Below are 72089 nucleotides of genomic sequence, written 5' to 3'. Positions count from 1 at the left end.
GCTGTAGAATTCCCCTCACTTCATATGGAACAGAAATGTCCCTTAAATCACGAAATCTGCACTTCCCTGGTAAACTGGCCTCAGAGCTAACAACAATAACAAACATGTTATTTTCAAAGCCACTTAATTAGTGGTTATTAAAGAGTTCCCTTCACACTAATGATTGGTTTAGTGATTTATGGCTTTCAGGAGCAGACTCACTAATGGTTTCTCTTTCTACCCTCTCTCCTTTCCAAGACGATTGCTTCAACCTCATCTGATCTGATGTGTTCTGGGAGGAATGAGGGTGCCGCGATATCTTTACATCATTGCCTGATACCCCCCTTTTCTGGAGGATCTGGAGGAAAGGAAAAAGGCCTCTATGATGCAATGTGTGTGAGTGTGTGCAAGCATTGTGTGTATTTTGAGGTACGAAGAAGGGGAAAGGATAGGGTGAATTACTGTTTTCCAGCGTATTAATACAATAATCATGCATAAATATCTAAATGAGGAAGAGCGTGAGCAAGTAAAAGAAACAGCAGAGAAGAAGGAGTGTGTGTGTGTGTGTGTGTGTTGTTTGCAGAATGATACACAGCAGGAGAGAGAGACTTCATGGCCCCAGTGTTTCATGTGTACTGCTGGAGGCCCTGATAATTCCTGTTTTCCCCGGGCCCCCTGCACAAGCCTCTGGGGAGCCTTGCGTGACATGGCCAATGATGTCATCTCTCAGGGGAGATTGGAGAGCCATCCAGCCATGGTTTTGTCTGAAGTTCGATGTGGCACGATTATAGCTAAACATAGTGGAAGCACCTGTGGTATGTTCTCCTGAACAGAAGAGGAGCGGTCACATGTAAATTGAAAGTGCAGCTGATGACACAGTGACAAGACGATCCACGATATCCACATGTTGTTTTAGTTAAGAGAGAGAAGAATGAAGCACTGAAAAGCAACAAGAAAACAAACAGTACAACAGTTCAATAACACACAGCAGGGCCTGGACTGTTTTACCTTAGTGCTACACAGAACTGCATTCTCACCACCAATCACAGAATACACATACTAGTTTGATGAAACAGACATAAAACCAGTTTAGTAAAAAATGATGTGACAGCTGAAAAATGACTTATATCTGACCAATCACTGAAGATGTTACCCAAAAGCATATGTTCCTGCCATGGCTTAGAACTGAATAAATGAGAAAGCCGAGTGTTTTGTGTGAAAGTGACAGTATTTCGTCATCAATCAGTGATGAAGTTCTAAATCGCCCTAAATTCTATTGTGAGTCATTCACATTAATGATGACATCACCACAGTATCCAATGCAGCCTGGCACTGAGGTCGTATATTTCCACAATGCTAAAAACATTTTAATGTGTCTTCCTTGGCCAGGATGAAGACATATACCGTGAGACATGAAATGAGCGTAAAGGCGACCACCCGGGCAGGGACCGGGCGTAGCACAGAGGCAAAACAGCGCAGATCTATCTGTTGATCTATATAAAGTGCATTTTCACGTCCCAGCATGATTACTTAAATAATCTCTCCCTCCGTCTCTCCCTTTCATCACCACACACAGTGTAAACATAAGCTGTTTTATGAAGGCATGCATAGCTCACTCCGAAAACACACATCCCTTCTTCACCCCCCACCTTACACACACACACACACACACAAACACACACACACACTCACACACACACACACTCACACACACACACTCACACACACAGACACACACACTCACACTCACTCACACACACACACAATCACACACACACACTCACACACACACACACACACTCACACACACACACTCACACACACAGACACACACACTCACACTCACACTCACACACACACACAATCACACACACACACTCACACACACACACACACACACACACACACACTCACACACACACACACACACTCACACACACACACTCACACACACAGACACACACACTCACACTCACACTCACACACACACACAATCACACACACACACTCACACACACACACACACAATCACACACACACACTCACACACACACACACTCACACACACACACTCACACACACAGACACACACACTCACACTCACACTCACACACACACACAATCACACACACACACTCACACACACACACACACACACACACACACACTCACACACACACACACACACACACACACACACACACACACACACACACACACACACACACACACACACACACACACTCCTGCTGGAGATAACACCAGCTCTTCCTCCCCTTCTCCTCTTCTCTTCCTCCTGCCCCCACCTTCACCTGCACGCTCTCTGGAACTCTCTCATGCATCTCTTCATATCATGCCTCATGCGGATAACAGGCATATAAATATAAACAAAGCTTTTGCTTTCGCATCTTTCCCTGCCCTTTGCTCCAGAGGAAGAACTGAATCTGGTGTCGGGTGCTGATGGGCTGTGAGGGATGGAAGCAGTAGCAGTGGCCCCTCAGGTGGTGTTCACGTTGCACAGCTTCCTGGGCACGCTGTGTGAACAGGGCTCACAGGGTGAACTGGGCATATAGTGTGAACAGGGCTCACAGGGTGAACTGGGCATATAGTGTGAACAGGGCTCACAGGGTGAACTGGGCATATAGTGTGAACAGGGCTCACAGGGTGAACTGGGCATATAGTGTGAACAGGGCTCACAGGGTGAACTGGGCATATAGCGTGAACAGGGCTCACAGGGTGAACTGGGCATATAGTGTGAACAGGGCTCACAGGGTGAACTGGGCATATAGTGTGAACAGGGTTCACAGGGTGAACTGGGCATATAGTGTGAACAGGGCTCACAGGGTGAACTGGGCAAATAGCGTGAACAGGGCTCACAGGGTGAACTGGGCATATAGTGTGAACAGGGCTCACAGGGTGAACTGGGCACGCTGTGTGAACAGGGCTCACAGGGTGAACTGGGCATATAGTGTGAACAGGGCTCACAGGGTGAACTGGGCATATAGTGTGAACAGGGCTCACAGGGTGAACTGGGCATATAGTGTGAACAGGGCTCACAGGGTGAACTGGGCATATAGTGTGAACAGGGCTCAGGGTGAACTGGGCATATAGTGTGAACAGGGCTCACAGGGTGAACTGGGCATATAGTGTGAACAGGGCTCAGGGTGAACTGGGCATATAGTGTGAACAGGGCTCAGGGTGAACTGGGCATATAGCGTGAACAGGGCTCACAGGGTGAACTGGGCACGCTGTGTGAACAGGGCTCACAGGGTGAACTGGGCATATAGTGTGAACAGGGCTCACAGGGTGAACTGGGCATATAGTGTGAACAGGGCTCACAGGGTGAACTGGGCATATAGTGTGAACAGGGCTCACAGGGTGAACTGGGCATATAGTGTGAACAGGGCTCACAGGGTGAACTGGGCATATAGTGTGAACAGGGCTCAGGGTGAACTGGGCATATAGTGTGAACAGGGCTCACAGGGTGAACTGGGCATATAGTGTGAACAGGGCTCAGGGTGAACTGGGCATATAGTGTGAACAGGGCTCACAGGGTGAACTGGGCATATAGTGTGAACAGGGCTCACAGGGTGAACTGGGCATATAGTGTGAACAGGGCTCACAGGGTGAACTGGGCATATAGTGTGAACAGGGCTCAGGGTGAACTGGGCATATAGTGTGAACAGGGCTCACAGGGCTGTGTGAACAGGGCATATAACGTGAACAATGCTTACAGTGTGACTAGAGTTTACAGGGCATATAAAGAAAACAGGACATATAATGTGAACTGTTCATACAGAGTGAACAAATCGGCCCCCCTCTAAGAACTTGAACACTGCCCTGATAATGTCTGATGGGCGTGGGGTAGCACCAGGTGCTGAATGTGACAGACACATACTGAAGAGAGGACACGCTTGAGCCACAAGACACACAAGTGTACACACACACACACACACACACACATGCTTACAGCTCTGTTACTGCAGACCAAATGTTCTCTGAAAGGCAGAATTTCTAATAACTTCCCCCCAGCATACACACCAAATTCCATAACTCTGCTGTGTAATTTGTTTGAATCGCTATTGCATAAAAACCAAAACCAATAAAAGCTGTGGGTGGTGTCAGAGAGTTCAACTTGCTTTTCCCCCCTCGAACTGCTTACACTGACATTCAGTACTACACTAGGAGGAATCTCAGCGTTTTATTTATGCCTTTAAACTGAAGTACTGATGCAGTCAGTGTCGTGTGGGAAAAAATCTCCCTGAGCCTTGTCTACTTTTTCTTTTGTTTTTTTCCTCTTTTCTCTACCATTGGTGGTTGGAATTGTGGGCCGTGGGCAGTGAGTTGGAAACATCAGAAAGGAGGAAAGGTCCTCTGATGACGGAGGAAGTGCCCGGCACTTCTCACGCGTGGCCGTCGTTCAAGCCACTCCAGAGGAGTTACTCAACTGAGTTAAGACAGTTGGAAAGTGTGGCCAGTGTGGCCAGGCGCTTCATGTTTGGTTAGATTTAAACGATCGCCAGCATGTTAAATTCATCATGGTTCGAATAAAAAGAACGAAAGCGAGAGGACACGCAGTCACTTTTTCCATTCCCTCAGATGTACTGAGCTCAGTTTTGACCGAGCGAGGGCCATGTCGTGCTGAGAGAGAGAGAGAGAGAGAGAGAGAGAGAGAGAGAGAGAGAGAGAGAGAGAGAGAGAGAGAGAGAGTACAGTCTGGCCTTACAGACCGACTGTAAAAATGTCTGCTGGCTGTGGGATAGGAGTAGCAGTGGTGCCGTTTCGGGCCGCCCTGACTCAGCTTTGAGCAGTTCCCAGCTGTGTGCAGACCGCACGAAAGCCCAACATCCTGCTATCGTCCGAACACCTTTAGAGAGTCTTGGAAACATGCTAACCAACATCTTCATCTTTTGTTTCTCTTCTCATGCTCTCCCTCTCACTCCTCCCTCTTACACCCTCTCTCTCTCTCTCTCTCTCTCTCTCTCTCTCTCTCTCTCTCTCTCTCTCCCCCTTTTGCCCTCGCTCTTCTCTCAACTCTCAACTCCCTCCTTCTTTCTCACTCCCTCTCTGTTTTGTGCTCCTGCTATTCCAGTGAACCCTATTGAACGGCTTCGCACGCTTCCACTGACCCCTTGTTCTTCTCCAGACCTGTCCACACTCCTTAGCCGTGACTCCGAGCTTGCATGCCTCTAATGCTTGCTCGATGTGGTTTTTTAAAGCCTTATTAGAATTTATGTCTGACAAGTGTTTCCCTATGATATGATTCATCTGCTGCTGCTTACTGGATCTGTGGCCTAATGTCTCTGGTCTGGCCTGGGAATCTCCACAGTGGAGGGAACCTCAGGTAAAACGCCAGCTCACAGACACAGACAAATAAAAAAGTTGCGGGGGGTGGGGGGGGATATGTCTGTAATGTTACATGTAGTAATTGTTTGAGTGGATCGTATCCTGGGTGAGGTGCTCATAGTTTCCACAGCAGGTAGTGAAAGGGGGAGTCCTGTGTGGGTGTTTCTGAGCGAGAGCCTAAGGAGGAGGAATACCTCACTGCTTCAGCTATGGGGAGAGAGAGGTATAAAGAGGTAGAGAGAGAATGTGTGTGTGTGTGTGTGTGTGTGTGTGCGTGCATGTGTGCGTGCATGTGTGCGCGCGTGTGTGTGTGTGTGCGTGTGTGCGTGCGTGCGTGTGTGTGTGTGCGTGCGCATGCATGTGTGCGTGTGTGTGTGTGCGTGTGTGTGTGTGTGTGTGTGCGTGCGCATGCATGTGTGCGTGTGTGTGTGTGCGTGTGCGTGCGCGTGCGTGTGCGTGTGCACGTGCGTGTGCGTGCGTGTGTGTGCGTGTGTGTGAAAGAGAGAGTGAGAGAAAGAGAGAGAGCAAGAGAAAGAGAGAAAGAGAGAGAGACATAGACAGAGATCAACAGCAACATCTTGAGAGACAGAGACAGCTGTCTTTAATTGAGAGAGAGAATAAAGCCAGAAGAAGGCAGAGAGAGAGAGAAAGGGAGGAAAAGGCAATGTGATAAGATCAAATAGCCTAGACGAGTAAAGAGGAGCGTTCGTCCTTCTGCAAGCTTCTTAATCTCTACTGTGAGCATTAGCGGTTAATGTTACCCGCCTGTCAGAAATATCTGAGTCATCAAGATACCCACTCAAGCATGTGCACACACACACAGACACACAGGCTCACACGCAAGCCTCCAAATTAATGCTCAAATGAACACTTACAAAACAACACCAGTAATTTGGTGAAATTATCCCTCAAAGTGCATGACATTAAAAATATGAAAAACACATCTGTGGAGATATTATTATTCACTGGTGTAGTTCTCTGAGACCTCTCAGCATGTCCAAACATATTTCCACACCTGCTTACGAGATCATTTCTCCATGTTTCATGCAAAATGAGGGAACAACAGCAAACAGTGTGGGCCCTGTAGCAGATAGGGAACACTCTGTGCAGGACGCCATGAGGATCCGGGGGATCGGGTGGTGCCTGGGGCCCCGAAGGGGGTACTGCGTGTGCGTGTGTCAGGGTTGTTAGGGTTGCTGTGTAGAACCGCAACAGGTGCCCGCACGTCGGACAGCGCACTGAGAAGAGGAGACAGCGTCTGATCTGGTGCACAGATAGGCTTCACACGCTACACTGGCCCCGGCTTCTTTCAGCAGACCCGTCTGTCACACAGAATTCGCGACCCCCCTCTCTCTAAGCTTTCTCTCCTTTGTAGTCCCTATTTTCTGTGGAGGCTACTGGTGCCAGGCCTGCAATACTAATCCAACTGTGTGTGTGTGTGTGTGTGTGTGCCCTCACATGTTTGTGTGTGTGTGCGTGCGTGCATTTGTTGCTGCTGATCTGAGACCTGTATTGAGGTTTCTAATCATCATACAGGAGGTGAATAGAGGGCTGGAATGGCCTAATTACTGCTTACCAAACCCTGACTGAGAAAGAACAGGAAGAATGAAGCTCCACAGTTCTTCTCATGCCCAGAAACTGTAGCACCAGGAAACTGCTGTTAATAAAAAGCCCCTTATTGTTTTTTTGTGCATTTCTTATAGAGTTAAGCTATGTTTCAACCTCAGCGGTTGAATCTTTCAGCTGGAAGGTGAAAAAGTTGGATTTACTGCAGATATTGACCAACATAGAAGCTTCTGCAAAGAAATACTGAGAAGGTAGGCGTCTTACCTCCAGCAGTGTCTGAGCTGGCAGCATTCAAACAAACCCCATCCCCACTGGTACATTTCTCAGCATAGATTTTTTAAAAAGCCAGCAGAAGCTTGCACAGGTAATGTCCCTGAGATATATCTACCGAAATATATATATCTCGAGGTGGTGGGAGGCAGCAGGAAGCCTAGGACCCTGTTTGTAGCACTACTGGTGAGCACCTTTTGCCTGCAGACGTACACTCATACTGGGTATGAGGACTGTAGTGACCGACGGTTGTTCGCCACCATCCCTGCACCAGCCTGCATGAGTGGTTCACCCGCGACCCCACACACTCCATAAGCGAACAGCTTCAAAAACTGTTTACAACTTCCCGACCGGTCCAAGTGGCTGGGGTTTTGTCACTACCCAATGTATGGAATCAGTTCTGACACACAGCAGTACTGACATGCACCAGATTTTCAGGGATTCTGGACTTCTGACTCCAATCTCTCCAGTTTACATCAGTGGCATGCCATTGTTCTTTTGATGCACTGCCCATTTGCCCAGCTTTGGAAAGTTCCGACAAGTCTCCTCTGGGGAGAGGTGGTAGGAACGCGAACTCCTCTGCACTCATTGTGAATCAGGCCTTAGAAGCTGCTTCTCCCTATGAAGTGCTTGTGCAGAGGACTAGGCCCGTACTAACACAGTGTTCACAACATCAAGGTCAAGGTCAAGGTGTTCACAACATCAGGGTCATGGGTTTGAATCAAGGGCAGCACACATGCTGTCATTCTGATAAATATGTGAATTGATCTAGATAAGTACATCTGATGAAAATTGAAAGAGTATTTAACCTCTCTGCACACTTCTCCACTTCTGTTCTCAACTTTATGATGCTCAAATTATGCTTAAGCAAGCGCATTTTATTGTTGCATTGTAATGAAGTTAAACTATTCAAAATAAATTTGATATTTTATTTCGATTGCTTCACTAATACATGTGTGGAAACATAATAATGTTGAAAAGAAGAAGAAAAAAAAGCTTTGTTATTTAATAATGTCACTTTCCATTTTTTTGAGGTTGGAACTGAAAAAAGAGCCACTCTCCGATATGTCCTGCAGAACATGGAAAGCTTTGCCCTTCAGGTGGATTCCTACCAGACTCAAACCTGATCAAACCTGACACAGAAGAACTTGCCATCCTGGAGAAGCTTCAGTGAGCAGCTACTGAGAACTTGTCAGGAGACTCTCACATCTACTGAAGAGCGGAGTAAAAGCTGAATCTAGGCTCTAATGGTGTTTTGAGGGAAACATAAATGACTCAGAGCTGGACCGCACACACACTCTCACGGTCTGGAGTAAGCCTGGCCCAGGGGAACTTCACTTGCTTTTTGCTCCCGTTGTTGCCAATTGCCATGGATTGTCTCAAATCAAAACAAGTCCCCCTCTGTCTCCGAACTCGAAGACAGTGTGCTGGGTGAGTTATGACACCAGCACCTACTAAAGTGAATGCATAGTGCAGATTCTTCCACCGTGGATGGCCTTCCCCATTGCCCGCACCCCCGTCATACCTGGGAGATTATTGTCTACTGCCGAAACGTTGTGGATTTTTCACATTCTTTCCCCCTGTTTTCATAAGGCTCCGGAAAAGTGATCCGGGAACCACTGGCTCGACTGGGCCAGGAACAGCCTCTGAAGTTACAGGGTTCACCAGTGGTTCAGTGTATTCAGTTTAAAATGTGTGTGTGTGTGTGTATGTGTGTGAGTGAGTGTGAGTGTGTGTGTGTGTGTGTGTGTGTGTGCGCGCGCGCGTGTGCGTGTGTGTGTGTCTGTGAGTATGTGTGTTTATGTGTGTGTCAGAGCAGAGGAGGTCTGCTCTCAAAGAGATCTATTAATTTATGTGGGAATGTGAGTGTGTGCGTGTAAGGGAAAGAGTAAGGTGATTTAGAGAGTGGGTGGTGGAAAGATGGCGTTCCTCTGTGTGGGAGTGCAAGTGTGTGGGGGGCTGAAAGTAATGATACTATTAACCTTCTATGCACAGATAAGAAATGAGAGAGGTGAAGTGCTGGACTTTTTACAGTGTGTTACTTCCTTCTTGATGTAATGAGAAGATGAAACACATCTTTAATAGGCATGGAACCTCATCATTTCCAAAAATGGAAATGCTGTAATGTCTAAACTTGGGGCATGAGCACATCATAGAAATACTTACAATCGTATGTTTGTCAATGGGGCAACACTTATTCCGGATTGTAAATTACCCCCAAAAATCCAGTGTGGTGGTTATTATGTGTATGGCACTTGGCTGCTGCGTTAATTCTAAAAAAGGCTTTGGCATGTCATGACCGAAGAGAAGAACTCCACTGTGCAGGCGAGACGCCGAGGCCATCCAGAGGCGATCAGGCAGCCGTGAGAAAAATGGCATCACATTAAAGCAAAAAAGAAATGTGCTCGGGTCATGGAAAGAGTTTGGAGTTGGGGGAGGGTAAGCCTGGAAGGGTGGGGAGACAGGCGACACTAAGGTCGCGTCTCTGTCTAGCATCTGTTGACAGATAACCTCTGATCCTCAGCTTCCGGCGATCAGCGCACCAAAACCCACACAAAGCCAAATACAGCTCCGGAAGAAAGTGTCTGGAGGGGCCCTGTCTGCAGATGGACAGCCAGGGCAGACCACTAGGTGCCAGGGTACTTGTGTGTGCAAGACAGACATGGGAAGACAAAAGGAGACAGACACATCACCTCCGTATTTCTTATGCCATTCTTGACTTTTGAACCGATTCCGAAGTGGGAGCACTGTTTGGCTCCTCACACAGGAAAGAGAAAGGCCTCACTGACAGTATAGCAGACACACACCAGCAATGCTGTGCAAACACGCCCACACACACAAGGTCTATCACATGACCTCTCTTTCTTGCTTGCCTGACTCCCACGCTGTCTGTGGAGCACACACACACACACACACACACACACACACACACACACACACACTCTGCTCTGTGTTTGTTTAAGATAGGTGCGAGAGGGACTTCACCTGCTAGACCCTGCTGTGATGTGATGTGATGAACACAGGACACACCTGCTTTACTACGGGGGCCAATCACGGATCCGTGTGAGACCAAATCATGAGAAGATACTGACCATTTCAGACAATTATGTTCCCACCACACAAACAAGCAAAGATAAACAAAAATCCCCCACAGTAGCTGTCATCATCTTCAGATTAGCTCGGCTTGGCTGCAGAGGGAAAGCTTTATCTCAGATTCTCTCTCTCTCTCTCTTTCTTCCTGTCTTCTATCGTAAATGCACCTACTCTGTCTTTATCCTCATCTCTGCATGCCACTGGACTCCGCAAGCAGCCTGCCATCTAGCCAGTGTGCGCGTTTGTGTGTGTGTGTGTGTGTGTGTGTGTGTGTGTGTGTGTGTGGGGGGGGTGATTCAGGGGCAGGAATTGAGGCAGCTGAGCCACCCACGGAGGAGGAGTGCAGGTACAGTACATCATCCAGCAGGAGGGTCTCTGACAGGCCAGGCAGCCGAGGGCGGCCAGCAGGTAGGACGCCTGGAGCAAACCACCCAGGAACTGACCCAGCCGGAGTCAGAGAGTCTCGCGGCGAGGGTGAGTTATGGTGCAGGGAGGACCTCGGAGGAAACACAGAACAGGTACTGTGGGAAGGGGGGGGTGAGAGCTAAAGAACAGCTTCCCTCCCAGAGGCAAAATAATCAGCAAGTAATAAAAGCCCTGGAAGGGTATATAAGTTTGCATGTGTATTTGTGGATGAATGCCTGAGCCCACTAAAAATGTCCTTTTCAAAAGGACAAGAAGTGTCCAAGTAAAAATGTATGTATGCTTTTAGTTGTTAAAGACCTGCTATGTGTTCAGCTACAGTGTCTGATCAAGTCAACATATGTAAATGGTACTGGCAACTAAACATTATATTACTGGATGAGTGTGTTTGTTTTCATTTACGTGTGAGTATGTATGCGTTATACTTACAGTCCACATGTTAGTTTCTCCCCTTGAAGGCCATTAGTACAAAACAGCCAGCAGCGCGGGCTTCGTGTCTAAGTTGTTTCCTGGCTCGAGGCACCGCATGCACTGTTCAGAAGGCATGCGAGTCAACTGAGGCTTCAGCAGACTTCATCCACCACCACACAAACACTGCCCCCCCGCACCCACACCCCCACCCAGTCCTTGGCCGGGTCAGTGAGTTTACCCTCGATTAGACTCGTCACACTGATGGACAGGGACAGTTGGCTTTCCTGGCCATAGCCACAGGCTGCCGTTCTGCCTGAGAGGCTCTTTATTCAGTGAAGGACCCATCTCACGTGGGAGCTTCCTTCAGTACGGCGCTGCTTCATGCGCTCGACCTGGGCCATGCTGGAACGGCCCAGCATGTGAGTGCACGCCATGTGGTTGTGCCTGTGCGTACAGCTGATGTTCCTAGGAGCTATTGTTGTGTTCATGACAGTGGACGTGTCACTCTGGGCTTGGGTGTGTCTGTGGGTTTGCTGGAGGGTGGAACGTGGATGGGGAGAACTCCTGAAGGCCATTTAGTTGATTCCTATAAATGTACCGCAAACAGAAGCTCCCACGAGTGCCGTATGTCACTGTGACAACATGTCAGCCAACTGATTCTGCTCCCCACAGAAAACGAGAATCGAGGCAGCTGTGTGCCAGATAGGAGTGGACTCATGGACCCTTTAGTCCTCTGGAACTTTCTGAAAACAACTGTCATTTTATGCCCCTCCTACTCCACAAAATAGCAAAAAATGCAAGACATCCTCCATTTGCTTTTATAGGCCAGGGTTTGTGTTCACTGCGATGTTATCAGCTTCATGGAGTAATGTGAGCGGCTCCGCTGAAGTGTGCAAGACAGACTCAGACACACTACATCACTTCACGCAGAAAGGAAGGTGCTAACCTGGGGCATCAGTGATATGAGACCCAACAGGCTGCATTGTTCTTTGAACTGGTGTCCCCACACAGAGACAAAGAGACAGTGATCAACATGTCTGCTCACAGACACACACACACACACACACACACACACACACACACACACACACACGCACGTTCACAGGCTTCTTGCAAGGTTTACACGTCCCCCCACCAAACTCCAGCGAGTGCTCTGACTCACTGGAGCTAGCAGCAGAGTGTGTGCCCCTCTCTGGTGCTAGGTGCGTAGTGTGTGCTCTGATTTGTTGGCATTAGCTGCAGAGCATGTGCCCTTACTGCTGGGACAGCTCTGCAAGGGGCACCCAGCCGAGCTCCACTGGAGACCTGCCACTCTCTGAAGACATGGCTGTGCCTTGGAATGCCAACGTGAGGAGGAGGAGGAGGAGCGGGAGGAAGGTCAGCGAGTTTTTAGGGACATGTGAAAAATGACGTTGGCCCTGCTGTTGCTCACAGCAGCCAATGACAGCTCGATTATGCTCAGCATTACAAACCATTACGTGACATTAATCTTCCGGTCTGGCGCGAGGCATAATGCACTATTAATCTCTGCTCACTGGGTGCGACTCATTATGCGCCATTAATCTTTAGGAGCAGGCCTGCACAGCCTTCGGAGCCACAAGACAGAGCAGGTCCTGGGGTCAGCTGCAGCCCCACACCACCACCCCAAAAAGCCACATTCATCAACAAAAAAGACAGAGTGCTATTTTAATCACTTCCTTGCCTGGTGGAGGTAGCACGGCGCTAGCAGAGCGACCATTAGCTGCCTCTTCTGACATAGCCTCACCTCCCCACACACAATCTGTCTCAAATACTGGGACATGAGGGTCACCTTCCGACGCTTCGTTCCCTCAGCTGAGACAGCAGTTTTTTGGAATGAAGATGTGGGAAATGTGCATTGATGTAAAAGATATTTCTATATCTTGGCTATGCAAACATATGCATGTGGGATAATAAAACACAACCATCTCTGACAGTTTTTTTCTCCAGTGAATTTCATCTACTCAGCACTCATAAAATTATTGTTGATTCGGCTTAAACTTAAACAGAAAAGCAGTTCTTATAAAATTGTACCAGAAAATTGAACGCAGTTCTTTGCTGTCTAAAGAACATCGCCAACAAAGCAATTTTAATGTTGTAGCTAGCAATAATCACTTTTATGTTCAGCTGCAGAGATCTCTGCTTTTCCAGTCACAACTATTCCTGCATGGTTGTTAAGTCGGAAAATTCTATCCAAAAAGTCCCCATAGTACTGAAGAACCCTAAAATGGCTCTCTCCCAAGATTTTCTCCCCCGAGACACTGGAGCACCCCGTGGAAACACAGGACTTCCAGAAAGGCACAGGATTCCCCAGCCCCTGTCTCCTGCCTGGAGAGCCATAGCAGAGTCCTGGGTCTCTCGTCAAAGCTCAATGCCGTCTGCTCCAGGCTGGGCTCTTCCTGCTCCTGTCTCAACACATGTTTTGCTGAAAGTGCTGGATAGGTAGTTTGCCTAAAAAAAGAAAGGAAAGAGAGAAGTGGAGAGAAAGAGAGAGAGAAATAGAGAGTGAAAAAGAAAAAGCGAGAGAGAGAGAGAGAGAGAGAGAGAGAGACGGCAAAGGAGGGAGAGAGAGAGAGAGAGAGAGAGAGAGAGAGAGAGAGAGAGAGAGAGAAAGCATTAGTGGGGAGGGCAAAAAGTTGCTGCAGGAACTGCTGTGGTAAAGTCGGGAGAGCACATAGTTTCCATAACCCTCTCTCTCTCTTCATCTCTCTCCCTCTCCCTCTCATTTCCGCACTTTCTCTCCCAAGCTGAAGCACCAGGTGGATCCCTCCCGCTGCCCAAGCTGATCTTGGTTATTTAGGAAGACCCTTCACTAGAGGAAGATTAAGCTCGCATGTGTGCACAGCATATAAGAGAATCTGACCTATAGCACAACTCTTTCTTTTCATCCAACTGTCACTTACAGTCAAAGCCCACTCTCCATGACACACACACACACACACACACAGAGGAGTTGCTCTGCTTACATGTTGCGCTAGCTGAGTGAATCACACCATCATGAGGAATGTCTCAAAGGGTACAGTGAGAGCAAGCTCCTGCCCGCAGCGCGCCAGTCTCAGTCTAGGTAAGAGTTAAACCTTACACAGCTTTCTCTGTACGCCTTGGCAATCTCCCCATAATGACAATACCAGGTTGCCCAGCACCCCCCCATGCCCCACCCATACACTTCTCCGCTCACACCCTGCAATGGGAAGCCAGCTTACTTTCAGAGTGCCATTGAATTTAAATTGTTATTTGTTAGTATGGTGCGTTGTGTTTTTATATGCGAAGCTGGAATGTTCCACAGGGATCCTAAACCTTCCAGTCCTGAGCAGTGGTCACTGTTGCCTGGATCACACGGTGCAGATTTTCCCTTCAAAGCTGAGTGCAAACTGAGAGCCTGGGTTTCCCACAAGGCCAGAGCACATTGTGCACGGCTTCTTTACCTGTGCAGCAAGTACCAGAGGAAGGGGGCGACAGACCATTGTCAGACAAAACTGACATTTCATCTGTGTGTGTGTGTGTGTGTGCGCGCGCATGCACGCGTATGCGTGCGTGTATGTGGATGTGTGTGTGTGTGCGTGTATGTGAGAAAACTCTCCAGCACTGCAAACCGCACTATGCAGAGTATTGAGAAATCTGTTTTTTTTCTGTGCAATAGAAACCCCACTGTGTTGGCAGTCTGTGCTTTCACACACTTTTACACTATTCTCACACTCTCCTACATTCTGTACAACCAGGCATCTTCAAGCTCTATGTGCTCGGTGTGTATACACATGTATGTGTCAAATTGTGCGTTTGTGTGTTGGCTGTAAATATTTTTGTGACAAGGCAGGGTAAATGTATATATAGTTTGTGCAAACAGATGAGATGAGTGCTGTCCAGATGGAGTATTTACCAAGTACCAAATATGAAGGCACAGGTGACCTAGTTTATTCAGTACATTGGTTATACGTGGGAGAGTTAGGAGGTTTATGTTTTCAGTGTAGGAATATGTGTGGGAACTAGCATGGGAAATATAATACTGGCTTTCGAAAGGGTCAGAATGTGAAGGAGTAATCATTAATGTAGCTCTGTGTGTACAAAGTACAATAAAAAAATAGCAAGACAGCTACAGCAGGACTGCTCTCAGAGTGATGTCCTTAACCCTACTGGGACCTTACTCCATGTAGAAGACCTAGACGACCTGTAGAAGTCCAGTGCCCTGCTGCTAGGTTGGTAGCCAAGTTGAGGTTTCATTGCCTAAGACTAGATTGTTAAGTCTACAGTAAACTCTACAGTAAGGGGCTGTTGCTTGGATTAGGACTATGATGTGTCTGCATGAACTTCTTTGTGAGGATTAGTGTGAAGGTTTACCAGGTGTAAACGCTGGGGGATGAGTAAATGTGTGGATGAATGTGTGTGCGTGTGTGCGTGTGTTTGGGAGTTCTGTATATCAAACATGCGTGAGGCTCAGGGAGGTGTGAGGATGTGTATGTGAGATGTATGTGGTGTGTCAGTGTGTGTGTGTGTGTGTGTGTGTGTGAGAGAGAGAGAGAGAGAGAGAGAGAGAGAGAGAGAGTAAGGAACATAGAAGTGAAATGTGGGGCAAGGTAGCTGATGTGCCTCTGACCCTGAGCAGGCAGGCAGAGTTGGACTGGAGGGATTGAATGACTAAGACATCCCAGAGCTCTTCCTGCCTTTCTCTCGTGTGATATCTCCAAAATGTCTGTCAAAGACAAGAGGAAAGGGGGAACTGGGGGGGGGGGGGGGGGGGGGGCACGTTGTACTTGAATGCACTGTGATACTTCAAGCCTGCTTTTGTGTCTCATTTCTATGCTCTCTCAAAGAGAATTACTAATCCTTACCTCAACAGAACAGGCTTTCCTGTGTAATTACAGACGCAATACAAGACTCTGTCTGCAGGGCAATTACTGCAGACACATGAGAGAGTGCAGGTTTGGCTAGGCGCGAATGTCATCAAAGGAATTTTGTTAAATTCACATACAAGTATTCAAAGAAACTCTCTCTCTCACTCTCAAACACACACACACACACACACACACACACACACACACACACACACACGCACACACACGCATACTCGCACATAAAAACAAACCCCTACACACGCTCACAGATTTGGTCTCTAAAATGTTCGCGCTGCGAATGGGGTCCCTGCGTTGTTGCATTATGACATCACAGTTGAGAATGCCTCTTTCTGATTGTTGTGCTCAGGCAGCTGCAGCTGAATGACCCAATCCCCCAAATGGCTGCCATCAAACTCTCATCCCGAAACCTCCCTCTTTGCCTTCATCTTCCCAGACCTTTGGTGTGGGCCTGTGTTCGGGAACGCTGCTAAGAAGTCACAGAAGGCGGGTGCCAAGTGAAAGCCAAGCCAAAGCTGATGGCATGCTAGCCTCTTATCGAAGCAGCTCTGCTGTTGGATTAAGTTATGGAGCTGTCCATTGCAGCCAAATCTACCTCTCTCAAATGCCATCTTTTACAGAGACTGTACAAACTAAGAACATCTTTACATTTTCTTGTGCAGCTTGGCTGTGTTTAATTAGGAGGAACTCTTGATGACTTTGCTGAAAATTATGGGATGGAGGCAGTGCTTCCAGGAACTTTATTAAAAAAAAGAAGAAAAAAAGAAAAGTCTCTCACAGCCCATAGTTGTGACATCATCTGCTTTGCAGTGAATTTATCTGCAGAATGTAGAGTTCAGGCTTAATCAAAGAGCATGCACTAACAGGGAGACAGTCTCCAGAGCATACTCCAGACGAGGTCCTAAATAGAGAAGCACAACCTCCCAGCTAACGAGGCTGGCCAAGCTCCAGGGTGGAGGGCAGCACTGGGTAATATACTGTATCAAAGGAGCCCTCAAAATATGCCAAAGGTCAAGAAACCAGCCGTGCATGTAGAAGCCTGCTTGTGTGCGGGAAACAAAAGAGGAGTATGTAAACAGAAGTGCATTTTTGGCTGCTCCATCAATTGCACTTTCCCAGGTGGCTGCGTGATATTGGAAATTGCTGTTTACATATTAGCGGTGCTGCTGCCTTTTCCAAGCTGAAATAAAGAATGGGTTTGCAATGTGTAGAATTTGTTTTGGCAGAGATGTTGGTCTGTTGCAGAGCCAGAATCTATATTAGGTTCTGAAGCGTCTCGGGGCTGACCCGGCGCGCGGACCACCCCGCCTTTATTTGTGCAGATGCCTGAGCAGAGACGCACCACCCAGCCCTTTCACAGGCCACTCAATGGCTTCCTGAGAAGCAAGGAAGGCATCATACCAAAAATCCTGCAAACTGATAAATGTGAACTTCATTCCCTTCTGGCCCGATGTGGATTCCTCTCCCTCGCTTCCTCTCTCACTCCTTCTCAACTACCTCTTCATTTTAGATCTCAGGAATAATCGCACATATTTCTCTACCTTATGTATTGGGTTATGTGTGACAATGGTTATATGGAAATATCTATTATACATAGGAATATGTACGTTGCAAGAAAAAAATAAGTGGACACGTTTCTCGTAACTTAAATAATTTATTTACCACTAGAGCACCACAACAATAATGTGTTACAATACATCATAGTGGGTCAAGAACATCATCATCATAATAATCATCATCATCATCATCATCATCATCATCATCATCATAAACAACAATAACAATAAACATCTCTAACACAGAGGTCACTGATCTAGTCCTTAAGGACCCCTGGCCAGCCCACACTCGATTTACTACAACTGGAATTGAGCAGAAATGTAGATTGGTGAGGGGAGTTTGAGGACAAGGTTAAGAACCACTGCTCTAATGTGACAATGTTGGTGCCTTCTTCCACTTCCTGTGTCTTAAGAAAGTTCACCTGCTGAAGGGGGGGTGGGAGTGGGGTGTGATAGTGTCACCTATACATCATAAAGGGTGGTAAAAATGGGACTGGAGGAAATCGACGCTAATCTTACAGCTGCTTCCTGTTTCCTGGCCCAGTTACATGTAAGGGAGCCAAGTCCTGATTCGCCACTCACATCATTAACCCAAGGGTCACACGGGGTAGAAATAACTACAAGGAAAACAAATGGACCAACAAAAGTTGCAAATAAAAAGGTAGAAATAAAATACAGTCAGTGCAATTCTTTGTATCAAAGGATTTATGTTCCTCAGAAGGTAAAACAACATCACAAATCAAAGAAGGGCTTTATTTTTTCATTTGAGTGTGGCACAAAGTTGCCCAGTGGCACTCTGGCCTGCATGGCTGCTCCAGTAACGATTATCTATCCATCCATGTCAAATGCTGCTCCAGGAACAGCTGCACACATGAGTTTCTTACTCTGGTCACATCAGCGAGCTGCAGACATCGTGCTGGACATCTGCTCCACATGCCTCCAGACACTTAGCCAAAACCCTCTCCTGTCGTCCTGCCTAAATCTGACCATTGCCGTGTAACACCCAGCCCTCTCTTCTCAATGACAGCACTTGTGACCCCGCTCTCCGTACCACTCTAATGACATCAACATCATTTTGTCATCTATTCGATTGTTGACATCTCCGTACCTGACCACACCGTGCAATCGGGCTTTCTGGAACACCGGTGTGTTATTTCATGAAAACTCCAAAGAAAACAGCCAAAGGAAAACTGCTGAAGTGCTTGCAACCTCTTCATATCCCTACTAAAAGAGCCTTGCCCTTTAGTATGTGTGTGTGTGTGTGTGTGTGTGTGTGTGTGTGTGTGTGTGAATGTGTGAGACTGTCTTCTAATTGTGACAGGTGTGTATACAGTAAGTTCTGTAGTGTGTATCCATGATTGATTCATATTAAAATTGCATAAACCAAGAGGCAGCTGTTGTATTTAAGTATATTTAAGCAGTCACTCACAGTGTCATCACTGTTATGCTCCCGTCACTTCCAGAACTCATTTTTTAGGATAATCCCAAACACTCGACACGTGGTGAGGCGGGTCTCCCACCTGCTGCATTCCCTCCTCACAGACATGGCTGGCTCCTCAGAGTGCTGCGCATGCTCGCTGGGTGGGAGCAGCCCGGTCAGCCTCGTATTCAGCCCCTGACACGTTGTTCAGATAAGCTATGCTGGGTTCCTTCATGTCTCTCCACACTTTAAAGATCTCACTTCCATCGCTTCACCTCCCTCTCTTTGATCGGGAGAACCCGGTCCCCTCCCCCGCCCACTGACAACACCTACTGAGTGAGTTCATTGGCAACCTCCCAGAACAAAAAAAACAAAACACAAAACAAAAACAAGGACATTAGTACAGGTTTGAGGGATGAATAGGTACAGAAATGACAGAAGGAAAGCAGGGTTTACTGGAACTGCTAACTGAAACATGGGATTCTCTCCTCTACTACTTCACATGTAGACACTTAATCATGAACTTCCAGTGTTTGCCATACTCATGTCCTGCTGTGATGAGTGTGTGAGATGAGATGTGCTGACAGGGCCATTTTTCCCAGCACACACATGCATGAACATACACACACACACACACACACACACACACACACACACACACACACACACACACACACACACACACGCACGCACGCGCACACGCACACGCACGCACGCACACGCACACACGCACACACACACACGCACACGCACACACGCACACACACGCACACACGCACACACGCACGCACGCACGCACACGCACACACGCGGGCACACGCACACATGCGGGCACACGCACACACACGCACGCACACGCGCGCACACACGCATGCACACACACACGCACACACACACACACACACATGCACACACAACATACACAGGCAAATACATATGAGCACACACACACGCACACACACACACACACACGCGTGCGCGCGCGCACACACACACACACACACACACACACACACACACACACACATACACAAGTGCAAAGGCACCAACTCTGCATCTGTGCTGGAGTATGCTCACTCTGAATGTATTTGCTAGATTTAGGAAACATGTATTTCTATTCTATGACACCCTGCCTGCACAGCACATTCATTACCTATGTGAGCAAGAAGAGTTTGCGATTGTACTTAAATGACAATATGTATGCTGTATGTGTGCTGTATGTGTTTTGTGCGTGCGTGTGTGTGTGTGTATGTATGTGCATGTGTGTGTGTGCGTGCATTTGTTTGCAGCTGTAGCCAGTTCCTAGCTGCATTTGCAGGACTTGACAATCATGTTGGAAAGCTGCTCAATTTTGGGGGTCTTGCCAATGAAGTAAAGGATAGTGAGAGGCTCCAGGTCTTGAGATACACAGCACGGAGAGGCAGATGCTTCAGGATTGATGGTGTTATACAACCCAAGGACCTTGGAGAGAATAGAGGAGATGCTATTACCACTATGTCCATTACAGCCAATGTGGTTTTCATTTTTCTACTTTCATTGTCCACTTCTATTATACTTACTTACTATTAAGTAAGTATATACTTACTATACTTACTTCATATACTTACTATATACTTACTATTTTATTGTGTATTATTTTATAAGGCTCTACTGAAAATGAGAGCTTGGTCTCAGCTTTGTCCAAATATATAAATGGATGAAAAAGTGGTGTCAGGATCTGAAGCTGTGGCACTTCCCACCTTGCTGTGCTGGGTGTCGGCGCTCCACAGATAGGGACACGCTCCTGCGCAGAAGTTGGCATTGTAGCCCTTTGGCTCGTGGATCCACCTCCAGCCCAGGTCCTTCTTGAAGTCGATGTAGAGTGAACGCAGGCAGCAGTTGTCCTGGACATTCCTGTGGAACGCAAGAGCTGATTTACGACATTGTCCGGGACGCATGTGTGGCGGCAGCCGGTGGGGGGGGGCTCACCTGGAGCAGAAGGCAGCGTCCAGGGCACGCTTCTGTCTGTGGCTCTTGTGCTGTGACTCTAGGCGGTAGGAGGGGAGCAGCATCAGCAGGAGATGGGGGGCCTGACCACTGTGACGGCGCCTTTTGATCTTCACCTCTCCGCCGGGGATGAAGCTGTCGTCAATCCCTGCCGAGCGGCACCCAGACCAATTGGTCAGTGAAGCCAAGGTCCCAAAACTGAACTCAGGGCCACGGAGTTGTTACATATGCACATTGGAACAGTCATGTGATTTATCATAAGGTTTCAAAGATTAGGTGCACTGGGGTGACATATGAGCAAGTATGCAGAAAATCTGCAGAAGTTTCTTATTACAGAGTTGGAAACCTCTAACCGATAAAGTCAGCGCAAAAACCCAATGAACTCTGCATAAAAACATGGCCAATTTTCCCTCTGCCCCCTCCTTTTGACCCATGCATGTGTTCCCACACCCCAACCCACCTGCAAAGCGGGCCTCCAGTTCCTCGCTCTTGTTCGGAATGATGTAATTATTTGACGGCACAAATGTGCAGCAGGGACAGTGCAGGCTGATCTTGAATCCATTGTTTCTGTCTGGGGTGGGGGCAGAGAGAGTGAGCTTAGCTTGCCTGGTTTACTGCAGATCGATGAGCCGCGGTCTGGAGCTGGCGCAGGCCGCGGGGTGAGTACGGGGTGAGTTCAGATTGAGTTCGGGGTGAGTTTATGCAGGCCGCGGGGTGAGTACGGGGTGAGTTCAGATTGAGTTCGGGGTGAGTTTATGCAGGCCGTGGAGTGAGTACAGGGTGAGTTGGTTGCAGGCTGCCGCACGGTGAGTACGGGGTGTACTCCTTTCCTGGGTCACAGCCACCAGCCTCAACTCACCCATATTACAACCAAGGGAATAGTGCTGACCAACTCCATCTACACTCACTGCTCTCTCTCTCGCACTGGGTAGTCCTGACGGTAGTCCTCTGTTATTACTAAACGCAATGTGTATGCACAGAATATTGCATGGGCTTTCATTTTCAGGCAAATGCTTTTTAATTTGATTAGTGTACTGGGTAACTGTTCAACAAAACCACCTGAAATACGCTTGATTTCTCTACTTTGAAAATAATCTAATGCATTCTCTCTCTCTCTCTCTCTCTCTCTCTCTCTCTCTCTCCCCTTACCTCTGTGCAGTAGCCACTCGCTGACCGCCTCAGTTACATCGAAGGACAGCCATTCCCCTTCCGTGCGCGTGCGCACAACCTTGCTGTCGATGTAGCGTTGTGTGGGGGACGTGAGCTCCTTATGGCCCAGGATCTAGCAGGAAGAATGGGCAGCAGTTCACCACCGACACTTCACCACTTCCAACCCCTGTGACATTTACATTTACGGCATTTAGCTGACACTTTTATCCAAAGCAACTTACAATTATGACTGAATTGAGGGTTAAGGGCCTTGCTCAGTGGCCCCACAGTAGCAATTAAGTAGTTGTGGGGACTGAACTGGCAACCTTCCGATTACTAGTACCGTAACCCCAGAGCTACCACTGTCACAGTGCATGGACAATTTAGGCCCAGCGCTTAAAGCTCTTGCTGGTCACGCACAGTTCAGCCATGCAGCTTTGTTGAAGATCGATTCTACCTTCCCTGTGCCTCAGTATATATACATCCTCTTCCCCCCCACTCCTCCCCCACACTTCCCCCCTCCCATGTGAGTGACTCCCAGATCGATTAGCCAGGTCTGTAGAGAAAAAAAAAGCCTGGAGGAGCTGCACTGGCGGAAACAGATGCTGGCCGGAGCGCGCTGTTATTGCTCTGTCCTCCGTGGCTGTGTGTTTACGTTGGACCATGCACTCCTTAATGTGTAAAACACTGCTCGGCCTGCAACACGCCGCACAACTCGGCTCGCCTGGCCTGGCCTCATCTCCACGGTGAGCGTGAGACATGAGGCTCGTGTTTGGCCTCCGTGGCCCAAAGCGTGCTCACTGGAGACCGGAGGAGTCCACGGCCTCACTACAAGCCACCGAAAGAGGAACCAGGAGGAGCTCCTTCCCATAAACCCATGGAACAGCTGTGCTTTGGGATGTGTAATGTGCTTAGAACACTGCATACGCTGTGATACCATAAAGCTCACTGGGAAGATGTAAAGCCTCACAAATTTGTGCAGAGAACTACTCGTATCGGATATGAGCTAGCGAAGGAGGAAGGGATAAAGAATCATGGCGCCAAAATGCAAGATAGATTTACCCTGCCAGCTCCCACCAAGGAGATTCCTCTTTATGAAGCTGGAAACCGCTTCTGGTTTAATCTGAAACAGACTGTCTTTTTTTTAATCTATTTCTTAAAGCTTTCCAGAGCAAAGATGTCCTAAAGTGTGTGCTATAGTGAGAAAAATAGGCTTTGGGATGAATAAGCACAGTGCAGGCTAACATCAGTCAGCGAATTCAAATCTGATGTAAACGCTCTCTTGTAGTACATACATCACTGTAATCTGTGTGTTAGTGAGAGCGAAGCCAGGCTTAGCCGGGGTTTACGGCACCTGTCACGGCTGCCGCTGGGCATAATTGGTCCTGCGGGGAGTGTGCGGGACAGGGGCAGGACGCGAGAGGGCGTCAGGCGGCCACGGACCCTCTGCCCTCTCAATCACAACAACGCATTCTAATGCATTCTTGTTTCTCTGCAAGCATAAAGCGAGAGCGGAGCGGTGCGGCAGCTCATGGCCACAGCCTGCTGCTCCCTCTACGCAAATAAAACAGCCAACAGGAAACACGTCGGGAGACAGAGCGGTGATATTTTTGGTTGAATATTTGTGTGTGTGTGTGTGTGTGTGTGTGTGTGTGTGTGTGTGTGTGTGTGTCTGGTCTTGGCTGAAAGGTTTGGCGGCGAGGTGCTAGTCCTGTACAGATGGTGCTGCAGATGGAAGAAGCTGTGCAGTTTATGTACAGGACCATCACTGGCTGGCCGGGAAGCCGAGAGCAGGATGGGATCTGCGTGAGCCTAATGCGGATAGTTCACCTGGTAGAGCTCGATGCGCTGCTCAGAGACACGAGCCTTCGGACTCTGCAGTCTGAAGATCCTCAGTTCGGCCTTCACCAGGTTGGAGGCGTTCTTCTCCAACGAGCTCACGTCAAACCTGAGCCGCCGGAAGTAGGGGTTGTAGTGGGTTGCAGAGATGACATCTGCAGGGCATAGGCAACTCTGTCACTGGCAGGTCAAAGCCATCGTTACTGGGCATGCAGGGCAGAGATGCCAATAATATCACCACATATTTTTTAGGATCTTGGCAGTGCTTTCACTAGTAATTGCAAGCTACTGCCAAATGATTGGGGTTACAGGAAAAGCCATATGGTGGATGTCTCACAGTGTTCCACAAGACTTCTGGGCTACACGTGTAGTACATATCTCATCAGATATGTAAACAAGGGTTAGTTGGAGGATGCTGGACCTGATGTTAGAGAGCCTGATTAATAACACCTGAGCATAAATCATAGGAATTCGAAAGTAAGAACCAAGATGTGGTGTTGCACACATATTTTGACATGACACATTAGCAATAGCGATAAGCACTTTTCTCAGACAGAGGCTAATGAACAGGTCATGATCCTGTGTCCCAAAAAATAAATCCCTGAGAAATGGATGCTTTAGTAAACAAATCAGAGGCAGCTGGGCTAGGGCCCCACTCCATATGGTGCCTGTACGAGTGCAGTAGTACAGCAACACTCACGTACTACTCTAAACCATGTGTGAGTGTGGCGTGCTTTGACAAGACCCTGTACGCTGTGTAGCAACACTGCATGCCCTCGGCATATGGTGAATGCTATGGAAAATGGAAGCACAAGTAGCAAGCAGCACCAGCAGCCTGAGAGATCATACGGCAATTTCCCAGGATGGCTGAACCCTGGAATGCCTCTAGCCACACTTTAACCCACTCGGTGTGTGTGCCTCATGTGCAAGTGCAGAGAGCAGGCACGTGTGCAGCGGCATGGGTTAGTGCGAATATGCTCAGAGTTACAGGACCAGGCCCCGAGCCCCAAATTGATGGCAGTTAGGGTGAGCAGAAGCCAGGGATTAGTGAGCTGTGCTGGTTTGTTTAAAGACCCTACACAAGCAGGACATCCGTCCAGAGGAGAGACAGGGAGGAAGAGGACTTAACAGCAGCTCCTGCTGCCAGCACGGCTGAGAGGATGATCAGGGCCTTTGAGGAAAACCATTTAGCAAAGTGTGTGTGTGTGTGTGGGGGGGGGCAGTGGGGGCTTATGGTTGTCAAACTGCCAAAGACTGTTGGACAATGTGTTTTGAGGTGTACAGTTTGGTCGTGATTTCTGGTTTAGTGGTATCTAGTCACTCTGTTAATTACATGGAAGTTCAATCTATGTAACCACCATGATGCAAAGTACTGAAGATCTACTATAGTCTAACCCAAGTTGATCTCTTCTTCCCCCTCTCTCCCTCATACAGACAATCATGGTGACAGAGCCAATACTAACTTTTCACTGTATGACCGGGAGGACAGACGGGCCAAGACTAGCGAAGCTCTCGCTAGCTTCTCTCCCATCACAGGCAAAAAAAGTCACACATCAAGCCTGCAGTGGCCCTGCTTAAAGAGCTCAGTTTCCATAAACTTCTTTCCAGCATCCTGCCTCTATGAATGATTCTGCTGTGCTCCACTCCACACTGGAGGCTTTGAGCTGAGAGCTGAGCACATCGCTAGAGTGAACACACGCCATTCTTTGTTTACACTCAAATTACATCACACATGCGCATACGTGTGCCTCCGCTGCTGCGCTGAGAAGATGAAGTCTTTAATCCTAATATATTACGATTTTCCTGTGACACTTCGATCCGCTGGGAAATTTGGGCTGATTCAGTAAGCAAACCGCTGACTTACTGAGGCTCAGTAGCAAAGAGGGAGAGTCAAACCGCGCTGCTGCTGATTTATATGAACGTGACAGGAAAATGATCCACCAAGAGTTGCACCACTGTGGTCTGAGCCCACGCTGGCCGTGCCTCAGAGTGAACACACTCTAGCCGTGCCTGTGTGAATGCACGCTGAACACACGCTAGCCGTTCCTTAGAGTAGCATTCAGATGCGCTGCCGTGAGGTCAGATAAAGCGATGTGCGCATACTATGGTGGGGGGTTCACACTGTCTTGTGGTATTAAACAAAATATATGACAGGGAGGAGAGGCACTATAAGAAAGCCGAGAAAGCAGATTCTTTCAGTACTCATCATTTAGCACCCTTTGCGGTCCTTAGACTTGCCAGTTTATTAACCCCTAGCATTTCACAGCACTGGTTTTATGATTAAGTGGTTAGCACACTTTTTTAAAGATTCTAGTACAGAGTGTTGGCTCACTGGTTTACTGGTTTTCATTGCCTTGTAGCTCCATTTGTAAATCTGAAGCTGGAACTTGCCAAAATCGAACCACTGCACCACTGTTCGATTTTGCAATAGAAGGGGTGAGCCTATAATTTTCAGAACACATCTAGACTTGCAGCACTATCTAGCATCTGGAGCATGCTGGAAATACAAGCCAGTCCTTTTGAATCTAGTGGATCAAAAGGTTTATACAGGCAGTAAAAATCATTCTTCATGGTGAATACCACCAAATCCGATTCACTCCTTTCATAAGGTTACACAAAATGACCCTGCCATGCAGAACTCAAAGGCATGGCCTTCCAGATGTTCCTCTGGAAATATCAGACATGTATAGCCATAACACAACATAATCACCATCAAACAGATTTGCAAAGTTGTCAGAACAGTGACAATAATTATTTCAAACAGACATATGTAGGACATTCTGTCATTTGCACATGAGCTCTGTTAGCATTCCTCCCTGTAAACCGCTTAATCTCAGGACATTATAACCATTTGGCTAATTGTTCCTGAATGGCTTCCTGAGTGAACAGTTCTCATGATGAATGGCCGGGGGACTTGCATTTTCAGTCATTGAGCAGTCACTTCCTTCCTGGAAGAGAAAGAGGAATCACATGTCTTTCCTTCCTCTTCTTGCTGAGCTTGGAGCTGGCAGTGGTGGTGGAGGACCTGACTCCACCAGATCCTCCACCAACACCTCTCCACACCATCAACCACCCGCACACACATCATTCAGCCCACACTCCATCAGCTCCTCCACCCACACCCAGATCACTCATCCCACACTCCACACTGCTCCACCAACACCTCTCCACACCATCAACCACCCGCACACACATCATTCAGCCCACACTCCATCAGCTCCTCCACCCACACCCAGATCACTCATCCCACACTCCACACTGCTCCACCAACACCTCTCCGCACCATACACCCTCCACATGGCCCACACTTCTTTTACACTGCTCATATGTAGGGCATTGTTTATGTCATTTAACAAACTCTAGCACTTATTGTTTATAGCACTTATCATTGTTTAAGATAGACCTTATGTATTTTGCACTTCTAGGTATCAGCATTCATCCCTGTATTCTACAGTATTCTAGTTCATTGGTATGTTTAATTCTAACCTACTGTACTGTACTAGGATATATTCTGAGTAAATGACAAAGCACTTTTGTAAGTCGCTCTGGATAAGAGCGTCTGCTAAATGCCATAAATGTAAATGTACATGTAAATACCAATGCAGGCATGCAAATGTCCACGAGGACCTGACTGAGTTCTCGCCTTCCCGCAGGTTAAATGTGCCCTAATGGAAGAGCTGTTTAACCCGGATATCTTGAAGTTATTACAAAAGCTAAACAAGCTTTTGCTCCAGTCCTCTGGAGCCAAGCTCCTAATCTGTGCTGGTGCGGATTCTCACTTATCAGGGAGCTGTGCCAAAAGTTCACTCTCAGTGTCCTTTGCTCCTCCCTGACCTCAGATTGGTTTCCTGTACCATGGATTCATTCCAGTGCTTCCTGTTCAACACGAGTACGTGTGTTGGAAGGCTGGCGTGCTTTCCTCAGTGACAGGCCCGTCTGTCCGTGAGCAGGCAAGGCATATATAACCACTGTTGCTGAGCAGGTCTTTCATCTCAGCAGGTCTTCCTGAAATGCACAGCTCCAAGGGTGTTTAATGGGGAGATGAGATGACATTCAGATAAGATTACTCGCACGTGCATAGGCACACAGGTATACACACAGAAACACACACACACACACACATTATTATTATTTGTTTTAACAATAAAATTTTTCACAAGCATGTTTTTGGGTCTATAAATTAGACCTCAAACTTGTCTGGAACCCTTCACCCTCCTCTGGGGCCATCTGGTCTTCACAAGTGTACACATGAATGCATATATGCATACACACACATACAGGCAAACACACAATTTCAACCTGCTGTGTAAAATATTTTGATGATATACATTTTAGTTAGTTATAGAAACATAGAGAATGGCATGTGGCTTCAATGAAAATATGACAAAAGGACTATTAAAACACTGAAAAAAAAGATCCCAAAATTTGCACAAATAAAAAAAAAAAGAAACCTTTGCAGGTTTGGAGAAATTAGCAGATGTAACTGTTTGCTACCTCAGAGGCATTTTTATTGCTTGAAACTGACACCAAATATTGGGAGTGCAAAGCTAGGAGCTCCAGGACAACGAGTAGGGGGAAAGAATTTGACCTACTTTCCAACATTTCTCACTTCTGTAAGATGCGCTCTTGGATTCCCCTGAATCCTCCACTAAAGGACGCTCCATTCCTGCCTCCTCACACTTTTGCAAGGGCCGGAGGGGGAGGAGAAGGTGAAAGTGTGGGAGTGCGGGGGAGTGCGTGGGAGTGCGTGGGAGTGCGGGGGAGTGTGTGGGAGTGCGGGGGAGTGCGTGGGAGTGCGTGGGAGTGCGTGGGAGTGCGCGCAGCTACGCTGAGGTAGTGTGGCACTGTAGGCCTCGGGGCCTGCTCCTCTCCTGTCAGTTATGAAGCAAGTGTGGAGAGTAGGAGGGTCAAGGTCAGGGCCAAGGGTCAAGGTCAGGGCCTAGGGAGCTGGAAAAGAAACGAGGCCCGCCCAAGAGAGCAGGAATGCGAGTGGATTAGTGGGAGCAATAGGGAAGAGAGTCGGGACGGATAGCTAGCAGTGGCAGGGAAGGACTGGAGAGAGCACAGAGGGTCATGGAGAGAGGGGACAGATGAAGACAGAGAGAGGCTGAATGGGAGACAGAAGAGGGCTCTCGTCTGCGTCCCCACAGATGCCTCTGTCTAACCACTCACCTGCCAATGGCAAATTGAAAACAACTCCGCACATAATCCCTAGGAACTAAAAATACATGACACTTTGAAGGGCCATCCATGAAGCCCTGTCAGTCTACACACGATTCCTTCCCAGCAACAGTCTAACACACACACACACACACACACACGCACACCCCAAACACAATGGCAATGGAGGAAGGAGCAGCAGGAAAAGTGGAAGAGACTGTTGTCATGCTGGCACTCTGCACATGGTTCCTTTCAACTGTTGTATGGCAACCAGAAAACTAGGAACCGTGATGAATAACTTTCTCAGTGACCCTGTTAAAGCCAGTGGACTCTGACACACACAGGATTTAAACCTTTGTCAAATTTCAAAGTCAAGGGTTATCATGCCTTACTTATAATCTGTAAAGTAACAAAAACAATGATAAAGACGGACTTAAATTCGTACAGTGATAACTCTCCCTGTCCCTCTGTGCTATCTGCCTTATAATGTGCTCTGCTCTCACACAGAGAACTTTGAAATCATCATAGAGGTCAACAAGAATGCAGGCTAGTCATTCGCCGATTCTTTCAAAAGGCCTTCTCGCTGCAGTTTCCTCTATGTTCCACTCCATGACTCTTTGGCAGAGCCCTGCGTAGTGTCCTGGCCCCGGAGCATCCGTCCTGTCCAGCCACGCCGCTCCAACCCTGCAGGGAGAGATGGGCTGGGGATCTGTTTCCCACACTGTGCTTCACTTGTGTTAGAATATCATATTACGTGGGACCTGTGCTCAAGCTGTAAACAGAATAAAAGCGTTGGAGGAAAAGTTGTTATTCTTCTCTCTCTCTCTCTCTCTCTCTCTCTCTCTCTCTCTCTCTCTCTCTCTCTCTCTCTCTCTCTCTCTCTCTCTCTCTCTCTCTCTCTCTCTCTCTCTCTCTCTCTCTCTCTCTCTCTCTCTCTCCTGTTACGCAACAGAGCTGGGACATTGGAGAAACTGCAGTGTGTCCAGGTCTTGCGTAAGTTTACTGAGCCCCGCTTTTCAACAACAACCCCACCATACACCGCCCCTGAAGCCCATGAACTGCTTCCTCACCTTCTACAGAGAGGAATAAAGAGGGAAAGAGAGAGACACAGAGAGTGATGCAAAGAGATAGAGACAGACAGAGAGAGATGGTAGTTTTTGATTTTAATAACGGCACTTAACCCAGGGCTTTGTGACCAGGATGTTCTTAATAAAGCAGTCAGTATTTCCGCATGCAAAAGGATAAACTGGCACTTGAGTATTGTTCAGATTTGGCACAAATAATTCTTCACAACAGCAACACACACACACACACACACACACACACACACTCCATGGACATGGAGCTGCAGACTGGAGGTTGTATGACTGGAACCAGAGCCAGCACATTTCAGTATGCGCAACCCAACACTCCCAAGGAAGAGCAGCTCCCCAAGCGCAGAGTGGCAGATCAAATGCAGTTGTTGGCTGTGTGTCCCCCATTACACTCCCCAGGCCTGTGTAAATAAAATGTTATCACATGCTCTTTCCTTCCTCATGGGTTTCTGCAGATCAAACTCTATTTGCTTCCACCGACGCACTGATGTCCCACAGATGCGTCAAGCTAGCGGCCCACGTGGCAGGGGAGGCTCACTCCATATGCAGGCTCGTGCGGCCATGCTCGGGCCCGCGACCCCCTCGGCCCTCGGGCTGGCCCGGGCTGGGCCATTTCAGGGAAAGCCCCTCTGCACCGCAGTGTTTATTTACACAGCGAGAGGCGAGAGGGGATCAAGTGTTCTCTCGCAGCCACCAAGCCAAATCTGTCATGCACACGCATCAGCCTTCGCTAAGCTGCACAAACACGGACACACTTCAAGCTCTCTGCCTCACATAGGCAGGCACACACGGAAACAGCTCTGAGCTGTGTCTTTATGCTTTCCTGTGTGTATAAATATCACTAAATGCCTGTAATATAGTACCACGACAGCATTACTAACCAGTGTGAATTCATAAAAAAGCATAACAAATGCTTTGGCTCATGGCAAAAGATTTAACAAATTACTAAACATCAAGTGAAAATACTCTCGTGTCATATGGAGAATATGGAGAATCAGCAGACAGTTAGGTTATGGCTCTGGCTTCAGACATGTTCCACAGTGCAGGTCAGTTGTCCTGCTTGCTCGTGGTCATCGCTACTCTGCAGAGGAGCTGCTGATGTCTCCTTTACCACAAAGCCTTTTGCTTGGAGCCCGTCTCACATGTTCTACCTCACTGTACGACGTGATGTACCAACCTCACAATGCACATGATCGACTTATTTACATCCATGCACACGCACAGTGTTTATAGACCACAATAACACAATAAACAGTGTCTATGAAACTTTTTTAAATTTGCTAATTCTGCATGGTTGTAATGTAACATTTGGTGTGGTCTCATTGAATAAGATATACAACTACAAGATAGGCACTGAGATATCATATTATTCATCTAATCTGACATACTGAAATATGTTCATGGCTGTGGTTGTATAAATGATCCATTATGCTGTCTTACCATGACGTGTTATAGTACATGCTTGGCGCCACATGTTGATTAATGGAGGCAGATAAATAGAGCCATTTACCATGAGTCATTCATTTTAAGAGCTGATTACTGAGTTGATTCCTTTTTTTTTTAGATTTACAATAAAACTTTGCCTATTAGCGTTCCATAAACACCTGCAATATTTAGAAAGATTTAGATGGGTGAACACTGAAAATAACTTAATGAAATTAGATTTCATGCAGAGTGAGGAATGCATTTCAGAATAGAATAATGAATCAAATTTATATCTGAGTGAATAAAATCTACCCCATATTGTTTTCATGAATGTCTACTCCATATTGTTTGTGTTTATCTGTTTAGAGCCTTAGGTTTATACATATATTATGGCAATTGTTGGCCTTATAAAATTTGACTCATTGCTTTTAGTAAGGACTCAGTTTTGAGCAATCTGGGTACAACGTAGCATGTCCTTAAATATGTTCATCTTTTGTGCTTTCGAAAGAGTTCAAGCACAACATGGCTTTGCAGATATTTGATCATCCATTTGGAAGTGCTCTTAACAGGTCAGTGCTGTTAAGTGCCTACTTTTGCCTCTTTAATACACTAAGCTGCAAAATAAACCATTCCATTCGATTGTTCATGCTTCCTTCTTTCGGGCAATTGTATCACAGGCAAGTAATGTTATATAATGCCAACAGACTACCTTTCTGACTTTTCAAATATTAGCAACAACCTTCAGCAGCTTTCCACAAGTGCACATACTAATGAAACATACTCGACTTGCACCACCCCCATCAAATGACTGCAACCTAAAACATTTGCAAGTCCTGCATGTGCATACACACTGGTAGCGTTGTGTTCATCTGCACATTGAGCTACCACAAGGGAACTCTGTACTTGGCTACAAGACACATGCATTTACTAACATGTGGCCAGAGTCATGGTATGCTAGCATTTATGCATGTGTGGACATTTAATAGCTCGGCACATGCACCGGAGAAACACAGCTGACCGAGTGTACGCCACATTACATTTAACGGCTGCTCCTGCAGGATCCCACGGTGTCTTTGTGGATGTCTGAACTTCCCATTTTGCCTCTGAAATATATGGCATAATAATGCATCTTTCACCGTGTGTTGGGAAATGCATTTGTAGCAGAGTAGCACAATGTGCTTTATGTGGCACCTATTCAAAATCCCTTAAACAGATATTGCTGAATGTTCCTAAAAGAAACTAAAGCTGTAAACAGAGCCGTTTTTATAACGATTATCTTATGATATAGCTAATTGTTCTGCATCGCGTATACAGATAAGACTGTATGTGCTAGATAAAAATGCATGTTCTTCTGAAAGGAGGTGTCATGAGTGCAGGGAGGTAGCGCCTGGGCGGGAGCAGAGGTGTGGAGAGGGAGAAGGGTGTGAGGAAGGGGTAAGCCTCTTTGGTGACTACCACTCCACAGCCCTGCAGCAGTGACTCTCTGTCTGGAATTTTCCATGGCGCATGTGGCGTGGAGGAGCACAGTGCAGCGTATATGTGCACAGCTTCCACTGAACTTCTGTTGAAATGGTGTTACGTGGACCTGACAGCTCTTTAGCTGAATTCCTCTGCAATACTCTCTCTCTCTTATTCTCTCTCTCTCTCTCTCTCTCTCTCTCTCTCTCGCTCTCTCTCTCTCTCTCTCTCACTCTCTCTATCCCTGCGTTTTTGTACTCCTTCCAGCGCCGTGCCCCACGGTGCTGTGTGTGACTACTCCCTGGCACCCAACCAAATAAGGCCCATACCCTCTACATTTCCGTGACCCTGTGTGAGTGAGTGAGTGAATCAGAGAGCTAGTGAGTAAGGGAGCTGGTTAACACAGAAGACCAGACACAGGCACTTGTTCATGACTGGGGGAACAAGTGACAGCCATACATGAAAGTGAGCTCAGTTCTCCCTTTCGTAGTCATCTCTTCTTCCACTCAGGTCAGAAAAACGGATTAATAAGAATGAATTCTAAAATAATCTCATTCTTTTCTCCGTCTGCTGACAGTATTATGTATACGCCAAAAATACCTTCCAGCCTGAAGGTGGCACTGAGCCAAATCTATTCATGTTTAGGGTATTTATTCAATGGGCAGGGCCAAGGATAATATTTAATGTGAAATATACCTTGCGGGGGCATATAAAATATCACATATTTATTTTTCCTTCATGCTATATACCCACATTTGATCTGTGAGAGGAAAACAATTTGAGAATTAATGGCACAATAAGGGCATTCAGTGTCATTTTGCTTACACAGCCATGACTTTAAAAACACGAATGCATTAATGTCCACAGCAGGTCTGTGTAGGTATACAGTGGCTTATTATTCCAATCTGTGTGTGTGTGTGTGTGTGTGTGTGTGTGTGTGTGTGTGTGTGTGTGTGTGTGTGTGTGTGTGTGTGTGTGGAAGGGGGTCCATTTAAATAAGCAGGTATACTAGAGGTATGACTAAAACAATGTTGTGGGAATGAAAAACGTTTAGACAACCCAACTCAGGAACGTGGTCTGTCATAGCGGAGATCACTCTTGGTTTTGTTATCAAACCAAAATAACTAGCTTATGTGCCATCTCTGTGAACTAACAGAAATCAGACAATGCGTGCCATGCACCGTTCATAGCATCTTAAGAAAGTCTTCGTGTAAAGGCTCATACAGAATTAAAGAAATATTAGAAACTGCATGTTCTTCTTTGCCCCAATCAGAGAACGTGTTAACACAATAAATATGTCCTGTCCTCGCAAAAGATTAATGCGTGAACGGGCACGTACATCTTTAAAGTAACATTTAGGAGAGGATGTCAAATGCGAAAACACGCGCTGAGCACACTGTCTGCGATGGGTCATCGTCTAACAAACAACAGCTTCTCAAAACGTGTGCATGTGGGTGAAATGGTTCCACCTCTCATATGAAGTTCGTATCAGGCAACAAAGCTATAGGCATGCTGCGTATTCATAACCTGCCTGATAAAAGGCTACTCAGAAAACTCAAATTTCACAGACTTGTACACTATTAAAAACAAAACAAAACAAACAAACAAAAAACAATAGCTATCCAAACTAAGCACCAAATACCTCTTCATGAAAACTTACTTTCGGCAGGATAGAAGGGATGCATGTCAATTTTGTGCACCTCCTTTGCATAATATTCCTCTTCGCTGCGCTGCCGTTCGCAGGTCGCCGCCCGTTCGTTGGCTTTTTCCTGCAACAGGTCCCGTGTACTGTTATAGATGGCGATGATGTCCCGGGACACTTCTTCGGGCTCCGGGTATTCCTCTGGTGGATTTGTCAGTTTGAGTTTACTGAGAATCTGACCACGAATGGCCTCGATTCGCTTCTTCATAAACTGATCCATGTCCAGCGTGCTACATGTAGATAAACTGAGAGCCACAGTGACTAAATCCAAGGTCAGAAAAAGACTTAAAATGAAGAAGTTCATTTTTGTGGTAGATATATCGCTACCAGAATGGTCTTAACAGTTTTCAAAGAATATTGCTGCGGTAGATATCTGGATTAAATTAAGCGAAACACACCGATTTCGAAAAAATAACACGATAAATGCATTTTGTATAGTCAAATTTTCGCGATCAAGGTTAAAGTTCGTTTGTGGCTTAAGCACGTTTAAACATTCCCTATCATGAATTACCTATGTTTACTTTGTACCTGTAAATCCATTCGGCGTGACAACTTTGAAAGTTGTTAAATGATGAAAAATCCGTTATGCAGAGAAAGAATTGCTGGCAGTATAAATATTATCTTCATTCCACGCACCAAATCGAAGTGCACATTTATCTTCGGCAAAAGTTATAAATCTGAGTACAGTGCAATAAACAAAGTGGCCATCTAATGTCTTGAAAACGTTCTTTAACTAAAGGGGCAAAACAAATCACAGCCAACTAGCGACGCGATCTCCAGTTGTTCAGCACAGACGTGTAGCCTGCGGGTTAGCGCACACCTCCACCGCATCAGAGCGCCGCGAGCGTTCCGCAGACGGCGCAAGCACGCCTTTCACGTCCCACTATCTGACTCTGAACCTCGAGAGGTCTTCTCACACGTGCATTGCCCGACGCGCACAGCACCGACTGCTGGGGTTCACCCGTGGTGGCATACGTTAGGTGCCACGAGATATAAAACCTAATAAACGCAACGGCTCTGAGCTGAAAAACTGACGGTCTAAATGAAAGAGACGAAAACTGTTATCAGGCGAGACGGTTATTTTCCTTTATGGCAACGGAAGACCGTGGATGCGCGTCTCCATCCCCTCTTGTGGAAAAAAAACCCAACGCGAAATTCACAGTCCCTCTGCGCTGACGAATGCCAGTACACAACATCTCCCAACTACCGGCCGGAGAGAGAGATTTATAAAGCGCGAGCCTCACCACGTGCTCTCGTACTTTTTCAAATTGAGGCTGCGGCCGTCACGTTTAGAACGCGAGACCACTCCAACCCACAGAGCGATTTATTGTAAATATTTCAGCGTGCCCATCGAGACATTGCAGAGGGTTACTTCTCACCGCACTGCTACGGGGTCCTAATGCCGCCCAGCCGAACCTTACAACTACAAAGTGCATGAACACAGCCAAAAGGGTTTATAATTTACATATTATTATAATTTATAATAAGTTTGCAATAATTATTGGGGCCCTCATGAGGGACATGTATAGGCAAATGAGCTGTTAAAGACCTTTAGAATTGTTCTGGTTGCCTTTCAGGTGTGTTAGGTAGTGGAGCTGAGCCTTTCTCTCTCATGGCTCTAGGTGTAAAGAGTGAGTCCCATGTTCCAGTTCCTTGTCTGATTTATACTTAAACTCCACAAAGCCCTGATTTTTTTTATCTTATCATTTGCCAAAGCACCAAGACTACAGCAATCCATCAGCTATGACAGGCTGTCAGAAGTGTACTGACCGCCCAGTCCCCTGGTGCGAACCAGATGTGGTCCCTAAATCAGTATCCACATGGGCAGATGTGTGGAGGAGAAAGGCTTTAACAGAGCATGTTAGAGGAGTGGGGGATGCTTCCATATTAAACATGATGCCCAGTAAGCGGTTTACAATTGCAGAGCCTCTGCCACTTGCTCCATCTCAAACGAACCCAGGCTGACCTACAGGGGTGAGTCGCTCTAATGCAGAGACACACCAGCTCAGGACCAAGGAGAGAGAACCTGGGAAGACTGAGAGGACGCATTCTGAGGCTGCATGTCAACACGATCAGGGGAAGGCTGGCATTCCTAAGTGAAAGGGAACCCCATTGCCGTGACGGATGGCCATCTTACGTGGCGAGACGGGTCAGCCGGAACGCAGCGCTGTGCCCTCTCTGGACGATAAGGCCCTGGGCAAATATTGCCATTCAGTGTGTGAACAGAGGCTGCCTGGAGATGAGAAAGGCGGAAAGGACTGAAAAAGAAGTGGCCATTCCTGCACGGCTGCTCTCTAAAAGGGCACACAGAGATGAATTTCTCGGCAACCGTCCCACCGAGGCATGCACACACACAGGCTTCGGCTCAACTCACAGAACACCATATATATCTCTGTCCACAACCCTGAAATTCCTGGAGAGCTTCCGATTATTAAATGCGCTTAGACTAACTGAAATGTGGTTTTCCCACAGGTCATAAAGTTTCAAAGTGAGTGAACTATCTAGTAATACGTACCCAAATTAAATCGCAATAGTTTGGCAACAGCACCACCTTGTGTTCACTTCTGTACGTATAAACTAAGTACAATTCAGTACCTGGACTAATTCTGCAACACCTCAGTAGTCATACAGATGTTCTTTGATCAGTCATAACATTAAAAGTGGCTGAACAACCACGTGGCTAATATTATGTAGTTCCCCCTCACTGCTGCGAAACCAGCTCTGATCCACTGAGACATGGACTCAACAAGACTTCTGAGACATCTGGTACCAAGACATTAGCAGCAGGTACTTTTCAGTCCTGCAAGGTATGATCTGATTTGTTTGTCCAGCACATACCACAGATTCTAGATTAGAATGAGAAATATGGAAGCCATGTCAACACCTTGAATTCTTTGTCATGTTTCTGAAATCGTTCCTGAACAATTTGTGCAGTGTGGCAGGGTGCACTATGATGCTGAAAGATGCCACTGTTGTATGGGAATACAGTTGCCATGAATGGATGTACTTGGTCTGCAACAATGTTTAGGTCGTATATATCATAGGAACATCCACATGAACGCTAGAACCCAGGGTTTCCCATCAGAAGACTGCCCAGAGCTAGATTGCTTTCTTCCCAAAGTGTGTGTCATATCTTCACCAGATAAGCAACATACCTGTACCTGTCTCTAACCACATGAAGTAAACAAAAACTATTTATTAGACTAGGTCATCTTCTCCCATTGCTCCATGATCCAGTTCTGGTGCTCATGTGCCCACTGTAGGTGCTTTCAGTGGTGGACAGGAGGATGAGCACTCTAAACCATCTGCAGTCACATACATAGCAGACTGAGATGCACTATGAGTACTAAGACCTTTCTGTGAATCAACATGAACTTTTTCACCAATTTGTGCTATAGTAGCTCTTCTGTGGGATTGAACCAGATGGGCTACCTTCACTCCCCATTCACATCAATGAGCACTCTTTACTCTGATGCTGGTTCATCGGTTGTCCTTCCTTGTACATTTGTCAGGTACTATTCAGTACATACTGGGAACACCTCATAAGACCAGCTGTTTCAGAGATGCTCTGACCCAACTGTCTAGCCATCAGTTTGGCCCTCGTCAAAGTTGGTCAGATCCTTACACTTGCCCATTTTTCTGCATCTTACACATCAAGTCCAAGAACTGTTTATTTACTGCCCATCATATCCTAGCCCTTGGCAGGTGCCACTTCAATGAGATAATCAATGTTATTCACATCACATGTTAACTTTAAAGCTATGATTTTAAAATTATGGCTGATTGGTATATAGCCAAGTTTCCTAGTTTTATATGCCAATTTCACCAACTGGTTGAAGATGGTCTGCTATCCAATTGTGTACAGCAGCAGATGGGCTATAGTGTTCAGCTGCACACCTAAAAGGTGTTTCGAATGCGGTTATGAGTACTTTATAAAATTATAAATTTCAATTATTTAATATGTTTAAATTATAAACATGCATATTAGAAACAGAAAGGTAAACCACACGCACATCTAACTTTAATGTAACATCATACAACGAGAGAAGAAAATTATACTTCTGAGTCAAATCAGTATTCTCTGTCTAAACAGCACATGTAGAAACTTCTCAGACACAATCCTTGCATTAGTTATCTCTGGACTCTGTTCTTTAACACAGAGATATTCAAATCTGGACTTCAGATGCCATGCTGGTCTTTCTAATCAGCGGGAAACAACATTTAATGCAACTTCATGCATTCTATCAGCACACCTTACTCCTCTTAAAGGTGGAAAATCAGCAGTGGTCAAACCTCCAAGCCTACAATTATGAGTAGTTGTGATTTAAATGGTATTAACAAATACTGGCCACTAAATGGCTGTTTCTATACAACATCTAAACATTTTAGAGGTCAGAATATTCTTCAAAATGACCACAGCAGAATAAAAAACCCCACAAATATTAAATACGTTATGGCTGGTTTAATGCCACCTGAGTACTAGCACTGATGCCAAACTATGTGAATGACAATGTTAGTACAGGTCAGGGCCACATGTGGGATGTACCCAATAAAGTAGCCTAATTGAGAGTCGTTTACCTGTTAACGTAGTTCTACGGATGCCATAGTTGATCCCTGAGCCACTGATATGATAAAACATTTAAGACACTGACCATAAGGATTAAATCATTCTGGAATGGGGGTGTAAAAAAAAAAATAGAATGGGGAAAAAAAATTACTACCATACAGTGCTTAAACACACTGATGTTTATGTCCAGTATTATGGACTTGAGTTGGAAAAGGTGAAAAGGGGTAACACAGGTCAGAGTCACAGTGTCCAGGGAGAGCACATCATAATCCAGCCCAATGTAGCCTCAGGTACGTGGGCTGAACCCAGAGCCCCAGAGCCCTCTGGCCAATGTAGTCTCTTGTTTGACAATAGGGCCATCACGACACACACACACAGCACGCATATGCAGCACGCTGGATGGGCATGTGAGTTGTTCCCCCACAGATGCATGGCATGCTCAGTCAGAATCACTGCTCAGGTGCCCCGTGGAGTCCGCTGGCCCCTCCCCTTCTGGTTCAGCATCGCTATCCTTATCCCAGTCCTTCATGGATGCCCCCATCATGAAATCATCCCTCAGGACGCTCCATGCTGGCTTCTCCTCTTTCGGCTCGATAGACTGCATAGTACAAGCAGAAGAGGGGGTTAATGGCACTGAGCATGCTTCAGAGTGCTTTCGCACGACACACTTAGTGGAAACACTATGATGTGCTTAGCTTCCATAGGTCGGAATGTCCTAAACCAATATCACTCTATCCCACTCATATCATCATGAAGAGAAAAGAGCAATGCATAGGGAACACTGCTTCCTCCGAATGATCTGATTTGTTCTGGGCTTTATGCATCACCTCTTCAAACATTTCTCAGCCACTTCTATTAAGGATAAATATCTATGATCCAAATATCTACATCTCATAGAAGCATTGTAGTCCTATACTATCCGGTCACTGAATAAATATGCTCAGTTTAATCAGAAGTGTGTTGTCTTTGCTATACAAAAACTCCATTAATCAAAGAAACCTGGCATCATTAATATGATGCAATTAAATCTCACTCACTATGGATTTCTCCGTCTTAACGGCAGGCGAGTGGCGACCTGCTGTACCACGCAGCACATCAATGAAGTCTTTCTTTGACACAGAGGAGAGGACCTTTGCCTTCTTCCTCTCAGAGCCTCCAACTTCCCTCATCTTCTCATTCATTTTCTTCTGGTGTGTCCGCACGGCATTAAACAGCTGCACTACGCCTCTGAGTACATCAGAGGAGTAGGAGGTCAAATACATATTAAATTTTATATGAAAAAGATTTGATTAAGAACAGTTTCATCTTTCTCCATCACTCCAATATACCACCTTCTGAGAATTCTGTAGAGGGCACTTGAGGACCTGGTCTGCATGGTGCCTATATACCAGATAGTTTATTAACCCCCCGTTAAGTGTGGATTTAAACGACCCCACACAGAGACTTGCAAGCATTAACAGGAAAAACTGACTATCTATACCTCACAAATAACAGTAACTTTAGTCTGCTAGCTATCTAGTTAAGAAGCATGTCAGGCTTCTAGATGATCTCACTTGTGTTGAGCTTAAACACAAGTCCAAAGAAGATTCCAGAGGAGTATTTGGAGTGCACTGTACTAAGATGTTCAAAACTGCAGTGAAGCACACAAGGTTTCCATAGAAACAGGACATTTTGGACAGATGTCCTTCATCATCCCTCCTTAGCAACTTAAACTATTTATTTAAGAACTAACCGGGTACAGTTCCTGATTGAACAGAAGTTAATTCCTTTACAAAACATAATATATTTCATATATGTAGACAGTGCGGGAAACTTCAGTGAGCTGTTAACATCACCTACCGGGTAGCAGTTCTCTGCAAAGTCCTCTCCTTCTCTTTGTCCTGTACTACATCCGGCTTTACCCGACAAATCATCTCCCATGCTCGTTTTTTATCTGCCTGTTGATACACACAGATGCACCACACTTGTGACTGATGCAGGTAGACATTCTGACCAGCATTACCAAGTCCCTTATTTGTTTTGATCTAAATGTAAAAAAACAGACGAGAGCTTATTTTTACAAGTTTAGGGAAAACTACTCAGTTATTTGGGGTTGGGCATGATGACAACATTTTAGAGTTCTGCACCAATGGGGTAGCAAAAGATCAGACAAAGTCTTATTAGAAACAACTACACAACTGTCTCATTCCCACTACACTTTTCTGTGCCACCTTGAGCTTCTGCATTTTCATCTCTACCTGTTTCTTTCTCTCAAGCTTTTCTTTCCTTGCTTTCTCGCTGAGCTTTTCAAACTGTTTGTTCTTCAGCAAGATACAGGACTTGTTATCTGGTGTTTTCTTTCCCAAGATTTTCGCCATGGCTTCTGCCCACCCGGCATTGGGGTTCGCCTCCATGTCTCCGTTTTGCTCTTCCTCATCCTCTGCATCTTCCCCATCATGACCCTCCTCTGGTCCTTCACTCCCGTCATCGTCTGATCCATCTTCTTCATGGTCTTCGTTCACAGTAATGTTTTCCTCCGAGTCTTTGGAGGGCAAACCAAACATTTGCAAGAATACACAACTGAAAATTATTTAAACGCTACATGCACAGGTAGCCCAATAATAATAATAATAATAATAATAATAATAATAATAATAAAAAAATGTATTTATATAGTGCTTTTCAAGGACTGAAAGATGTTTACAATAGTCAGTACAAAAAAAATATTGATAGAAATATATAACTACATATCCATTATACATAACATTTGCAAATAGCATTTACAGGACATGAACAAGAGCTGATGAAAAGGGTGTTTATGTTTGAGAACTACTATAGGCAAGGGAAAAAATATCATCACAATGATCCAGACAGACAGGAACAATAACAGGTATAACACTTACTGTCAATTTCGTTTTTGTTTGTTTGTTTTAACCAATGACACTTTGCTAGTTAGCTAACCTAGGTAGCTTTCGTCCAGTTAGGTATAGTAGCTAGCTAACTGGCTAGCTTTCCTATGTCAAAAAGATGCAGTGTGGCCCCTATTTAGTTTGTCCTCTTTGAATCAAAATCAACACGTAAGAATGTATTCATTCAGTTTAGAGTAGGCACAAACGAAACCTGCATAGGTAGCAAACCACAGTTAGCTAACAAGCTATTCAGAGAAGGCTTTTGCCACACTTGCCTTGCAGCAGCTAGCAAAACGATAAGGATGGCGTTTGCTTAAACGTTTCAGAGTACATAACAATGCATCGAAGTAAAAGCATACAACCATTGCAAGCTAATCATAGAGATACTGACTAAATGCACAGAAAAGTAGCAAATTATTACCTCTTTCAGTTTCAACAACAACATGTGGCTTTTCCACTGCGTACGCCATGCTTGTGGACTCTTAGGTGTAACCAGATAAATAGTCCTAAGGAAAGTTGTTCGCGCAAAAAGTTCCGGGTGGTCGGTGCCTGTTTTACACCCCGAAATACAAGGAAATTTTAATGTTTCAGTGAATAATGCAAAGCTAAAATTACTTAGATTTTGCTAAAACTTACTAAAATTCGTCTTTTTTTGGTGTTACATTTAAAGTGATTTTAAAGATGATTTGGTTCACTTCAGATTTTATGCATTTAAGGAAGGGGTGTCATACATATTACCCACAGGCCGGACCAGCCAAATCCGCCAACCGAATTAAATATGTTTCAAATATAAAATTATATTGTGGCCCGTAATTCAATTGATCGATAACGCATTACAAACGGAAAAGGCGTTAGTCTTTGTTATTTCCCTAGGGGGCAATATAGAGCAATATAAAATCAGGGCAACATTGTAGGCTACTGACAAATCGTTAACGTTAGATATCAGGTTACGAATTTGTCGATGGCGATGGCGATGTCGATGTAAGCGTGTCTCTTTGCAAATAGTACTTTACTTGCAGAGCTGATGAAGGACTTCTGTTCGAAACGTCCTGTTCTTCTGGAAACTTTGTGTACTTCACTACAATCGTGAATATCTGAACATCTCTATACTGACGTCACTGACCTTGAGTCTTCTTTATATAGGACTGGATTACGTTCGAACTGGATAAGTGTGGTGGGATGGTTACAAGGATAGGGAAGGTAGCTGGAACTGAGGGGATCACACTACCCAAACGTAACACAACTGATGCTGAAGGCAGCTACAAATACCCACAGACAAATGGGACTCATGAAGGTCACAAAGAAAGCAGCTACAAATACCTACAAAGAATGAGGCAATCCTGAGAAGTCAGCTGAACGGGAAGAACAAGATCCAGGCTATTAACACTTATGCTCTACCAGTCATCCAATACCTCGCTGGCATAATAACCTGGCCAAAGGAGGAGATAGAAGCCACTGACGTCAAGACATGGGAACTCCTCATAATGCACAGAGGGTTTCAACCCAAATCCAGCACTCAGAGACTGTACACTAAGCGGAAGGAGGGGGGCAGAGGACTGGTGAGTGTCAGAGCCAATATCCAGGATGGAATAACCAAGATCCAGGACTACAGCAGGAAGATGGCCCCAAGTGATGAAGTGCTTAGTGAATGCCTTAACAGCAGAAAAGGAGGATGGGAATGAGGAGGAGCAGGAACCATAATCGGAGGATAAACCCCTGCATGGTATGTACCACTGAAAAATAGTGGAAATGGATGATATTAAAAAAAATCCTACTTGGAAAAGGCTAGACAGTACGGAGGCACTAATCATGGCAGCACAGGAACAAGCTCTGAATACAAGATCAATAGAGGCTGGGATCTACCACACCCCCAGATGCAGGCTGTGCAAAGATGCCCCTGAGACAATCCAGCAAGATATAATAATATAATAACATATATAACATATAATATGTATAATATATAATATATAATACATATAACATAACATATATAATATGTAACACACACACACACACACACACACACACACACACACACACACACACACACACACACACACATATATATATATATATATATATATATATATATATATATATATATATATATATATATATAAATATATAAAATTTCCCACTTGCCCAGGGTGCGAGTGGGCATGTGGGGAATTTATAAACATATATAGAGCGATCTCACTCAGATATTCCTCCCAGTGTGGGGTTCACATGTCTGCTAGCATCTTGCATTAGTGAATTAAGAGACTGTGTTCATGCATTTTCAAATAGACCTACAAAAACACCAAATGAAAGAGCAATTATATAGATCTCTAGTCATCCTAGTCGTGGGTAAAGAACAAACATTAGGTGAGAGTAGAAAAACAGGTATGAGGTGTGTACATACCAGCTCTCATATCAAGGATAGCTCATTCACCCATGTCTCAAAGAGAAGGTTGCTGTGTCAGCTACACATGTGCTCTGAGGGACTGAGGAGTTTTACACTTGAGTGGAAGGGCATACTGGAACACGCTGTAGTTCCCAAATCACCATGGCAGCATCGCACCAGAGTAAGTCACAATAACCATTTCTATATTTTACAGACCTATAAAAAAAGGGTAGCTTAGCTAAAGGCATAACTGTTGCCACATTTTTGAGCATTTTGGTTTTAAAGAGAATATCTGTTATGCGTGTGACTGTGATTGAGTCTATGATTTTATGTGTTTGAAGTATTTCCAATACTTTGTCAGGATATTGTAAACATTGGCCTGGGACACTGTAGTCTGACAGCTTGTTCCACAAAATTCAGTTTCAGCTGTGGCTTACTGTATATGTAATGTGATTACTCTATACCCTCACCTTCACTGATTGACTGTAATGTTTATTATATAGTCTATGATTCTCAGCCATTTACATGCTGAACTGTGAAGTGGGCCTCATATTACCCATTCATATTAATTGATATATTAATAAGATTTTAAAAACACACTTTACAATGAAACATATATCAAGTAACCTTATTACTGCCTGCATGTGTGCAATAACGTGACACAGCGTGTTGCACAGCGACAGGTTAAACAAGATGAGGGCTTCCTTTATATCCTTGCCCCTTGCAAATGTGTTTAAACTTCAACTATAAACCACCTTTTATAACTGCACAAAGACCTGAATGTCTTTAAACAAATGTTGTTTATGTTTTATTGTTTATGTTTTGCTTTTTGTGTATATGTTTTGTTGGATAGTTTGTTTTTGTGTATATGATTAAGATTCATATCTGGGTAACATTGCAAAAGCTATTATGTGACTCATACAAATCTAGATAGATTTTACTTGCTAATTTCATCAGAAAAGAAAGAAAGAATATACTTTTATTAAATGAGACTTTAAATATAATTACATTATTTTTTAAATTATTATTATTGTTCATTTTTTATTTTAAGACAAGTACATATTGTTCTCTGCTTTTCAGATACCAGGAGCCCAGTGAGGGAAGGAGTTGTTGGCTTTATGTTGGGAGCAGTGGGGGGATGCGCACTGGGAGTTACAGAGACACCAGCTGACCAGGCCATGGCTGAGATCATTACAGGGTCACTATTGAAGCCAATCACAGATGGTGTGAAGACTGTGGGCCCTCTGGGGCTGGGGACTCTACTGGGAGCGACTGCAATAACTTCAGCAATGACGACAGCCATAGCAGGTGTGAGTGGAGCTGCCTTAGCTGCTTTGCTGCTCATAAGGTTAAAGAGTAATGGGGTGGCGGGTCTAGGAGGGTTTGAGTGGCTCACTGCTGGGCTGGTTGCAGCCCTGAGCACCACAGCCTGTGGAGCGGCACTCGGGTTCGCCATAGAGCACCTCACCCGCAAGTCTGGAATAGTGGCATTACTCTGGGCTCTGGGGATATTCACCATACTGAAGATGCTGGTTCACGTGTCCGTGCAGCTGACATGCAGGGAGATGGAGAGTCACAGTCTCCTGCAGCTCAGCACCGGGGCCCAGGAGTGGGAGCAGAGCAGACTGGAAGCCATGGAGGCCGAGCAGAGAGAGAGAGTGACGGTGGAGATCGAACAGAGGATCATTGCTTTGGAGACCAAGAATGGGGAGGAGGGGCCCGAGCACAGAGCTGCCTGGGAGGCCCACCGGCAGGAGAGAGAGGAAATGGAGAGGCTGCGGAAGGAGGCGGGCGAGCAGAGGACGGTCCAGCAGCGCCTGACGAATCTTATGCCAAAATATGTGGAATATTTGGCCTTCTCCGGGATTCCGATGACGGTGACTGCAGTTGTGACTGCTGGCTTTGGGATCTTTGGATATGGAGAGTACCGATTTGTGTTTGTCATCCTGTTAACTCTGGTGCTTTGCATGGCCTTCATGCTAATGAGGTCAATGCATTTACACTTCTGGATGTTCACTGGCTGCGTAGGAATGTTTGCCACGTTTGCCACTGCTGTGCTGACGGTGCATGCGGGACAGGAGGCTGCAGGGTTGGCTTTAAGGATGCAGCAGGTGGGACAGATGCTGAGTAATGAAACCATCGTGGTTCAGATGGACCACAGATCATCGCTAGAGGCCATAGCAGCTGGCTTCTTTGTGTCAAAAGTGTGTCAAGTTGGCTTAGGGGCTACTGTTGGAGGTCCACTGAATCCGAAGGTTTTGGACAAAGCCATAGTGGGAGGATGTGTGGCAACGGTAGCTATTCTTTCAATAGTTGAGGCCTCATCTGTGATTCTTGGGGTTGGTGGGGTGACAGGGGCATTACTGGGGGCTGTAGGTGCAGCTGGTTTGTCTCTGGGGGCAGCTGCAGCTGTAGCAGTTCAGTGCTCCTCATGGGCAGGAACAATAAGCACTACAGCTGGAATGCTCTTTGCTGCTTTAGCCATTGGAAAGTGGAACATTGTTAACACTGGGCTGCATGTGCTTGTTGCCTACATGTTTGCGATGATAAACCCTTATTGACATATTCATGGTGTGAAGATGATGAATTTAAGTATGCATGCTATCCCTTACACATACAACCTAAAGATGCGCAACACACTTTGAGTTACTTCACAGCCTTAATAACACAACAAACTAACACAACAAAAACATTCAATGAATACGACACAAAAAACACAAGGCCTTTTACACAGAAAATAAAAGACACAGAATGCAAATACAATGAACAAAACTCAGTGTGCTATTTAGTAGAAACTATTTACACAGAAAATACCAATTCTAACCAATGAGCGAAACTCTGTGTGCTCTTTAATTGAAACTATTGAACTGTTTCCGTTGTCAGAAATTTGAATAATTTTCTTAACAAATGGTCACCCCATTTCACAGAATGAATTTCAAATACCAACTCACACTGCTGCTCCTCCTGCCTACAGGCAGCACACCTACTTGTACAACACCATCAGCTCACCTTTGTCTCATTCCACTGTACGTGGCAGGCCATACCACATGACCAGTGGCAAAGGGAGGGTTCCGTGACAAAACCCAGCTGTGTCATGGTCATTTTGCATTTAACTTCATCCAGTTCCAAGCTTACTAGTATGTCCATAAGCTTATATTGCAAACTTTTCACAAATATTTTGCATTTTGAGGAATGTGTTTTGCCATCTCTCCCAATTTAAGGTCCTTGGGCAATTATTCAAAAAGCTTGAGGATAGAAACAGCTGATGGAGTGTCAATTCTAGGAATTCACAAAGAGGCAGTTCATTTACAGACAAAAACCATACCACATCCTTTAACCGTACCTGATTCCTCACTGCCCCACCTGTGCACCAGCCCTAGTACCTACTTAGTATAGATTACAGTAGTTGTATCTAAGCAACATAATCTCAGTATTACAAATGTTTAAAAATGTGTAAGGCCCAAATCTAATGAAAAACTATGGATACTAATTTGTTCAAATTTTTGGTGCTCTCACTGGGATTAATTGTGGTGTGTATAGCATTTGGGACTTATTTAAGTTTGTCATCACTTTGTTATGTCATACTGACATTAAAAAGTCTTCCATTCCTGTGATATTATTGGCTTTGGATATCTTTGGGGAACTTTCATATAGTCCTAGGTGAAAAATTACAACAGGGATGTCTTTCTGTCCATTTTTAAACCATTCTGTCTGCTTACATGCATGCATAGCCCGTGGGCTTGAGTTTTGTATTAAATTCGAACATGCTCTGGATATTCCTTAACAGAGTTCATCTTAGATCAAATCACTGCAATATGTCAGGGTATTTGATTTTAAAATCATGCTCTTTTCGTCACTGAAACTTATTTGAAATAGTATGTAATCAGACCATGCTGTAGGGAAATAGCACCAACTGGGCAGAAATTGCAAACATTTTGCCTTAACATGTTATGCCTTGTATAAAATAATCTTTATACTAGGAAAGAAGTAGGAACAAGTACCAGATAAGATTTCCGACTTTGCCAGTAACATTAACGTGACATTTTGAGAGTCTGTGGATTTGTAAGTTACCTTATGCAATGCTTAAAGTATCCAGTAGGTGTAAGTTTTCAAAGTTCATGCCAACACATAACACACGCTAATACATTCCACGTATGTTCTAAGATTTAGTCCGGTAAAACGTCAAAACCGTTCCATTTTAAATAACAATTTCACTCTTAAGTAATTTTTGTAAACCAAGTATGTTGCTAAGACATTTGTTCCTGAGTGAAGATTGGTGCTGATATTCAGGTAATTCATTCACTTCCTCTGTACAATTTTTAGTCTTTACAAATACGTCAAATAAATACATTTCGTAAGTTTTTTAATTAATGGATTTACATGGGAAGGCTGTGTAGCAATTTGGCTGGCCGACTGAATAAGATCCTAAGGTGCTTGCTGCTAAAATACCTTCTTTCAGCAGACTCTCCTCCTTGTTAGCAGGGACTCCCGTTGTTAGCGGCCTTGCTTTAGCTGCAAGGTCTCCCTCTTCAACTGTAGGCACTGACTGTTGTTTTCCTGTTGGTGGCAGGAAGATAAAAGTGTAGACGGGGTCTCACTTGAGTCTTCACTTTTTATTACGCTAAGCATTGTGCATCACACTTGACATGGCCTTTGACTTCATATCAGTATTAGTTTATGATGTGGTTGTGATAACCTTTCTTTTTGTGCATGGTTTAAATTTACATGCCTAGAAAGTAACGCGCCTTCGCTTGGTAGAATGTGTCAACACGAGATGACAGGACGCAAGGCGGGAACTAACCGTTTTCCGGTCCATCAAAGGGCACTGATACTGTAGGCCTAAAGTAATGCTTTTGCGCAGTAATTGCTCTAGTATATTCAAAAACGGCTAAATTAAGATCCCGACATCAAATGAACTCGTTTAAGCACATTTGGTCAAACACCTACTAGTGTGAGGGTTCATCAGAACAATGCATTTTCCGTTTCGGCAGCTATAGCCAGCAAACTGCGCTAGCAACGGAAGTTCACACAAATGTAAAAACAAACAAACACAAAATCCGCGTCTTACTCAGTTCAATTCCGACACAGAAGTAAACAATAACAGAAATTGCATCAAGTATTCTATTTCCAATACCTATTAACATAATTGTTTTTATGTGGAAAGATTGATAGTAGGTCATGTCTTTCATAATAAAATAATGATAAAGAAAGCGTGTGAATCTCCCGAGGGAAACATCTGGGGAACAATGTAATTAATAATGCTTAATAGTGACTTTTTTTATTTTATTTTATCCTGATAACCTAATTATTTATTCAAGCGAGGACTACTACTACTATTACTAATGGTAATGGTAATAATTGGTAATAAATTTGTAATAATAATAATAATAATAATAATAATTTTTTTTGAGTTAATTCGCTGTAGACATTTATATCTTTAGAGATTTCACAAAATTGCTCCTGTATATAAGGCACCGCGAAACGAAAACTAGAAAACTGAAAGTAGAATTTAATTTTATATGTAGGATACAATGAAAATTATTTTTTGAAAATATATAGAAAACGTTCGCTAATAAAATTCATTTATAATTAGAACATACAGTTTAACCTACAGAAAACTGTCGATTGGATGCATAACTGGGTGTATCGCTGGTAATAATAAGTTGTTTTTTTTATGGGGCAGGTAGGAACCATGGGGAGAGGTAGCAGGGATTGGCGCTTTCCCGGTTAGGTAAGAGGAGTTATGCGGATGCCGGTAATTTTGGATATCACGGAACGCTCCCCTTCCTGCTGATCACGTGGTATGACCCACCGCGTGCAGTGGGAGTTTCTCGTTGACTGTGACTTGTCTTGTTTGCAGCCACACCTATGTTCAACACACACCTGCACCTGGTTTAGTCTCGTTATGTCTATGTATTTAAACCCCTGTTGGTGTGTGCATTGGTGTCAGTCATTGTTCACGTTGCCTTTGTTCACAGTCACATCGATCATGTTCGCTGTTTACATTATGTGTGAGTGCCACTGTTCCATGCGTTAATCAATAAATGTCTGTCTTTGCCAAAGGAGTCTGTACATACTGCTCCTTGCCCTGTGGCGCTCGGGCCGTGGTCAGGTTAATCTGAGGTCGAAAACACGGCAGAGTCCAGAAGACATCCAGGGGTCAGGTAGGAGACAAGGTCTCTAACACAGGTGGGATTCGGAAACCAGGAAGACAAACATGTACATGGAATGCTCTGTATGCAACATGAGAATGGCAATACATCGCAAAGAATGTGTGTTGGAGGGGAACTTAAATAGGAAGGTAGTAGGAAGGCATCTCTTGGACCCACTGGGAGTTGGAATAACCCAGACTCCTGCTGTAAACGTTTGGAGGGTGCAATGTAAAGATCCCAACTATAGTTCAGTTTGAAATGGCACTGGAGGCATTCACAGATAAGATTATTGAGTTAGCATGCAGAGGAAAGTATCAGGTGGGAGAATACTCATCCAAAAACTGTGACATCATTATAGAGCTGCTCATACTGAGGCAGATTCAGGCATCTCCAAGCTCGGGCCCTTCACACTGTAACTCACTATGATCCTTGTAGTGCTCTTCTATTATGTCCTCATGTGACATGCATTCCTTTTGCATGGTTCATTTTAATTTTTAGTTAGGGACATGGACCTTTGAGAACAGTAAGTGTTGTTTTTCTGTCTACAGCCACAACTTAGTTTTACTTATGAGACTGTTGCACTCATAGGCGTAGTTTTGGGGGGATGTGGGGTGGGGGGCATACTGCATATGGCATACTGATTGGCACCCAATAACAAGTAAATAACCAGTAAACGAGTATTAACACACTATTTTGAACATGCCTATAGTCTATTTATTGCTTTGACTGTATTTTATTTCTTGCTGAAATCTAAATTGCTAAGTCCTCCCGCTACTTTACTTAGATAAACCAGTGAGATGTGCTGTTGGAATCTCACACATTTCAGACCTTGAGAGGAATGCTAACATATACAGTGAGCCACACAGGAATAAAATGTGTTTATTAGCCAACAGAGTAAACAGAATCAAGAAAGTCGAGGTAAAGAAAAACAGGTTGTAGTCATAACACAATAAACAGTGAGATCAGCAATATTGTCTGATGGGCACTGTATTATTAATATATTAATTATACCCACAGGTGTGATTTAAATGCTTAAGTATTATGCAAAGAATCATGATGGTTGTAAATATAGCTAATTGTGCAAAGTAGTAACTACTAATTTAGCACTTGCCTTAGATATGCTTTTAAGAATTTTATGTGAGTTCATCTGAGACCAAATAATTGCAATATGTTGAGGGGATTTTAAAATCATGTTCTTTTCATCATTGACATTTATTTGAAATGTCACGTCATCAGACCATGATGTAAGGAAATCGCACCATCTTGTGGGCAGAAATAGCTACTATGAATTCTTTAAGATTTATTCCATGTCTAAAATAATCTTTCTACAAGTAGAAATGCAAAGAAACAAATACAAGATAAGACTTCAGACTATTAAAACCTTGGACCATCTCAACACCCAGAACAGTCTAATCATTTAAACAGATTTTTATTCATCCATTTAATCAATTTATCCATTCAACACTGTTCCAGAGTAATTTACAAGATAGTTTTGTAATCTACTCATAGAATGCACCCTAGCCAGTACAACAAATTAGTTTCCATGTTTTATTCAAGGAATAAATCCAGATCCATTTTTCATTAAACATTCATTTGCTAAAATGCTAAGGGAACTGCAAGCCTAATCTTATTTATGAGTTTAAATCAGGGTTTATAAAGTTGTCTTCCAAGACATTTTATACCAGATTACATAAGGATGCAAACATGCAGATATTTTGTATAGTGTGGTTCTGTTAGACTTACAGAAGGCTTCTGACATTCTAAACCATACAATGCATCTAAATTAAGAGTCATGGGTTTCTCATGTAATATATTAGGGATATGAATTTGGCTTGTGTTTGTGGTTTATTTCTTTATACTAATTCCTGCTTCAGGCAGAGATACCAACGGTGTGTGGGAGCACATAGGTAACGAGCTAGCTAAAGTAGGTGAATGGCTTTCTGGCTATAGGTTTTCTTTCAATTTCATAATTTCATAATGGGTTAATATGTAAATTACATAAATCCACTTATCTGATGGTGAGGGTAAGGGATTATTTATTTCACCTTAAGATTTCAAGAATTATTTTGGCTGCTTCTTGAATAACACAAAAGTTAAAATCTTGGCTATACAATTAGGAAAATGCCACACTTGACTAAACAGTTAATTACCAGTTTATTAACAGACTTGTTTGATTATAGGAATTGCCATACTGGTCTCTGGGCCTGTAGGAGTTAAAAGTAATTACATTAGGGGAAAAAAGAAAATAATCTTGAAAGTTAATTTTTAACTGTATTCTGATGGGTTAAAGTGCAAGAATGTGTCAGTCCAATGGGCAAACATTTCAGTCCATAACTGTTTCCAATAGAATAGTTACAAAGCTCATTCTTAAATGACACGGTATGTATGGCAGTAAGAGGCAGCTATACAACTGCATTTCTTTTGAAAATAGTTAACAAAACTAAACTCAGAAAAAGGAGGGTCCCAGCACATTTACAGATATAAATCTTGACATCTTAAACTTGAGCCAGGCTCAAATTTAACTAGCCTGAAATTCCACTCAATGTTGGGGCACCCAGATTGAATCACTGATCCATTGGAGAATGCTGTTTGTCTGAGTCTTCAATGAGGACATCCCAGATTCAGGGAGAATTGCAGTCTGCCCGAGGCCCATTGGCTGCACTCTTGATTAAGGGGAGATCATAGTACTAAGTCTGAAATAGGTTTTGTTCTAGATATGTAGATTTACAATGAGAATAGGTAAATGCCACAAAATCTTAGGTCAGACATGCACAGATCTTTTGCAAATATGGAAAGTAAGACACATTATATTTTGAGGGAAAGCTGGTCAGAGAAGGAAATAAACCATGTTTACTATTTTTGTTTACTAACTTTTGGGTAAACAAAACACATTCTAACAGTGTTATTTAACTAGAATTTGTTTTGTTGTAGTTCCAAATCGCTTTTCAAATTATCTGCCTTTCAAGTCGAAATTATTTTCTGTCTATTTTTCACCTTATACACAATTTTACTCTTTAGGTTTATTCCCGGAGTCGCTCTTTTCTCAGTCGGAAACTCGCGAATACGGTGCCAAGATGCCTTGTGCACATACAGAATAGTGTAGTCAGGTGACTGTCAAGCACATGACTTGAACAAATCTCCCCGCATCCTGGGTAGCCTGAATGATTGACGTCACTTTGACCCAATTACTGTACGAGTAACTGGCTGCCCCTCCAATAAGCGTGTACGGGTGGGACTAAAGTAATGGTTTCGTTTCAGGGGAGACACTAGTGACGGAAAAGGGAGTATTGCTGTCCGACTTTACTCACCACTATTAATAGACGTTTTATGCTTATTCATGCTCAAATAGATGTGCACTGGATGTATAATAACTGTTCGTTAAATCAAGTCAGTATAAAGTAGAGGGGTGGGAGGACTTGCTGAAGCAAGCGTTATCAGGTCAAGATGTCGATTCAGTACGAGGAACCGATGGTAGACAGCTATGGGGTGGCGGACTCGTTCCCCAAAGATTTTGGATATGGAGAAGAGGAGGCCGACATGGAGGACACTCAAGCACCCTCTGACAGCAAGCCAAGAATATTGCTGATGGGCCTGAGAAGGAGCGGCAAGTCATCCATTCAGAAGGTAGGAGGAAAACCAGAGTTTAGATTCATAAGTGTAGGCTAGCTTCTAAAGCTCACTGGCTGCACCTTTGCAGACGGAGCCACCATAACAGTCTAGCTTGCTAAGTTGGTTTAGCTAGCCTAGCTAGATAAGGTTGCAAGCATAGCTAGCTAGCAACCTATTGAGTTAGCTACCTGGCTAAGTAGCTAAAGAACCAACTTTCAAAACCCTAGTTAAGACTAGCTAATTTTCTGTTTTTAACGAATGAAGCGAAAACAGCAAATTTAGTAGAGGAAATGTCACACACACACGCACACACACAAATATCACTTGGAATACCTTCATCCCTTTCAAATGCTAATTTATTCGCCACAGATATCAAGTGATGTTCTGTAGGTTAATAATAATAACAACAACAATTATACCGATTATTATAATTGGAATGATGATGATTATTATTACTGAATATTTGGGGTGGCATTGTTTTTTAATTACATGACTGCAGCTATTTGTTGTTATTCATTTTAAATATTACTCGAAGAATGCCCCAAAAACATTTGACTGGAATATTTTTGCTTGAGTTCCCAACTAAGTGATGGGCAGCCATCAAACAAATAGGATATTGCATAGACCTGCCCAAAACATGTTAAGCAGCGTGGTGAAGTGGCATAAATGAAACTGCTCTCTAATGAAAGTTACTTCAGAGCTGTATTTCCCACCAGGTGGTGTTTCATAAGATGTCCCCCAATGAGACCCTATTTCTGGAGAGCACAAATAAAATCTACAAAGATGACATCTCCAGCAGCTCCTTCGTGAACTTCCAGATCTGGGATTTTCCTGGTCAAGTGGACTTCTTTGACCCAACCTTTGATTATGAGATGATCTTCAGGGGAACTGGAGCTTTGATATTTGTTATTGATGCACAGGTAAAACAGGGAATGCAAGCAAAACCAGTCACTCAAAACCAGTCACTTTACAGGTATATAGCTTCATCATCTGATCAGAGATGAGGCTCAGGCCTATATACCATCTACAAATGGATAAAAAAGTGCAATTTTATTTTGTTTGCGAGAGAAGGTGGTGTGTATAGATTTTTTTTAACATACCAATTGCACTATATGAAAACGGGATGCTTGTGTGTGTGTGTACAGTTGTAACTTTTCCAAAAGTAGAGTTTTTCAACATTTTGACCCAACCAAGTCTTCATTAGGTTTGTCAAACCAGGCTAGCACCTGATTGCAAGATTTCAGATGTGTACATAACACCATTTTACTTTGGAAACATTTGAAAATGATCCATGACACTTAATGAGGAAATGCTGAGGTCTCAGAACACCACGTGAGAATTGCCACCTCATAGACACGTTTGTTTGTGTCGTGCTAAAGCCTGTTTAAGCCATAGATAGACTTTGTGGCTTGGGCTGGTAATGGCCTGGCAATAGTTGTTATTGCATCAATGACTGTCTTTGGAGTGTCATTTCCGACGTTACAAGCCTCCTTTGCCTCTTTCCTTTTAAAAGATATTGGCTGTCTATCATATAACTGCAAACCTTAAATACGGCATGCTTTGATTTTCCTTATACAAGACCAAACAGTTCATGTTCACAGATGCCTGAGAAAATCATTAACATATTTTCTCACAAAATGCAAGTAAAATGCTCACTCTGTAGAGCCCTGAAGAGAGTAAAGGATACTGTCCCTCCATTTCAGGTGTAGGTTGTTTTGACTTTCTCCTAAAACTTTTTTGTGATGCAGTTTTTCCTTGATCTTAAAAATATTGTAGTTCCAATTCACCTTTTAAGATGACACTTTTTCAGGTTACTTCACCATTGTGATTTAAATTGCTGAATTGTGGCTCAGACTGATTTTGAGTAAATGTAGTCATTCACTCTCCTAGTCTTCAGGAACCTGTTTTTGTCTCGAACAAAGCCTGAGGCATTTCAAGCATGGATACATAAAGCTGAGACATGTGACATAGCTCCCGTGCCATTTTTCTTTTTTTGAGCTCTTTCATAAAGAGTATTTGATTATTCAGTGAATCTTGACAAATGCATCAAATAAGCCATCAGATATCCCACTCATGTTCTATAAAAATTAGAGTGGTTTACATCTCATGTCTTCTCAGCTTCAGGTGATAACGGTGCTATTTAGCACAGTTGACAAAGAATGCAGTAGGCCAGAGTAGACATATACATAACAAATGATCATTTAATGTATGATATTTAAATATGTAATATTCATGTGTATCCATTCAGAAGTGATGCCTTATGGAATTTTACATTATCCTGAAAATGTATGGCAATGGGCTAAATTCTTCATGACTGCGTTCTTCATGACTGCATTTTTGCTTCTTAAGTTCATAGCTTCATAGCTTTGTATTGCTGCCGCTTTGTCTGAAATATACTAACCTCTATACCCTTAGAGTTTACCTCTGCCAGAAATGTTGTCTAGTGCTATCTCCCCTACTCCGCACTGTCTCTGTTTTTGTTCTCACAAATAAAATTAATTCTGTTTGATTCAGGAAAAATGGTTGCTCACTTGGTTTTGCTCTATATCTGCTTGGTCTCTTCTAGGATGACTATGTGGAGGCTCTTGTCAGACTCCATCTCACAGTATCTCGGGCGTACAGAGTAAATCCTGAAATAAACTTTGAAGTGTTCATCCATAAAGTAGACGGCCTGTCTGATGACCACAAGATTGAGACACAGAGGGACATTCACCAGAGGGCCAATGATGACCTAGCTGATGCCAGCTTGGAGAAACTACATCTTAGGTAAACTATTGCATTCTGTCTTGGGTGTGCAAAAATGAGGTTTCTTCCAGGGAGCCTGAGAGGCACACTCTTTGTGGCTCATTGTTCAGAGTTTGGTGTTGCGGTTGTGTTCCTGTACTTTCTGACAAATGCACACTTGTGAAATATTAAGCAAGTCAAAGGCCTTCTATAAAAGGGCTACTATACTGTTTCATCACAGCCTTGCCAGCTTGTGATTGTTTTATAAGATGCAGCCTAATATATAAATTAATTCACCTATGCATGGACACTGTTATGATAGATTTTAGAGTTTTCTTTGTGTTATAAGCTTTTTGTTGAAGGTGAAAAATTAAAGTGTCTTCTATATTCGCTGTCCTGAAAATATTTTATTCTTTTATTGACATCTTTTTCAGAGATGCACAGTATGTCATATTAAACAAATTTAAAAAAAAAATCTATGATTTTTACTTTAGTGTAATTCCCTGAAAAGTAGCAACTTGAGCTGTTAAGCAGTATAATGCTATAGCTAGTTTTTAGCATCCTGCCTTGCCAAGAAGAATTCACACAAAGGTAAAAATATCTATCACATACTAAGCTCACATAAGAATAAAAAAGAGCTTGTTGTGGTTTGGCATCATCATGTAAAAGGGGCTCAACAGCCTAAATGACAAGGAGTAAAGAATGTGTGGTTCGTGGAAAGAGAGGGGCAGACGTCCCATGTTCCGCATACTCCAATTAGCACTGCCACATTCCCCATGAGGCCCCTCCGTAGAAGTCCTGGCTAAGCAGAAATGCGCATTAGTCTACTGCTTTCCTTGCTAAGCCAAATGCTCGATTTGCGGCTTTGTGTACTGGGTGTTACCAACGAAGTTCTCAAAGTGGTTTTACCAGGGTTTTCACCTCTAATGGAAAGGCGGGTCTCCCATTCATTTCCACATGCCACGCTGTCCGTTTTAGGCGGTGGTTTATTCATGAACATAACTCAAGATTCATGTTCACATTAGTGTGGGCATATGTGAGTGTATGACTCACTGTGGTCTGCAGAGCTGCTCTGTTGTCTGGTGCTGTAAAGTGCTCATCATGCCAGCACTCTGCTGCCTGACTCCCTGTCCTTCCGCCATGCTCTGTCTAACTTTTATTGCTGTGAGCTCCCCTGTGCTGATATAAGGAACCTTGCTGTCAGTTGCGTCAATCTCATGGTTTGAAAGTGCTGCACTCTGTTTACCTGTGCTCGTCACAATGTTTTTTTCTGTCTTTTACAGCTTCTATTTGACGAGTATCTATGATCACTCTATATTCGAGGCCTTTAGTAAAGTGGTTCAGAAACTCATTCCCCAGCTGCCCACCCTGGAGAACCTGCTCAACATCTTCATTTCTGTATGTGCCTTATTATCTTTTGACATAACTGCCTCAGGTCCCCCCCACCCTCATTTTTTATATTTATCGAACTGTGCATGTGCAAAGTGTCTGTGCTGTAAGGACAATAATGGAGCCTGTGTTTCAGAGGGAAAAGCAAACGGTGGCCTGCCCGCCTTTCTGAATCATGAGCGTCTGTTCATTTTTTTTGGTTTGCTGAGTTATCCTGCATCAAACCGGGTGATCCACCCCTCATTCTCTTCTATTCTCTTTGTGTCTCCACATGACAGAATTCAGGGATTGAGAAGGCCTTTCTGTTTGATGTAGTTAGTAAGATCTATATAGCCACAGACAGTTCACCGGTTGACATGCAGTCCTATGAGCTGTGCTGTGATATGATCGATGTGGTCATCGACGTGTCCTGTATCTATGGGTAAGCCTACAGTCACTGTTAGGGCCTGTATCTCCATGAATACTGCATGCAGATTCATGCATTATTCACTATTGTATTTTACATTAGTTTATGTGTTTGTATGCTAACACTAGCTGTGCTGTGTGCGTTTTGTATCTAGAAATGTTAACACTCTTTCTTACTTGTAATACAATATTTCTTTATCCTACCTTTTGTATCTGTGTGTGACTGATATTACAGTCTGTCCATTGTATATTTTGGAGTGTGGTGTCTATACTCCTGCTTTCTAACAGCAGGAGTATTTTGACTACACAGATTAAAGGAAGATGGCAGTGGCAGTGCATATGATAAGGAGTCGATGGCCATCATTAAACTCAACAACACCACTGTCCTCTACCTGAAAGAAGTCACCAAGTTCCTTGCTCTTGTCTGCATTCTTCGAGAGGAGAGCTTTGAGCGCAAAGGTGCACTACACTTAACACTCCTTTATACCATTTAACTTCCCCAGTGCATCAAGGATGTTTATTTAATAATTTAGATCAATGCACTACTTTTTCCAAGACTTTTTATCCTCTTTTGATTATAAAATTCTACTCGAGGGTCCAAATTATGTATGTTATTCATTATGTAAGAAAATAACTCTCCTTTCTGCCTTTCAGGCCTTATAGACTACAATTTTCACTGTTTCCGGAAAGCGATTCACGAGGTGTTTGAGGTGGGCGTCTCGGTGCCTCGGGCTGGGTTGCAGCAAGCCGGAACACCGTGCATGATGAAGGCACTCGCCCTGAACGGCACACCCAGGAGCACAGTGTAGACGCCACACGGCCCGGCGGGGGGGTGAAGAATCGAAAGGAAGCAGGAGGCAGCCTAACACAGGAAAGACAGTAAGCGGGAGGCATGCTGTGCCGGATTGTTCTCCCTGCTCCCGAAAGCCTTATACCATTGGAGCGAAGGGACTCCAAGACCACCAAACCCACCGCGATGGGGCAGATGCTGTGGCCTCACGGGGGCGGCATCGCTAAGCTATAATAGGACAGAAGGGAAGAGGCACATAAAGAGGCACGAATCACTGCCCTCTTTGTGCGATAAAAGGCATTAATACTGTCCGAGAGGAATAACAGCAGCTTTGAAATAGCATCTTGGCCTTCTTTGCAGGAACTCTTCACTCTGAGACTTACCTGGACAACACAAACTGCGCAAACACTGTACCGTTTTGCTGCTGGTCACACAGTGGGGCCCCTGCTTTAATCCTCAACAAGCAGTCGTAGCAGACACTGTGGGAGGTTGCTAGGTACTGTGCACCCGTTTGATGACTAGTCAGGCCAAGTATACACTGCAACACTTGTGAAGCCTTATGTAGAGGAGATGAGACTGATGCGAGTACCTGCTTACAAATTCACATAATCCTATTCCCCTAACTGTTGTTGCTTTGAGGGTTTCTGAGGAGGAAAAGGACTGAAATTATTGTGTGTGTGTGTGTGTGTGTGTGTGTGTGTGTGTGTGTGTGTGTGTGTGTGTGTGTGTGTGTGTGTGTGTGTGTGTGTGTGTGTGTGTGTGTGTGTGTGTGTGTGTGTGTACTAAGGTGAGTACTGGCTCGGGTTTAGGACTCATTAAGATGTGACCTTACCTGAGTGCCCAACAAAAGCAAATAATATTTAAGTTGTAGTGTTTTTGCCTCATGGTGATTATGGAATTCTTAATGGAAATGAACAGTTATTAGTGTTACAGTGTACTCCAGAGAAGTGAAAAAAAGTGAAGTTATTAGTGATGTAGTACACTCCACAGAAACTCTTGGAGGCTGCCACAATGTATGTTTTGTCAAAATGTTCACAGAACACTCAGTGAGAACATTTGTGAATTGTCAGTGCACTCAAAAAAAGAATCCACATTTTTTTAGGAGCATATTGATTACTAGTAAAAATGTGTGTTTGGGATACAGCAGACACACCCCTTAATTTTAAAAAAGGTTAATTTCAAGTTTCAGAAGTAATTTCCATAGAATCTGATTAATTATGCAGCCTTACTCTCACACTGAGAATGTGCTAAAAGTGTTGCAAAAAGAAATCATTGTACGGTTATACTGTAGGACACTGTGATTGCATCATATATTTTAGATGCTTAGTTACCACATCCTTGGCACATGGCTGTTTGAAACAGAATTACCTTTAGAAAAATTACATTCCAGTGATGTGGTGCCCAAATGTTATATCACTTTGATATTCACTTTCTTCACAGAATTACCAATATTAGCCTTGGCTTAGAAAACCTTCCATAAAAAAGTAATTGCACAAAACATAGGGTTCTGTATTCCATATACACAATATTTTACCCATTCCAGGCATGTGTACAGAGTCCTTCCAATTTGTCTTGCATTCAGCATAACATTTTGTATTTAATTTTAGGGGAATATGCACTAACTAAATATAAATTAAATCAGAGAAAGATAACCAAGTTTCTAACTTAACCATCTACTATATTGTCTAGGTTTCCTGTGATTTCTTGCTTCGCGGACTGCTTATAAAATTACATCTGTCTTATGTTCTGCCAAAGATTTCCTGCCATTCACAAGAAATAAACCATACACACCTGAAATAATAATGACTTTTTTGCTATGAGTTCCTTGTGAGTAAACCTTAGATAGATTCTGCACTTCAGAAATGTAAGTCAGAACAAATCCATACTGTACCACACCGTATTCTTCATGTTAAGGAGGGTATGAAGTATGTATTAAACCTTTGAACTGGGCATCCTTGTTGTAGCAGGATCTTTTACTGGTGATCGTGGACTAGTGCCCTTTAGCTAGCGGGAATCGTCCTTAGTGAGATATGTCTTCCTTTATTGACTCAGCAAAGGACGACCTGGGAGATGCCTGTTCTTCCTCCAGAGAGCTTGGCCTTTTGTCAGTCATGTGATGGAAAAAAGACGCAGCCCTGCTGACTTGAGGATACTTCATTTTAGTTAACCCACTGATGCTGGAAACAGGCCAAAGCAGAGAGTAAGCAGTTCCATTATTTGGTAGTATTACCTTGCTTTTGATTTGTGTTTTCTACTACTACTACTACTACTACTACTACTCCTACTCCTACTACTACTAATAATAATAATGGGCAACAAAATGTTAAGTTTTATGTCTGACAAACTGAAATATGTGGTCCATATAGTACTTTTATGATAAATTTGAATCTGTTTTCCATCAGGCATGGTTGTTAAATGACAGCAGGTTTTTTTTAGATAAAGCTGTTATTACACATAAACTATGTAAAAACTTAAATCTAAAATGTACGGTTGTACAATTTTCACTTATTTGGCCTCAGGAACATATCTTTTCAGTGTCCATTAATAGTCTACCAACATAGAGTGGATCCACTTTCATTGGTACCACTTTTCCATACTTGATAATGTGAGTATACTGGAACAAAAAAGCTATGGGTGATAATGAATTTGAAAGCATACAATGGTGTGAAAAAGTGTTTGCCATCTTCCTGATATTTATTTATTTATTTATTTTGCATGTTTGTCACACTTAAGATCATCAAACAAATTTAAATATTCTAATATTAGTCTAATATTAGATAACAGAAGTAAACACAAAATGTGTTTACTTGTGTGTTAAAAAGTGATTGTGCAAATGAGATACAAAGTAATTGAGATCTATCAGTCTGGAAAAGGTTATAGAGCCATTTCTAAAGCTTTGGGACTCCAGCGAACCACAGTGAGAGCCGTTATCCACAAATGGCGAAAACATGGAACAGTGATGAACCTTCCCAGGAGTGGTTGGCTGACCAAAATTACCCCAAAAGAGCGCAGCGACAACTCATCCAAGAGGTCACAAAAGACCCCACAACAACATCCAAAGAATTGCAGGTCTCACTTGCCTCAGTTAAGGTCACAGTTCATGACTCCACCATAATTAAGAGACTGGGCAAAAATGGCCTGCATGGCAGAGTTTCAAGACAAAAACCACTGCTAAGCAAAAAGAACAAAGTCTTGTCTAAGTTTTGCCAGAAAACATCTTGATGATCCCCAAAACTTTTGGGAAAATACTCTGTGGACTGACGAGACAAAAGTTGAACTTTTTGGAAGGTGTAAGTCCCATTACATCTGGTGTAAAAGTAACACAGCATTTCAGAAAAGGAACTTCATACCAACAGTAAAATATGGTGGTGGTAGTGTGATGGTCTGGGAATGTTTTGCTGCTTCAGGACCCAGAAGACTTGCTGTGGTAAATGAAACCATGAATTCTGCTGTCTACCAAAAATTCCTGAAGGAGAATGTCTGGCCATCTGTTCATGACCTCAAGACGAAGCACACATGGGTTCTGCTGCAGGACAATGATCCAAAACACACCAGCAAGTACACCTCTGAATGGCTTAAGAAAAACAAAATTAAGACTTTGGAGTGGCCTAGTCAAAGTCCTGACCTGAATCTGATTGAGATACTGGGGCATGACCTTAAAAAGGAAGTTTATGCTAGAAAACCCTCCAATGTGGCTAAATTACAACAATTCTACAAAGATGAGTGGGCCAAACTTCCAGTTATCGCCAACACTTGATTGCAGTTGTTGCTGTTAAGGGTGGTCCAACCAGTTATTAGGTTTATGGGACACTTTTTCATACAGGGCCATGTAGGTTTTGATTACCCCCCCAACCCCCCCCCCCCCCCCCCCCCCCCCCCGCTTTAATAATAATAAACCTTCATTTAAAAACTGCATTTTGTGTTTACTTGGGTTATCTTTGTTTAATATTTAAATTTGTTTGATGATCTGTGACAAGCATGCAAAAAAAGATATCAGGAAGGGGGCAAACACTTTTTCACACCACTGTAATTGGATTCTGCATGCAAAAAAAAAAATACTTAAGAAACAGGTATTGGACAAAATCTTTGTGAATTATTGTTGTAGTAGTAATGATAAAATTAAAAGGCCATATATGAACATCCTGTATTGTCTGGCAATAGTTTACATCGTTTATTGTGGAATTTGGATCATAAGATGTCAGGGATGCCAAAAAGCCTTCTAGATGTTTTCATGACTCATAAAAAGCAGGAAAAGCTGTTAAATTACACTACCGCACAATTTAGATCCACAATGACAGAACTGTATCCACTTCATTAAGCTAATTTCTGGTAAATATTCTGCAATAGTCCTCTAAATGGCTTCCTGCTGGCCTTGAGTAGCATGCTGGTTCGGCAATAATTGTCTAGCCTTACAAGATTGATGTTTGGTTTAGAATGACTATTGTCTTACCAAAGCCTGGCAGTGCTGCTTGGTAACTACTACTTTAACTGTAAACCTTTGTTGCTGTGCTTAATCAACTATCATTTAAAGTAAAGAAAAACATTTAAGTACATTTGGTCTTCTTTAGATGAAGAACTAACCATAGAGCAGTTAAATAGTTGTGGGACTACTAACATGAAAACGTATTATTTATGTTTCCTTGGCAGAATTGAAAACTGAGTTTTTATACAAGTTTACTGAACTATTTCATATGGTTCATTTTCAAAGAGCTTGTGTCTATTAAAATCACATCTTAAGTGAGGTCCTTGGTCAAATTCATGGATCCTGGCCTGCACAAATTAAATGTTCATTCCCTGGGTTTAAATGGTTGGCGTCTTTTCTAATAAAACTTCCTAATTCTGAAATGTCTACAGGTTGCATTAATATGGTTCATCAAGTCTCAATTTGTGATTCTTCATTACCCTCTCAACATGTAAATCAAACTGATTTCTCAGGGGAAGTCTGTGAAAGCATACCACTGTGGAAGCATACCACTAATGTACTAAAGAGGCTTTACTCACGTGGTTTTCACTTGACATGGTAAGGCAGAATAGGTGTGTTTGATGAATGTAATTTATGACTCAAAGCCTCAGCCAGCAGCCAGCACTGAAGCCCACAATGCCCTCAGTAAGTAATGCCGTCAGTCCTACTAAAACATACGACGTGGGTTTTTCATACTCTCTGCTATTCTCTGGCTGCTGTGCTGTTTTTGTTCTTTCTGATACACACTCCCTTTGAAATCGCTGATTTCAGAGGGTGGGTATAATTTAGTGCATTTTTTTGTCAGATTTTTATAATAACTTCATTGAATATATAAAGTAATTAATTGCAGTCAGTGTATTTCTAAATATAAATACAAACATTTAAGTACATGGAATGTTAAATATTCATCAAGCATTAAGAACAAAGAAATAACATTATCAAATGAGACAACAGGAATATGCAACATGGTGAGCATAAAGAGTTACACAGAGATGTAGTTTTATCAAGCAAAATGAATAATGAAAGATACTATCATGGTACCATCGAGCTGAAGTGCATTTATCTACTCACTAGATGGAGCCAGTGCTTGTGGTTTGGCACTCTGGGGCCCATCTATAAGCCAGGGTTCTTCATTTACCCAGTCTCTGTGGTGGCAGACATGCAAATGAAATGTTAACACCACACAGTTGTACAATGGGGGGATCAGCATGATGTACAACTGTAATTTGGCAGAATAGCAGCCCTTGAAATTGCCTTGCTTTATCAAAACTGCAGCCTGAGTCCCCAGCCTCCCCACTCACAGACATTAATGACCAATGGCTAATAAACGGAAATACACACCGCTGCCTGCCTCTTAGCTTTGTCTGAGCAAGATTTTTTTTTTTTTAATAACATAATATACATAAATATTTTCAATAGTGTTATAAATGAGGTCAGGAGGCTGTTAAGGTAGAGTCTGTGATCACTTTGTGATAACATTCTGTTTCCTGAATTTAAATAGCACAGAAAATAACATAAGAATACCATATGGAGGTATGTTTTTGTGACTGCTGTTGTACTGATTGGGTTTGAGCTATGGCCAGTGTGAGTTTGAATTTTGTCTTGATGTGTGTTTCGAAAGGACAATCTGTGTGAAATGGCAAAACCAGGCAAACTAATCCAAAGCTCAATACTGGTAAAGAAATTTAACTTCATGAATTTTCCAGAGTGTTTTGGGGGGAGTCTGTGGAGAGTCTGACCTGACGTGTATATGGATCATGTGCATTCATTCAGATCTAGCATTACTTTTTCATATTATAATGAAGATGATTCCATAAAGAGATGGAGCTACTTCCATTCACCTCTAACCCTGAGGAGACCCCTGCCTCTCAGGGAGAGCATCAATGCTCTTCCCTGCAGCTCTGGCTGGGCAGGCAGCAGCCCCACCTCGATCCGGTACCCGCTGTCAATAGTCCACGCGTAGGCTGCTGGGGCAGAGTATCACGCCGCCTTCTATGTGTGAGAGCGGAGTGACAATAAGACAGAAGGTAGGAAGTGAGGGATAAACAGAGGGAGGGAGGGCAGCAGTCTCCTGCATTTTTGCCGGGTGCCATCAGAGCATGTCAGGTTGGGGCACCCAGCCAGCAGTCAGCTAATGGGCAGCACAGCAGTGCCTGTGACTAAAGGAGCAGCGACAGATGCCATTATGTCGAGCACCCGCAGACGAGTCGCACAGGCCGGCGCAGCGGGCCCGGGCCTCGCAGGGAACGCCGCCTGGGTGTGCTCGCGCCTCCCCCGCCCCTGCGCGCGCTTGTTTAAGCTTAATGGAACACGATGGAGAAGGACTGGATAATGGCTAGCGCTAGGATGTCCCGTTCCCCTTGCCTGAACCTGTCCGCGCGACGCAGCCCCGCGCGCGAGGCGGCCCGAGCGAGAGCGCGGCCATCGCGCCACTCGCCCCATTGCTCATTGCCTATTCACGGGGATCATGAAAAACATATCGCATGCTCTCCGCTCTCATCAGGCCCGTCTTGAAAATGTGTTGTTCTCGCTTGACTAGGGATGTTCTGGTCGTTGGGAGGAGTGCGATGGCGGCGCCGGGGTTGTGCGCTAGCGAGCAGAGGGCTTAGGTGGAGTGGGAGTCGTTAGGAAGCATTTTTTTTCCGGGTGTAACGAATGTGAGCGCGTCCAACGTGGTGTAGCCATGTGGGACAGTGATATGCACTTCGGCGATGGCTGTTGACAGTGGATTGTCACCCTTCAAGTCATTTGCCAGTCTCAAGTCAGACGTGAAGCTCCCTCAGAGGGGAGAAGGGGTGGGGTGGAGGAGACTGCTTGTGAGTGTGTCGCGTACATTACACACGGCACAGAAAGCCATGTTTCTCATACTTTTTTTTTTTCAGTATATGCTATTTTGCAATAGGCACACTTGTCTATCTGTACGATGTACGCATCTGGTATTTTTGTGTGTTTTTTGTAAATGAGTTGTTAAAAACCTTTGTATAGCCATGGCTTGTGCAGTTTTTGAGCCACTGTCTATCAAACCCACAGATTCATAATCCTATCAGTGCACTTTACAGTCAACTCTCCAGAATGGAAGAGGACAGGTATGAAAGAAAGTGCCCTCATTAATAGTGTCCAATTTTAAAGCTTTCCTGTTTACACAAAGTTTCAAAATCTCTCACACTTGGCACACTGTTTTCACTTGTATATATGGAAAATATTTTAAATAATCCAACAGTGGGCAGACATATGATCCTATAGCCCTTCAGGGAAGTCCCAAGAAAAGAAATGCATTTTATATAATGTCAGTGCATAAATTCATTTATAAAATCAATATAGAATACATTTTTCCTAGTCTGTTAAGATGATGTGTGTGTATTTGGTTTCAGAAGTATGTGGATAATTGGGATGTGGGGGGCACCAAAAGAAGTTCTCTTAGGGACAGAGCTGTCGACCTTACATCCTCACTTAGGCCTTCCTTTGGCTGAACTGAAGGCCAAGGCTATATGTAAAATGTAGAATTTCTGAATGACTGTTGAATTATATTTATTGTTTTATATTCAGAAATATGTTTTGTAATGTTCCCACTAGTTCTGAGCCTAAGCAGCTATATGAATTAACATTTTTGTTAAGAAATGGACAGAAAATGCTAGCACTGCTGTAACTGTAGAGAGCCAGTATGTTTTAGTCTGTGTTGATCATAATGGCTGCACTAATGTCTGACTGAGAGTCTGCAAATCAACAGGTTCTAACCATGCTGGTTTTCAAGTATCAAGTGGCCTTCATTTGGTGTGATGTTTAGATTAAATTAAGCTTTACATTTATATAGTGACACATTGCAGTTCAACGCTTAAAACTTTTATTTCCTGTGCAAGTTGTTTAGAGTTATGAGTCATTTTGACCACTAGATGCAGCTACAGAATGCACTTTCACACAAGACAAAACACACTTTAAAGCTTAGCAAGATCTACTGGAGAGCAGTGGGTTTCTAAAAGTTTCCAGAAATTGCATTGAAGACAGATTGCTTATTGCTTGTAGGAATCTGCAACCGCATCTTTTTCAGTCCGACCAGAAAAGCCAAGGCACACATCTAACGAAGGAATGAAGGTATAATTCTCAGTGAATACCTCATAGTTTTTTATCTTTTTTTTTACTAAACTATGAATAAAATATCACTTGAATGCCAGTCAGCTGAAAGTGCTTTCTGACAGAGTTACAAGCAAGGTAATGAATATTAGATATTTGCTAGGCTGTATTACTTGTTGCTGCAGGTTACCTGTGTACTTTGAGCTGGAGAAGAGCTAAACTATGTTTCCTCTAACAGTAAATCTTCCACTGCTGTTTAAAGACCGACTTTATTATAGATATTTTACACTAAAGGACTAGTGGCTTTAGAAACAGATAGAGGGAAGATCAAAAAGAGATAGCCCCGTGTATCTGTCCTGTCTGATTGTTTGTTCATTGAGCTTATTTTCCAGCTGTAAAGGTGCCTTAGTCACCAAAGGTGTTTGTCAGCTTCTCTGACCACCTTTGACAAGACCAACTCACAGGCTTCAAAAACCAGAAATCCAGGAAGACAAGATCTCAACTTGTTAACAGTTCTTAAAACCTTTTAAGAATGTTTCGATTTTATTATCCATGTCCAAAGTGAGTTAATTTTTTTTAATGCTTCTTGGAAACAGGCTAAAATTTTAATTCGAATTCTGCTTAACGGGAAACTACTGGCGTGAATTCAGAATTTAAATAACTGCTGGATTTTACAATATTTTGTCTATGCATTTTTGGGTGGCTGCCAGTGGGTGTGGGCACATGAAGCAGAGAGCAGATAGGAAGCTGCAAGAAAATGACTCAAGGGAAAAGAAAACAAAACCTAGTTGTGAAACTGTGGTACTGTATGATTTGACAAGTAGTATGATTTGTTTGGTAATATTGCCTGCTAGGCTGATCTAGTATGTTTGGTGCTTGGGCTATGGATAATAGCTGCAGCAGCCACTGTGCACACAGCCTGTTCCATCTCTGTGTAGCTGCTATAAGCCCTCAACCCCTGCCTACGGCTCACTCTGTGCCTGTCTGTTGCTATGCCTCTCTCTCTCTCTCTCTCTCTCTCTCTCTCTCTCTCTCTCTCTCCCTCTCTTTCTTTCTTTCATATCACCCAGTTAACTGTTACAGCTCGTCTTGTCATTTCACTTCTCTTCCAGCACAAATTTTAGGCCTAACTCTCTCTCTCTCTCTCTCTCTCTCTCTCTCTCTCTCTCTCTCTCTCTCTCTCTCTCTGTCTCTCTCACACAAACACATGGGAGAGCATATTCCCACAAAGCTGGAGGACTCAAGCTGACACTCTCCCAACTTCTCACCTTCTCACATTCTGCGTTCGTCATCCCGTGAAGACTTGCAGCCTGGAGGTTGTTGCAACACACACACACACACACACACACACACACACACACACACTATTTCAGACACAGGACAAAGAGCACACATAAGGCCGGTGTGCTAACCAGAGATGATGTGACACTCATATACAAATTTAAGCACCTGTCATAATCATTCTACATGAGTCATGACATGTAAGATCTGCAAGAGCTACAGAGAGATTGCCAGATAAGAGCACTGATTATAACATAATTTAATACCAAATTCTTCAGGGACTACATCTTAAAAGTAGACACAATAGACCTGGGAGTCACAGAATGGTGTTTAAACACATGGTGCACAGTGAGGTTGAGTATAATAGGAACCTAAAATGTAAGTTCAAACCTAAATAAATCTGTTTTGGAAAGACAATTTGGCCAGGATGGAAAATGTCTTTGGGCACGATTACAGAAATGTGCTCCTCAGTCAGAAATCAATAGTTTTTTACATTTGCTAAGTAAGAAGTATCTTATATAAAGAAGTTCCATAAATGAAGGGTGTTAACTTCTCAGATTGAACTAAATGCCTTCAAAGCAGGACATGAAATATGCTCTAAACTATGGAGCTTTCAGGGACCAAAAATTGAATCTTCATGACCTCATCACCTTATGTTTGTTATTATTATTATTATAATTATTATAATAATAATTATTATTAATATTAATAATAATAATTGCATTTATATAGCACCTTTCTCAAACTCAAGGACGCTTTTCAAATATCACTCTTTTTTTCATGTTATATTTGTTGCAGTATAAGTGTTAGAGCCAGCCAGCCAAGCTGTGCTTTTTCAGTGTAAACCTTATTTTAAAACTTTTTTGTGTGACTTGTTTTACTACTTTTTTTGTATCAAACTGTCTATCATATATTATTTGTAATTTTTAGGACATGTACTTGTTGATAACTTGTAAAAAAAAAAAAAAAAAAAAAAAACTATGGTCAAATGTCAAAATCAAATATAGGCCTGTAGTAGCTTAAATATATTTGCTTTAGGGTCAGACTATATAGAAAGTGCATTCAAATACCTGGCTACAGCTGGCTACAGCTGGCTTTTCAATTCCTCACAAGAACACAGCTACGTCTAGTGAGTGCTGGGATGAGGAACAGGTTTCAGCATGTGCTCCAGCGTTGCCACTTCCTGTTTAACGTAAAGCATCTCAGTAATAACTGTTGTCTGGGAGAGCAAGTATCACTTTATTATCACCTATTAACATTAATCAAATAATTACACTGTTGTGAACATTTGGGGAAACAGTCATGCCACCTTCATTAAACCAACTGGCACACACACAGTTTGCAGAAGGTGAGGGGAAGATTTTGTCTCACATAATAATAACCCTTTTTCCTGTCATGTGTGAAATTGTCAGACATGTTTTAATTATCATTGTTTGTTATTATAAATTCTTTAACAAAATCAAACAACCCTCAAAGATCTTTCAGCATTAAAAATAATCAAATAACAATAAAAGAAATACTATTATTTTATCACTGAACCGACACAAGTGACACAGATCAGAGAGAGACTTGTATTTTGTACAAATTACTCATAAGATTTATGAGTGAGTTCTTGCTCTATGGAGAAGTCTCCAAACTACAGATTAGATTTTTTCCCCGTTTGAGAAAGTATAATTGGCCGTGCTATTTGCATTTCTATTTCTCTCTTACATTTATTCACATAACTCTTCATACATTCATGGTTTCGAACACCACCGTTCCACCCCCCCTATAAAAGGAATGAAAAAAGCTAAAGAAATTGGTGACATACAGAAGGAGGCTTAATAGGAGACGTTTTAAACAGACTGCAGACGTGATACGTGCACTTCTAAGAGTGCCGCCTCTTTCCCTCCTTTTTGCTCGTCGTCTCACTGATTGGCCTGATGCCAGTTCCCTTGTATTTGCATCGAAGAAACTCCTTCCGAAATTGTTGTAAGATGGTAACTAAAATAGCATAGTTGTGTGATGTCAGCCACTCTCCACTGTACATCATCATATAAGCAACTATTTCACTGCGTTTCTGAAGTTGATCCTAAGTTGCTTGGTTTGCAGGACTGTCCCATTTGTCCACTGATGTGCACAAGACCTCGGTGGCCAGCTGTCAAATCTGCGTGTGTGCAAGTGTTCCCGTGCCAGAAACGATCCCATGTTCATTACTCACAAATTCAAAGGAGGCAGCAGGGATGATCCAGGAGGGGCATTTTATCTGTCTGTAAATCATGTCTGGTGAAGAGAGAGCAGGAGAGAGTTGGAGCTCATGAATAGAGGGATGAGAACCGCACACGAGGGAGAAACTGAAAAGAGTGAGAGGAAAGGAGGAGAAGATCGGCTGAGAAACGTGGGAGGAAGGGAAACAGGTGTGCGGGACCGAGAGGGGAAAGGGGAAACTAGCAGAGGGCAAGGCAGGATTGACAGACAGACAGACAGACAGACAGACAAGCATGCAGACACGCAGACAGACAGACAGACTGGCAGACAAGCATGCAGACACGCAGACAGACAGACAGACCTACAGCCAGACAGACAGGCAATGGAGCAGGGCTGAGTGAAGGGGGCTGGAGGGTAGTGGAATGATAATGCGTGCAGTGCA

General features: G+C 43.8%; 4 protein-coding genes across 4 annotated transcripts; 2 read left to right on the top strand and 2 right to left on the bottom strand.

The window, feature by feature from the left end:
- Positions 1-19888: 19888 nt before the first annotated feature.
- On the bottom strand, positions 19889-36064 carry tgfb2 (transforming growth factor, beta 2). Its single transcript, XM_027001559.2, has 7 exons — positions 34701-36064; positions 23895-24058; positions 22065-22197; positions 21376-21486; positions 20898-21063; positions 20669-20822; positions 19889-20390 (listed from the first exon to the last, which is right to left on the bottom strand). The coding sequence occupies exons 1-7, from the start codon at positions 35044-35046 to the stop codon at positions 20232-20234; spliced, it is 1233 nt and encodes a 410-aa protein (XP_026857360.1). The 5' UTR covers positions 35047-36064; the 3' UTR covers positions 19889-20231.
- Positions 36065-38741: 2677 nt separating this feature from the next.
- On the bottom strand, positions 38742-42698 carry rrp15 (ribosomal RNA processing 15 homolog). Its single transcript, XM_027001560.2, has 5 exons — positions 42619-42698; positions 41547-41830; positions 41149-41246; positions 40347-40536; positions 38742-39907 (listed from the first exon to the last, which is right to left on the bottom strand). The coding sequence occupies exons 1-5, from the start codon at positions 42665-42667 to the stop codon at positions 39749-39751; spliced, it is 780 nt and encodes a 259-aa protein (XP_026857361.1). The 5' UTR covers positions 42668-42698; the 3' UTR covers positions 38742-39748.
- Positions 42699-44687: 1989 nt separating this feature from the next.
- LOC113572190 lies at positions 44688-47141 on the top strand. Its single transcript, XM_027001558.2, has 2 exons — positions 44688-44761; positions 45661-47141. Exons 1-2 carry the CDS (start codon positions 44743-44745, stop codon positions 47139-47141), a joined length of 1500 nt encoding a protein of 499 aa, XP_026857359.2. The 5' UTR covers positions 44688-44742.
- Positions 47142-53993: 6852 nt separating this feature from the next.
- On the top strand, positions 53994-61581 carry rragca (Ras-related GTP binding Ca). Its single transcript, XM_027001612.2, has 7 exons — positions 53994-54356; positions 55058-55261; positions 56908-57107; positions 58349-58463; positions 58733-58875; positions 59170-59318; positions 59514-61581. Exons 1-7 carry the CDS (start codon positions 54177-54179, stop codon positions 59666-59668), a joined length of 1146 nt encoding a protein of 381 aa, XP_026857413.1. The 5' UTR covers positions 53994-54176; the 3' UTR covers positions 59669-61581.
- The last annotated feature ends 10508 nt before the right edge of the window (positions 61582-72089 follow it).

This window comes from Electrophorus electricus, chromosome 10 (assembly GCF_013358815.1).
Source record: "Electrophorus electricus isolate fEleEle1 chromosome 10, fEleEle1.pri, whole genome shotgun sequence".
In the NCBI taxonomy this organism is placed as follows: Eukaryota; Metazoa; Chordata; class Actinopteri; order Gymnotiformes; family Gymnotidae; genus Electrophorus; species Electrophorus electricus.
Note: the sequence above shows the minus strand (reverse complement) of the source record. Positions and strands in the feature narration are given on the sequence as shown.

What these genes read in the sequence shown, in the direction of transcription:
- rragca (XM_027001612.2), top strand. Translation starts at nt 54,177, where the DNA reads ATGTCGATTCAGTACGAGGAACCGATGGTAGACAGCTATGGGGTGGCG. An exon ending in TATTTGTTATTGATGCACAG is followed by an intron (nt 55,262 to 56,907) that starts GTAAAACAGGGA and finishes GGTCTCTTCTAG; the next exon opens with GATGACTATGTGGAGGCTCT. An exon ending in TTGGAGAAACTACATCTTAG is followed by an intron (nt 57,108 to 58,348) that starts GTAAACTATTGC and finishes TGTCTTTTACAG; the next exon opens with CTTCTATTTGACGAGTATCT.
- tgfb2 (XM_027001559.2), bottom strand. Translation starts at nt 35,046, where the DNA reads ATGAACTTCTTCATTTTAAGTCTTTTTCTGACCTTGGATTTAGTCACT. An exon ending in CGAGTGGCTACTGCACAGAG is followed by an intron (nt 21,487 to 22,064) that starts GTAAGGGGAGAG and finishes CCCCCACCCCAG; the next exon opens with ACAGAAACAATGGATTCAAG. An exon ending in CCGACACCCAGCACAGCAAG is followed by an intron (nt 20,391 to 20,668) that starts GTGGGAAGTGCC and finishes ATTCTCTCCAAG; the next exon opens with GTCCTTGGGTTGTATAACAC.
- rrp15 (XM_027001560.2), bottom strand. Translation starts at nt 42,667, where the DNA reads ATGGCGTACGCAGTGGAAAAGCCACATGTTGTTGTTGAAACTGAAAGA. An exon ending in TGTTGTTGAAACTGAAAGAG is followed by an intron (nt 41,831 to 42,618) that starts GTAATAATTTGC and finishes TGCCCTCCAAAG; the next exon opens with ACTCGGAGGAAAACATTACT. An exon ending in AGCTTGAGAGAAAGAAACAG is followed by an intron (nt 41,247 to 41,546) that starts GTAGAGATGAAA and finishes GTGTATCAACAG; the next exon opens with GCAGATAAAAAACGAGCATG.